This window comes from Coregonus lavaretus (genome assembly GCF_964263955.1).
Source record: "Coregonus lavaretus genome assembly, contig: HAP1_SCAFFOLD_1430, whole genome shotgun sequence".
Taxonomy (NCBI): domain Eukaryota; kingdom Metazoa; phylum Chordata; class Actinopteri; order Salmoniformes; family Salmonidae; genus Coregonus; species Coregonus lavaretus.
The window spans coordinates 29275-101363 of NW_028165155.1; the positions used below are offsets into that span (position 1 = coordinate 29275).

Here is a 72089-nt window from a genome sequence, read left to right on the forward strand (position 1 = left end):
GATGACTGTTGGGAATATACTAGTAGACAAGGCAGTGGTTTTGGTTGGACAGTTGGAAAGCTTGCTGATGAGAGTGGTTTGAGGGAGTTGGAGGTTGGCCCTTCTGTGGTGATAGGGGATGTTCCTCCATGGTTACTCCCTGACCCTGTTGTTGATCTAACCTTGGTAGAGAAAAGGAAAGATTGGTCAGAAGTCAGTGATATAGTGAAACTGGTTGACAATTACATTGGTAGAAGTTTTTATGCTTTTCTACCACTTTTCACAGATGGATCCAAGGACCCAGATAGTGGGCTCACAGGAGTAGGCGTTTACGTTCCTGAATTTGATGTGCAGATATGTAGAAGACTAACAGATGAACTGTCAGTATACTCAGTTGAACTGTTGGTGATACTAGTTGCCCTCCAGTGGGTGGAGGACGTACAACCTGTTAGAATTATAGTATGCTGAGATTCTCTGTCTGTATTGAATAGTTTATAATCTGGTAAATCTAATAGGAGTGACCTACTATTGGAGTTATTAATGTTATTATGGAGAATTGAGAGAATGGGTGTAGTAGTGAGATTCTGCTGGGTCCCAGCACATACGGGTGTGGAAGGGAATGAAATTGTAGACCAGTTAGCTAAAAGAGCTTTGAAACTAGATATAATTGATATTAATGTTCCACTGGGTAGAGGTGAGGCCAAATGTAAGATCAGAGCCATTTTGATAGATGTGTGGCAGAAGAGATGGTACTCTGAGCACAAGGGCCGGCATTTATATGAATAGTTTACAGTTTTACAGAAAGGTCGATGGACCAAGATTCAAAGGTCAGATTAGGAAGGAAGAGGTGGTGTTTACTCAATTGCGCTTAGGATATTGTACATTGAACTTTTCATTACATTTGGTTTGCAAGCATGTGAATGGTTTGTGTCTGGAGGGTACGTCGATGAAACGGTGGAGCATGTGTTGTTATATTGTTGTTAGTATGTTGAAGAGAGGGAAAGATTGAAGTGTAGGGTCATTGAGGTTGGACAGGGTTGGGGGGGTTTGGAAGGGATTTTGGGGATGGGGGAGGGTCTATTAGAAGTTAGTAGGGCTCTTCTTTATTTTCTCAGAAGTACTGAGTTAGGTAGGAGGATTTAGAAATGTTGGAAACCGTGATTGACCACACACTCCAGCACAGTAGGTGGCGGCATGCACCTTTAACGTTGGTTTGTGGACCGCTATTATATCATAGAAGAAGAAGTTGTTGGTGTGAGAGATTGTGGTTCGTGAGGAGGGCTACTATTCTTTTTTCTTTTGGTTCTTGCGTATTTTCTAAATGTATTTTCTCATGGTTTGAGGGTTTGTTTATTGGTTTCCACTGTTTATCGTTTAGAGTTGAGGGGGGAGTAGGGGTAGTTTGTTAGGGCGGCGTGATGGCCTCAACCGAGTGGAGAAGAAACGCTGTCGCTTCGGGTGCGTTCCGGAGAAAGGTGTGGAGGAAGTTTTGCTCATGGTCGGCGAACAGGTTGGAGCGGAACATCTGCACTCTGCATCCAGAATGAACAAGGCGGTGGTTGGGTTAATGAAAAAGGTTTGTCTTGTTGTGAGGGGTGTGTTGGTGCAGATGTCGCCTCTTTCGATAAGAGTTGTGGTGGCTAATCTGCCTCCGTTTATTGCTTCCGAACAGACCGCAAGTAGTTGGTTAGTTTTGGTAAATTTGCAAGTGGTTTTCGTGTGCTCTCGGCTGGGTGCCAAGCGGAATCCGTTAAACATGTTGTCTCTTTTCGTAGACAAGTGTTTGTTTCTTAACAAACTTCAAGGTTACACAGGGGAGGGGTGGAACACAGGGTTTGCTAGCACAGATAGTTTTCGGTGTTTCTAGTGTGGGGATCATCAGTTATAGGCTACAAGCAGCAATATGATTGATAGGTAGGACAGGTATTGAACCCAAATAATCCCTACTCAGATGCGCTAACCTCAACCCTAGTAAACATGCATTATAAAAACCTTCTATATAAAATTATCTCATATTGGGAGTAAATAGCCTCTGAATAGAAAAGAAAAAACACTGCATCTTCCAGCCCACCAATAAATTACATAATGCAACCGTCGCGGTTAGCATATTTACCTCAACATGCCCCTCGCTTGCGTGAGAAGGCAGAGTGCTCGATGCTGGTTGATGAATTTTACAATTAATGTACTAGGAAAATACGTTTTTGTCGACCAGAGGTGACTGAATTAATGTTTGGCGTATTGATAATCATAGTAATGAAGTATAATTTCAAAACATGACCATAAAAACAGGTAATAATAAACATGAATCATCATTATATTACTTCACAGTAATGTGTTAAATGCTTTTTCAGTCCTTCCTCTTGCGTTAGCAGTGTGGAAAGGGACAGTAAAAAGCTCAGGCAGGAGGAGTTTTCCTGTGAGGTGGAGTGGTGGTGTATCCAGGGAGAGAACTAAACTAATCTTCTGAAATGTCATTCATGGTCTTATGCTGCCATCTATTGGAATTATTAAGCAACTGCAGTAGTACTGAATAAAGTGTTTTTCCTTACTAATCCTTACTAAAGTAGTGATTACTCAGAATTGCAAAATAAATGGCGGGGGTACCAGGAGGGAGGAGAGTAGAGCAGGGTCAAGTGGTGGTGGTACCAGGAGGGAGGAGAGTAGAGCAGGGTCAAGTGGTGGTGGTACCAGGAAGGAGGAGAGTAGAGCAGGGTCAAGTGGTGGTGGTACCAGGAGGGAGGAGAGTAGAGCAGGGTCAAGTGGTGGTGGTACCAGGAGGGAGGAGAGTAGAGCAGGGTCAAGTGGTGGTGGTACCAGGAGGGAGGAGAGTAGAGCAGGGTCAAGTGGTGGTGGTACCAGGAAGGAGGAGAGTAGAGCAGGGTCAAGTGGTGGTGGTACCAGGAAGGAGGAGAGTAGTGCATGGCCAAGTGGTGGTGCGCAGGCCATGGAGAAAGCGGTGGTGGAGAGGGTTGCAGCTGGGCTACATGAGCTGAGGCAGGTTTCTGTAGTAACAGAGACTCCGGTGGGCGAAGGCTTGGTGGGCTCATCCCAGGAAATATTGCCTGTCATTGGGAAGAGGCTCTGATCAGGGGGGAAGTGCAGGGGGGCAGAGACTGGGGAGGAGGAGGACGGTACCGTGCCAATGGAGGAGGAGGAAGAGGGGGAAGGTGAGTCTGCGGGAGCGGAGGACAAGGCGTCTCGTTTTCAGACGGCTCATTGGATCCAGAACTGACAGCCAGTCAGGCTGAGGGCCCAGTATGTAAGGTGAGAGAACTTTCTAGGTTCCTGATGGAGACTAAAGGGGGAAAAGAAGGTTCTGCTGGAGTCTTATTTGATTGATCCTGGAAGGTTTGTAAGGTCAGTACAACACGTGATGAAGAATGAGGGGTTTAGTGTCCTCTCACCCAGGAAGCGGTATAGGCTGAGAAAATAGGTCATGGGTTCTTAAGGGCATGTCTTCAGAATCTGCTTAAATGGATGTTTTTTTCTGGCATGGCGGCTTTATGGGCTTCTCTACTGGTTTCTGATTGTGGTGATTTCCCTCCCACCTCTTATGGAGATTTCACGGTTAGACTTCCTTAACATGAACGGCAGCAGAGACTGGGGGAATATGTAAACCAAAAACATTTAAATGCCATGGCAGAAATCTTAGTGCAGGGGTAGCAAAAGAGGTGTGTAAGGGTAGGTTGTTAGTGTTTAGAGCCCAAATAATGACCTTGTCTTTGCTTTCATAAATGTGTCTGCACCTGGTCCTCTGTATCTCAGCTGGTAGAGCACGGCGCTTGTAACGCCAGGGTAGTGGGTTCGATCCCCGGGACCACCCATACACAAAAAAAATATATATATATGCACGCATGACTGTAAGTCGCTTTGGATAAAAGCGTCTGCTAAATGGCATATTATATTCTATTATAGTACAGGGCTCAGTTCTCTGTTTCACCAGAGGGGTTGGAAAAACAGAGTGGGGAAACCAAGAAAATCCCTTGTTTTACGTTTGTCTGATGGGCGGGTAACTTCTGTTGTGGGGAGATGAGGGAGCCTGATGGGTGGGTAACTTCTGTTGTGCGGAGATGAGGGAGCCTGATGGGTGGGTAACTTCTGTTGTGTGGAGATGAGGGAGCCTGATGGGTGGGTAACTTCTGTTGTGGGGGAGATGAGGGAGCCTGATGGGTGGGTAACTTCTGTTGTGGGGAGATGAGGGAGCCTGATGGGTGGGTAACTTCTTTTGTGGGGGAGATGAGGGAGCCTGATGGGTGGGTAACTTCTGTTGTGGGGGAGATGAGGGAGCCTGATGGGTGGGTAACTTCTGTTGTGGGGGAGATGAGGGAGCCTGATGGGTGGGTAACTTCTGTTGTGGGGAGATGAGGGAGCCTGATGGGTGGGTAACTTCTGTTGTGGGGAGATGAGGGAGCCTGATGGGTGGGTAACATCTGTTGTGGGGAGATGAGGGAGCCTGATGGGTGGGTAACATCTGTTGTGGGGAGATGAGGGAGCCTGATGGGTGGGTAACTTCTGTTGTGGGGAGATGAGGGAGCCTGATGGGTGGGTAACTTCTGTTGTGGGGGAGATGAGGGAGCCTGATGGGTGGGTAACTTCTGTTGTGGGGACATGAGGGAGCCTGATGGGTGGGTAACTTCTGTTGTGAGGAGATGAGGCTGTGGAGTTGTATTCTAATTTATAGAGGGCAGAACTCTGTGGTCCTCTGTAGCTCAATTGGTAGAGCATGGTGCTTGTAATGCCAGGGTAGTGGGTTCGATCCCCGGGACCACCCATATGTAAAAATGTATGCACATGACTGTAAGTCGCTTTGGATAAAAGCGTCTGCTAAATGGCATATTATTTTTTTGCTGGGTTTTCTCAGGTTCTGCTCACAGACCTTTCCAAACTCTCTCTGTCACAGAGAAATCAAATAGACCTTTCCCTGGCCTTTCACAAACTCTCAGCTGCTGTCTCTCAGACGGTCTGCCTGTGGATTTTTATAAAAAGTTCTGGGGAATTATTGGACAGAACGTGTGTTGTGTGAGTGCGTCGGGGTGGGGGAGCTGTTGCTAAGCTGTAGACGGGAGGCTTTGACTCTCCTGCCCAAAATAGGGATTTGAGCGACATAAAGAACTGGAGGCCTGTTGCATTGCTCTGTTTGGACTATAAGGTCTTTACCAAGGTCCTCGTTAACAGACTGAAGTCCCACCTGGACTCTATTGTACACAAGGACCAAACGTACTGTGTACCAGGACGCTCAATCACAAACAATCTGTTCATAATCAGGAGAAAGCCTTTGATAGGGTGGACCATGAATATCTGTTCAATGTGTTGTTTTGGTTGTGGGGAGAATTTTGTGGCCTGTGTTCAAATGTTAAATAAATAAATATACATAATATGCCATTTAGCAGACGCTTTTATCCAAAGCGACTTACAGGAACAGTCATGCGTGCATTAATTTTTGTGTATGGGTGGTCCCGGGGATCGAACCCACTACCCTGGCGTTACAAGCGCCGTGCTCTACCAGCTGAGCTACAGAGGACCACGTAATGTCGCGGTCGTATGCTGGGGCTTCATGTATGGTCAAGGTGTGGGGAGGGCTCAGTAGGCCAGTCTGGGTAGGGAGGGGCATTCACCAGGGATGCCCTCTGTCAGGGCAGCTATACACTCTTGTTATTGAGCCCTTTCTGGGCCTGCTACGCAGGAGGCTACAGGGAGTGTGGGAGCCAGGCATAGGGTTGGGGACAGGCATAGCAGTGTCAGCATACGCTGATGACGTCTGTGTTGGTTAGGGATGAGCAGAACCTACAGGCCCTGGAGAATAGTTTGAGGGTGTACGAGGGGGCGTCTTCTGCTTAGGGAAACTGGGGCAAAAGTGAGGCTCTGTTATGTGGGGCATGGAGGGACAGGGCACCTCCGCAGCTTCCAGGGGGGTTGCAGTGGGGCTGTGAGTGGCTCAAGATGCTTGGGGTGTATCTGGGCTCGGAGGGTTGGGATAGGAAGAACTGGGAAGAGTGTCACAAGCGGTGGTGTCGAGGCTGACGAAGTGGAGGTGGCTCATCTCCCAAGTGGCATACAGAGGGGCGGTGCTGATCATCAACAACTTGGTGGCATCCTCTCTATGGCTTAAATTGGCCATTCTCAACGCCCCCGGTGGTCTGCTTGTGGACCTGCAGCGCAAGTTAGTGAATTTTTTCTGGTCAGGGTGGCAGCATTCTGACTCAGCAGCACAGAGGCTACTGTACCGTACGGAGGTGGGCTGGAGGGAACCAGCATGTGCTCTGTTGAGGAGGGCTGGTGGTTTGGGGCTGGATCAGCAGCTCTTCATCATGCGGCCGGAGAGACTCAATACAGCAGGGGTCTCTGATTTCTATGCTGCAGTACTGAGGGCTGGAGCAGCCTGAGGAGGGGCCACCACCGTTTCCACCACTGCAAGTGACAGCAGAGACTGGGGACTGGCAGGAGAGTCCAGAGGACTTACTGACTTTTAACACTCTGAGCTTAGTGGGAGTGAAGGGGCATCAGTGGCAGGGGGTTGTGGGGGCTGAGAGCATGGCAGGGTATAGGTGGAGGGTGCTCTATAAGCTCCCAGTGCTGGAAAGGTCAGGGGTCGTCCAGTGGAGGGTATTACATGGAGCCCTGGACACCAATAGCTGGTTGGCTCGGGTTGACCTGGGAGTTGGGGAGGGGTGTCCGTTTTCTGCAATGACAGACTGTTCATCATGTTTTTTCTGTGTTGCCAGGGTAATGCCATTACTGTTGACGCCTTAGGGTTGAGTTTGAGTTGTACAAAATGATCAACAGTGTGGAGATGTTTCAGGAGGTATGGGGGCTCAGGGGGGCTGTCTGTACGGCTGGAGAGGAGGGGTTGGATGGACGGTTGGAATGTGGTGCTGGATGGTGTATTGTACTGTGGTGTTGGGTACTGGATAATGTGATTGTGTGGAGGTTGTGGTGGCACGCAATGTGCTTTTAGGGGTGGGGGTGTTAGTGTAATGAGGATGGCTCATTAAAGTAAGACAAGTCAGTCTCTCTCTCTCTCTCTCTCTCTCTCTCTCTCTCTCTCTCTCTGTCTCTCTCTCTCTCTCTCTCTCTCTCTCTCTCTTAACAGCGCTCTGCACAGGCAGCAGTGGAGGACAGTGATAAGATCTTTACCGAGCTGATCCGCTCCATTGAGAGAAGGCGCTCTGAGGTGAAGGAGCTGATCAGAGCCCAAGAGAAGGCTCAAGTGAGTCAAGCTGAAGGACTCCTGGAGGAACTGGAGCAGGAGATAGCTGAGCTGAGGAAGAGAAGCACTGAGCTGGAGCAGCTCTCACACACAGAGGATCACATCCATTTCCTCCAGGTAACTAAACTGCCTCGATACATGTGATATGAAACTAAAACTCAATGTGAAACTCTCAATCATTTGTTGCTCTCTCTCTCTCTCTCTCTCTCTCTCTCTCTCTCTCTCTCTCTCTCTCTCTCTCTCTCTCTCTCTCTCTCTCTCTCTCTCTCTCCCCCCAGAGTTATCAGTCTCTCTCCGGTACCAGTGTATCTTCAGACTTACCCAGCATCGTTGTCCGTCCTCTTCAGTACTTTGGAGATGTGAGTAAGACTGTGTCTGAACTGAGAGAGAAACTAGAATACGTCCTTAAAGGACAATGGACCAAGATCTCCACTACAGGTGTGTTGAAAATAATAAGAACATCAACTTTAGACCATTGAAAGTTCCCTACTAGTCATATACATGTGGAATATGGTATGATGATAACATTCCCTCTCTCTGTGAATGTGTTTGTGTGTCTGTAGTGAATATAGTGGATGTTGTACTGCCTCCAGAGCCCAAGACCAGAGAACAGTTCTTACAATGTGAGTCTCTTTATTCTGAAGTAACTAACAGTCTCTTTTTACTGACACTCCTAACAATCCCTCTAGAAATATATAGCAATAGTAGATCTAATCAAAGACTGGGTATCTATCTGACTCCTCATATTTCTCTGATTTGATCTCTGCTGTGCTCTAATCAAAGACAGGGTAGATACAGTATCTGACTTCACTTATTGTTCTAACTCCCCTCATTGGTCTCTGCTCTGCTCTTCTCCCAGATTCCTGTCAGCTCACACTGGACCCAAACACAGCACACACAGACCTCTCTCTGTCTGAAGGGAACAGAAAGGTGACCGATACAGGCCAAGTCCAACCATATCCTGATCATCCAGACAGATTCACCAACCGGTGGCAGGTTCTGTGTAGAGAGGGTCTGTCTGGACGCTGTTACTGGGAGGTGGAGTGGAGTGGGGAGGATGTTTATACAGCAGTCTCATATAAAGACATCAGCAGAACAGGGACAGGTAGTGAATTTGGAGACAATGACAAGTCCTGGAGTTTACAGTGTAGTGGTGGTTATTGTTTCAGACACAATGATGTTGTGACTAAAGTATCAGACCCTCAGTCCTCCAGAGTAGGAGTGTACCTGGATCACAAGGCAGGTACTCTGTCCTTCTACAGTGTCTCTGACACAATGACCCTCCTCCACAGAGTCCAGACCACATTCACTCAGCCCCTCTATCCTGGGTTTGGGCTCTCTGGGACTGCTGAGCTGGTTAAACTGTAGTAGGGTCCACATAGATACTAGTCATGCTGGTGTAGTCTATAGCTGAGCTGGTTAAACTGTAGTAGGGTCCACATAGATACTAGTCATGCTGGTGTAGTCTATAGCTGAGCTGGTTAAACTGTAGTAGGGTCCACATAGATACTAGTCATGCTGGTGTAGTCTATAGCTGAGCTGGTTAAACTGTAGTAGGGTCCACATAGATACTAGTCATGCTGGTGTAGTCTATAGCTGAGCTGGTTAAACTGTAGTAGGGTCCACAAAGATACTAGTCATGCTGGTGGTGACGGTCCATACAGATGTGATGATTAATTCTGCTCTGTTTTTATGTACAATGATTTGATTGATTTGATCTTCAGAAGATGTTATGAATTACAATTCAATGCATTCATATTATTTGTAAGTGCAATGTTTTAATCTTATATATTTACATTAATCATGATGTATGCTGTTAATGTATGTTGGTTGTCATTCAGAACCATTGAAATGTTTTCTCAATTGGTTCTCTGTCTCAATGTCATTTTCCTCAGTATCATGGAACAGGTAGTGTTACTTACTTGCTAATTGAACTATATGGGCCGGTTTCCCGGACACAGATGAAGCCTAGTCCTAGACTAAAAGCATGTTCAATGGAGATGTCCGGGAAACCGGCCCTAAGTTTGGCATCTTTTATTCTCCCATACTGCTCAGTCAAGCAACATTAAACCTGTCCAGCAGGTGGTGCTGTTAACCCTACAATAAAAACCCAGCAGATATCTTGACTTGCCACTCAGTATATCAGTAATGTTCAGAATTGTACTTTACTATCATTGGAGATTGATGGTCTTTTTAATCCACTACCCAGAGTCAGGAACAGATGAAGTTAGGTCTGCTACTGTTCAGTTATTAAATATGATTCATGGTGATGGGAAATAAAAAATCCATCTAGTAGTAGTTTTCCTTTGCTATTTATTCCAAGGTGTGTCTTTAACTTGTAAATGGATTGTGTTGAAGCTGGCATGTGGTGTGGATGATAGAATAGAGTGAATAGAGGAGAGAAGAGAGGAGGAGAGGAGAACATCATATAGAAGACAGATAAGATAGAGAGACAATTCATACCCAGGGGAGTTACTGACTCTGGCCCAAATGACACCCTGTTCCCTACGTAGTGCACTAGGCTACTTCTGACCAGATCTAAAGTAGTGCACTACATAGGGAATAGGGTGGAGATTGGAGATTTGCTCACTGGCATTAGAATGAAGATTTCCATCCTGGAGTTACTGTCTCTGTCCCAAATCTCTCCCTGTTCCCTGCTTAGTGCACTAGGCTACTTCTGACCAGATCTAAAGTAGTCTTCTAGATTTTACAAGTTTTCTCCCTGTCGTTAGAAAATGACAATATGGTAAAGACTTTAGTGGTTTCCTCCCCCTTTGTTTTTATTGGTTGTGTGTTATGTGTGTTGTTATGTTAGGTTTCCCCCCTGTGTTCCTAATGGAAAATCCATTAACAATGAATCACAAACAAATTATATTCCAGTTGTGTTTAGACAACTTCATGGCTGACATCCCCCAGTTCTGTTAAGACCCATTGAACCGGGTCATATTCTAAATGGTCACTTGTATTGATAGTCCATACTGGGCCTAACTGGGGTTAACCATACTGGAGGGTTTCTTTCTGCACACATATTCCCTCATCTCCAGAACTTTACCTGATGTCCTCTCTCTCTCTCTCTCTCTCTCTCTCTCTCTCTCTCTCTGTCTCTGTCTCTGTCTCTGTCTCTGTCTCTGTCTCTCTCTCTCTCTCTCTCTCTCTCTCTCTCTCTCTCTCTCTCTCTCTCTCTCTCTCTATCTTTCTCTCTCTTCTCTCTCTTCTCTCTCTTCTCTCTCTCTTCTCTCTCTTCTCTCTCTCTTCTCTCTCTCTCTCCCATCAAACCGTATAGAAAGCAGCCAACCTCAATATGGTTCCATTCCTGTAGTTATCAGGACACATGAGGTGTGGAACTATTATCTCCTTTCTAAGTGTGAACTTGTCCACTTCCCTTCATGGATTTAAAAGGAAATGACTGGTATATGTAAACTCCCTCTACCCCATGCCAACACCAATCCAATGCTTTTACATTTGAGAGGAGTAGTGAAGGAATGCTACACTTCAGGAGGAAGGAGAGATTATTGGGACACACCCATGGAGTGATGATAGAGGGATGTGAAAGAGGAGAGAGGTAATGGTTGGACTTGACTTATTTATTCTCTCATTAGACTTATTCTGTTTCAATAACATAACTGCATAACACAAAATAAGTACATTTAAGGAAGTATCCATGTATTATAGATTTTATAATCACTTTTGTACTATTTTCACAAGTATGTGGTAAAATCTCACAACTCTTAATACAAAACTCAAAACAGATCATCAAAAAGGCTGTTTTTTCAAAACTTTAAGCAAATTTTCAATTGACTAAGTACAACACACAAAGGAAGTATCCTTGTATTATATCTTAATATGTGAAATGCACACGTCCTCCCATAAGTCATTAGTAGTTGATGTAGGGTTTCATCTGTCAAAAGGTAAATCACACCTGGTGACTTATGAGTTAGCAGGACAGGCTCATTGTGATGTCTGGAATGGAATAAATGGAACTCAGTCAAACATGTGGTTTCATGTGTTTTGTGTTTGATACGTTCCATTGATTCCATTCCAGCCATTACAATGAGCCCGTCCTCATATAGCTCCTCCCACCAGCCTCCTCTGGTGTCAGACCTGCATGGTGCCTCAGGGTCTGTGTCGGAACTGTGAGGTGGGTGTGTTGGGAACATTATTCCCTATTTTTCATAGTTCCACAATCTATTAATAGCCAGAGATGTGAATTAAACATTCTGCCAATCATGGTTATTTTATTTATAACCAGAGAATTGGGCTGATTCAAACAAGACCAAACATGCTTATTTTTAAAGTAAGGACATGTCCAAGAAATGTTACTTGGAAAACTAAAATAACCAACACCCTTTCTTGTGATTGTAATATATAAAAATATAATAATATATTTCCATTCACATTGTGTGTGTGTGGTCCAATGTGTGAGGGGCTTGTTGTGATCCTGGGGGTAGTGCATTGGTCTGTACACTGACTGTATGCCTTCTTAATATTGAGTTGCATCGGGTGGGGGGCTGTTAAAACTGTTTTGAATGGGGTGTGTTTTGTGGTCTGGGGGTGAAATCAAACAGTGTATTCAAACTGGTTAGGGGTAGACTTAGACCCCCCAGAACATTCACACCTGGTCCTTTGTTGCAGGATTTGTTTTAGACATGTTTGTACATTAATTGCTTAAATTTTCATTCCCAGGTTGAATGTCAATAAGAAGTAATATAATTGTGTGTATGACTTTACAATGTCCAGCTACATTATACACCACATAGCTTTATAGGAAGCAGACTTGACAATGTCCAGCTACATTATACTCCACATAGCTTTAAAGGAAGCAGACTTGACAATGTCCAGCTACATTATACACCACATAGCTTTATAGGAAGCAGACTTTACAATGTCCAGCTACATTATACTCCACATAGCTTTATAGGAAGCAGACTTTACAATGTTCAGCTACATTATACTCCACATAGCTTTATAGGAAGCAGACTTGACAATGTCCAGCTACATTATACTCCACATAGCTTTATAGGAAGCAGACTTTACAATGTCCAGCTACATTATACTCCACATAGCTTTATAGGAAGCAGACTTTACAATGTCCAGCTACATTATACTCCACATAGCTTTATAGGAAGCAGACTTTACAATGTCCAGCTACATTATACTCCACATAGCTTTATAGGAAGCAGACTTTACAATGTCCAGCTACATTATACTCCACATAGCTTTATAGGAAGCAGACTTTACAATGTCCAGCTACATTATACTCCACATAGCTTTATAGGAAGCAGACTTTACAATGTCCAGCTACATTATACTCCACATAGCTTTATAGGAAGCAGACTTGACAATGTCCAGCTACATTATACTCCACATAGCTTTATAGGAAGCAGACTTTACAATGTCCAGCTACATTATACTCCACATAGCTTTATAGGAAGCAGACTTTACAATGTCCAGCTACATTATACTCCACATAGCTTTATAGGAAGCAGACTTTACAATGTCCAGCTACATTATACTCCACATAGCTTTATAGGAAGCAGACTTTACAATGTCCAGCTACATTATACTCCACATAGCTTTATAGGAAGCAGACTTTACAATGTCCAGCTACATTATACTACACATAGCTTTATAGGAAGCAGTTCCTAATCTACTGAAACTTCTTCATGGCCAAGTTGTTTTATTGAATAATTTTGACCCACCCTTGGTTTTTGAATTTATTAAACTTTGAATTTGGCTCTATACTCCAGCATTTTAGATTTGATATTAAATGTTTTATATGAGGCGACAGTACAGAATGTCACCTTTTATTTGAGGGTATTTTCATTCATGTCTGTTTTACTGTTTAGAAATAAATATACTGTATTTATCTAGGCCCTCCATTTGTAGGTGTCATAAGTATTTGGACAAATTCACTTATAGTGTATTTCACTTTGTCAAAAGTTTAGTATTTGGTCCCATATTCCTAGCAGGCTATGACTACATCAAGCTTGGGACTCTTGTTGGATGCATTTGCAGTGTGTTTCGGTTGTGTTTCAGATGATGTTGTGCCCAATAGAATTGAATGGTAAATAATGTATTGTGTCATTTTGGAGCCACTTAAACATATTATGTTCTTATTTACAATACAAGTGACTCCAAAATGATTCAATACGTAATTTACCATTCAATTCTATTGGGATATTGTTTATAGATGAGGATATTGTTTTTATGCAGATTTTTGAATATTCGCATGAAAATCTGTTTCCATTTGACTGGCGTCAGATGTGAATATTGTAACATCTTCATAAAAACATGTGCATTTTACCAGCAGAGATGTTTCCATCAAATTGACGTGTTGAAGATAAATGGCTGTGCGTGATGACGTAATGCACATACAAATATATATTTTAGAAAATACTAATATATTTTTGCAGTTAAATTCCCATGTACCGGTTAAAAATGTTCTGTTAAATGGGTTTCCATCACATTTTCAACTCTACCGATGGTTTTGTCAGATTTGGTTGTGCATTATATAGCGAACGTGCCCACTCTGGACAGGCTACCTACATGATGACATTATTATGGACAAAAAGACCCTCGATATTTATTGGAAAGGAGCATCAAGCTCATCACCGTGCACTTTCACCACCATGTGAAGTTCAGCATAACTTATTTCATCTGTATCTTAATAAACTGCATGGTTTCCCGAGTCGTAGTGGGAGGTCCACACCACATATCATTGTGTGACTCCAAGTTTACTTCAATATGATGGTTATTATATCAATATTTGTGCATAAAGCCATTTCCACCGCCATTTCTCGCTTAATTAATTCTACAGAGTTATTTGCACCCCACTGCATCCACATGTTTCTTTACAATTTATGATCATTTTACATGACTGAAAATGAAAGAAAACTTTTGATTTGACATATTCATCATTCACCACTGTGGCTTCTGAATAGGTCACTGTACATTTATGGAACCTTTAAAACGTTGTAATGTTTTACCACAACCTTATATTTGGTTACCAGCTCTTGCTGCTGGTGACTCTCAGATCCACCTCTACGCAGACGACACCATTTTGTATACATCTGGCCCTTCATTGGACACTGTGTTAACAAACCTCCAAACGAGCCTCAATGCCATACAACACTCCTTCAGTAGCCTCCAACTGCTCTTAAACACTAGTAAAACTAAATGCATGCTTTTCAATTGAACGCTGCTGGCACCCGCCCACCCGACTAGAATCACCACTCTCGACGGGTCTGACCTAGAGTATGTGGACAACTACAAATACCTAGGTGTCTGGTTAGACTGTAAACTCAACTTCCAGACTTACATAAATAATCTCCAATCCAAAGTTAAATCTAGAATTGGCTTCCTATTTCGCAACAAAGCCTCCTTCACTCATGCTGCCAAACATGCCCTCGTAAAACTGACTATCCTACCGATCCTTGACTTCGGCGATGTCATTTACAAAATAGCCTCCAACACTCTACTCAGCAAATTGGATGTAGTCTATCACAGTGCCATCCGTTTTGTCTCCAAAGCTCCATACACTACCCACCACTGTGACCTGTACGCTCTTGTTGGCTGGTCCTCACTACATGTTCGTCGTCAAACCCACTGGCTCCAGGCCATCTATAAATCACTGCTAGGCAAATCCCCGCCTTATCTAAGCTCATTGGTCACCATAGCAGCACCCACCCATAGTCTGCGCTCCAGCAGGTATATGTCACTGGTCATTCCCAAAGCCAACACCTCCTTTGGCCGCCATTCCTTCCAGTTCTCTGCTGCCAATGACTGGAACGAATTGCAAAAATCTCTGAAGCTGGAGACTCTTATCTCCCTCAATAACTTTAAGCATCAGTTGTCAGAGCACCTTACCGATCACTGCACCTGTACACAGCCCATCTGAAATTAGCCCACCCAACTACCTCATCCCTATATTGTTATTTATTTTGCACCCCAGTATCTCTATTTGCACATAATCTCTTGCACATCTAGCATTCCAGTGTTAATACTATTGTAATTATTTTGCACTATAGCCTATTTATTGCCTTACCTCCATAACTTGCTACATTTGCACACACTGTATATATATTTTCTGTTGTGTTTTTGACTTTATGTTTTTTACCCCATGTGTAACTCTGTGTTGTTTTTATTGCACTGCTTTGCTTTATCTTGGCCAGGTCGCAGTTGTAAATGAGAACCTGTTCTCAACTGGCTTACCTGGTTAAATAAAGGTGAAATATTTTTTTTTTTTAATAAACACGTCACTATGGCTTCCATCCATATATACCTCAGTGCATCCATCCAGGACTAACGTCTCCAAACAGATCTAAAAGGCCTCCCCCACCACTCAGACTTTCAAAGAAATTAAAGTTATCTCTGACACTCTGCTGTGCAGTTTGTTGTATGGACATTGCAGAGGCCCTTTTAAAATATCCACTCTGCTGTCTGGATCTACCAATGGATCCAGTTACTATTCCCTGTGGACACAGCTGTATGCAACGTCATCTTCTTAGCTTGACTTCCATCCCCCAAAAACCTGTAGATACAGAGTACACAGTCAAGAGGAAGCCCCTCCCTGTCCTCTGGTGTAGAGTTCCATGAAACAGAAAGTCATTTTTGACACCCTGTTGCTCAACCTTCAGGTGAAAGCACTAAAATGGCTGACAATCTAGAACTGTTCTGTTGCTCCGTCTGTCTGGATCCACTGAAGGATCCGGTGACTACTGCCTGTGGACACAGCTACTGTATGGGCTGTATTAAAGAAAGCTGGGATCAGGATGATCTGAAAGGTGTCTACACCTGTCCCCACACTCTAAACAATACTGGGTTGTTTGGTTGACCCAAATGTTGGGTTGCAGGCGTTGGGTCACTTAGTTGGGTTGTTTTCTTTAAAAACTGCTGGGTTATGGATGCTGGGTGTTGGGTTATTGTTGCTTGGTTATTGAGATATGACCCATCAGGTCAGATCAGAAGACTGTAGGCAAAGTTTAGTAGGGGTGTGGCTTTCAGATAGTAATTTTTAGCCACCCATGAGAGTAAATATAATTCCTGTTAATCTGGTCTGTTGCGTAGTTAGCACATGTTAAGGTTAAACATTAACATTTTTGTAGCTTCAATGATGCTTATAGAGTTTCCTAAAAGTCCACGTATGTCTCATTGTTGGGCTATGATACAGTGTTATACCTTATTATAATATGTAATAAATACTCTACATATTATAGAATAATTTAATAAGGAAACATTGAGTTTACAGTATGTAAACGCCTTAAAATAACCTACAGTAAGGATGACATTAAAACAGACCCAGTTGCTAGGTCAACCAAGCATGACATTAAAACAGACCCAGTTGCTAGGTCAACCAAGCATGACATTAAAACAGACCCAGTTGCTAGGTAAACCAAGCATGACATTAAAACAGACCCAGTTGCTAGGTCAACCAAGCATGACATTAAAACAGACCCAGTTGCTAGGTCAACCGAGCATGACATTAAAACAGACCCAGTTGCTAGGTCAACCGAGCATGACATTAAAACAGACCCAGTTGCTAGGTCAACCTAGCATGACATTAAAACAGACCCAGTTGCTAGGTCAACCTAGCATGACATTAAAACAGACCCAGTTGCTAGGTCAACCGAGCATGACATTAAAACAGACCCAGTTGCTAGGTCAGCCAAGCATGACATTAAAACAGACCCAGTTGCTAGGTCAACCAAGCATGACATTAAAACAGACCCAGTTGCTAGGTCAACCAAGCATGACATTAAAACAGACCCAGTTGCTAGGTCAACCGAGCATGACATTAAAACAGACCCAGTTGCTAGGTCAACCGAGCATGACATTAAAACAGACCCAGTTGCTAGGTCAACCAAGCATGACATTAAAACAGACCCAGTTGCTAGGTCAACCGAGCATGACATTAAAACAGACCCAGTTGCTAGGTCAACCTAGCATGACATTAAAACAGACCCAGTTGCTAGGTCAACCAAGCATGACATTAAAACAGACCCAGTTGCTAGGTCAACCAAGCATGACATTAAAACAGACCCAGTTGCTAGGTCAAACAAGCATGACATTAAAACAGACCCAGTTGCTAGGTCAACCAAGCATGACATTAAAACAGACCCAGTTGCTAGGTCAACCAAGCATGACATTAAAACAGACCCAGTTATAGATGAGGATATTGTTTTTATGCAGATTTTTGAAAATTCGCATGAAAATCTGTTTCCATTCGACTGGCGACAGATTTTCATGTGAATATTGTAAAATCTTCATAAAAACATGAATTTTACCAGCAGAGATGTTTCCATCAAATTGACTTGTTGAGGATAAATGGCTGTGCATGATGATGTAATGCACATGCAAATATATTTTTGGGAAAATACAAAAACCGGTTAAAAACGTTCTGTTAAATGGGTTTCCATCACATTTTCAACTCTACCGATGGTTTTGTCAGATTTGGTTGTGCATTATATAGCGAACGTGCCCACTCTGGACAGGCTACCTACATGATGACATTATTATGGACAAAAAGACCCTCGATATTTATTGGAAAGGAGCATCAAGCTCATCACCGTGCACTTTCACCACCCTGTGAAGTTCAGCATAACTTATTTCATCTGTAGCTTAATAAACTGCATGGTTTCCCGAGTCGTAGTGGGAGGACCACACCACATATCATCGTGTGACTCCAAGTTTACTTCAATATGATGGTTATTATATCAATATTTGTGCATAAAGCCATTTCCACCGCCATTTCTCGCTTAATTAATTCTACAGAGGTATTTGCACCCCACTGCATCCACATGTTTCTTTACAATGAATGATCATTTTACATGACTGAAAATGAAAGAGAACTTTTGATTTGACATATTCATCATTCACCACTGTGGCTTCTGAATAGGTCACTGTACATTTATGGAACCTTTAAAACGTTGTAATGTTTTACCACAACCTTATATTTGGTTACCAGCTCTTGCTGCTGTTGACTCTCAGATCCACCTCTACGCAGACGACACCATTTTGTATACATCTGGCCCTTCATTGGACACTGTGTTAACAAACCTCCAAACGAGCTTCAATGCCATACAACACTCCTTCAGTAGCCTCCAACTGCTCTTAAACACTAGTAAAACTAAATGCATGCTTTTCAATCGAACGCTGCTGGCACCCGCCCACCCGACTAGAATCACCACTCTCGACGGGTCTGACCTAGAGTATGTGGACAACTACAAATACCTAGTTTTCTGGTTAGACTGTAAACTCAACTTCCAGACTCACATAAAGAATCTCCAATCCAAAGTTAAATCTAGATTCGGCTTCCTATTTCGCAACAAAGCCTCCTTCACTCATGCTGCCAAACATGCCCTCGTAAAACTGACTATCCTACCGATCCTTGACTTCGGCGATGTCATTTACAAAATAGCCTCCAACACTCTACTCAGCAAATTGGATGTAGTCTATCACAGTGCCATCCGTTTTGTCTCCAAAGCCCCATACACTACCCACCACTGTGACCTGTACGCTCTTGTTGGCTGGTCCTCACTACATGTTCGTCGTCAAACCCACTGGCTCCAGGCCATCTATAAATCACTGCTAGGCAAATCCCCGCCTTATCTTAGCTCATTGGTCACCATAGCAGCACCCACCAGCACCCGCTCTTGCTGCTGGTGAGAGTCACCAGCAGCAAGAGCGACATCATTGATATACACGGAGAAAAGTGTCGGCCCAAGAATTGAACCCTGTGGCACCCCCATAGAGACTGCCATAGGTCCAGACAACAGGCCCTCCGATTTGACACACTGAACTCTATCTGAGAAGTAGTTGGTGAACCAGGCGAGGCAGTCATTTGAGAAACCAAGGCTATCTCACTGGTCATTCCCAAAGCCAACACCTCCTTTGGCCGCCATTCCTTCCAGTTCTCTGCTGCCAATGACTGGAACGAATTGCAAAAATCTCTGAAGCTGGAGACTCTTATCTCCCTCAATAACTTTAAGCATCAGTTGTCAGAGCACCTTACCGATCACTGCACCTGTACACAGCCCATCTGAAATTAGCCCACCCAACTACCTCATCCCTATATTGTTATTTATTTTGCACCCCAGTATCTCTATTTGCACATAATCTCTTGCACATCTAGCATTCCAGTGTTAATACTATTGTAATTATTTTGCACTATAGCCTATTTATTGCCTTACCTCCATAACTTGCTACATTTGCACACACTGTATATATATTTTCTGTTGTGTTTTTGACTTTATGTTTTTTACCCCATGTGTAACTCTGTGTTGTTTTTATTGCACTGCTTTGCTTTATCTTGGCCAGGTCGCAGTTGTAAATGAGAACCTGTTCTCAACTGGCTTACCTGGTTAAATAAAGGTGAAATAAAAAAAATAAAAAAATAAACACGTCACTATGGCTTCCATCCCTATATACCTCAGTGCATCCATCCAGGACTAACGTCTCCAAACAGATCTAAAAGGCCTCCCCCACCACTCAGACTTTCAAAGAAATTAAAGTTATCTCTGATACTCTGCTGTGCAGTTTGTTGTATGGACATTGCAGAGGCCCTTTTAAAATATCCACTCTGCTGTCTGGATCTACCAAAGGATCCAGTTACTATTCCCTGTGGACACAGCTGTATGCAACGTCATCTTCTTAGCTTGACTTCCATCCCCCAAAAACCTGTAGATACAGAGTACACAGTCAAGAGGAAGCCACTCTCTGTCCTCTGGTGTAGAGTTCCATGAAACAGAAAGTTATCTTTGACACCCTGTTGCTCAACCTTCAGGTGAAAGCACTAAAATGGCTGACAATCTAGAACTGTTCTGTTGCTCCGTCTGTCTGGATCCACTGAAGGATCCGGTGACTACTGCCTGTGGACACAGCTACTGTATGGGCTGTATTAAAGAAAGCTGGGATCAGGATGATCTGAAAGGGGTCTACACCTGTCCCCACACTCTAAAAAATACTGGGTTGTTTGGTTGACCCAAATGTTGGGTTGCAGGCGTTGGGTCACTTAGTTGGGTTGTTTTCTTTAAAAACTGCTGGGTTATGGATGCTGGGTGTTGGGTTATTGTTGCTTGGTTATTGAGATATGACCCATCAGGTCAGATCAGAAGACTGTAGGCATAGTTTAGTAGGGGTGTGGCTTTCAGATAGTGATTTTTAGCCACCCATGAGAGTAAATATAATTCCTGTTCATCTGGTCTGTTGCGTAGTTAGCACATGTTAAGGTTGAACATTGACATTTTTGTAGCTTCAATTATGCTTATAGAGTTTCCTAAAAGTCCACGTATGTCTCATTGTTGGGCTATGATACAGTGGTATACCTTATTATAATATGTAATAAATACTCTACATATTATAGAAGAACTTAATAAGGAAAAATTGAGTTTACAGTATGTAAACACCTTAAAATAACCTACAGTAAGGATGACATTAAAACAGACCCAGTTGCTAGGGCAACCAAGCATGACATTAAAACAGACCCAGTTGCTAGGTCAACCAAGCATGACATTAAAACAGACCCAGTTGCTAGGTCAACCAAGCATGACATTAAAACAGACCCAGTTGCTAGGTCAACCAAGCATGACATTAAAACAGACCCAGTTGCTAGGTCAACCAAGCATGACATTAAAACAGACCCAGTTGCTAGGTCATTCAAGCATGAGAGTAAAAAATACCCAACTGATTGTTAAATTAACCCGTGTTCTGTTAATACTAACAACCCAACATATTGGGTTATTCACGCAACCAAACTGTCTGGGTCAAAATAACCCAACATGTTCTTTCCACTACTTAACCTGCGCTGGGGTACTAAATAAACCAGATTGAGTCCAGTGCAGACATACCTTCACCCCAAGACCTATTCTGGACAGGAGTGCTGTGCTCGCCTAAGTGGTGGAGAAACTGAAGAAGACAGGACTCCAGGCTGCTCCCCCTCCTGCTCTGTGCTATGCTGGACCTGGAGATGTGGCGTGTGATGTCTGCACTGGGACCAGAAAGCAGAAAGCCCTCATGTCCTGTCTGGTGTGTCTGGCCTCTTACTGTGAGACTCACCTCCAACCTCACTATGAATCTCCTGCTTTGAAGAAGCACCAGCTGGTCAAAGCCACCCTACAGCTACAGGACCAGCTTTAACATTGCAGATATATTGGGGCTTCTATCTGTGGAATTGTCGGCATCATTTCCAATCCCCCATATATATGTTTTGTAAATATTATTTTAAATATATTTTCCTTCTTTATTATTTTCCCCTAACCCTACCACCCCTCCTAAACTAATGGACAAACAATACTTAGGCTTCCACTTCCAGCTTATAAATGTACATACAACATACATTTCACAGACACTACATTTTACATGAGTTATCTTTTGTTTGTTTTTAGTCCCCGCCTTCAGCTACCCGAAGCCCCTCCCATCTATCTCTGAAGACCATCCAGTTTTGATTTCTAGCTGCCATACAGTGCATTCGGAAAGTATTCAGACCCTTTTACTTTTTCAACATTTTATTACGTTACAGCCTTATTCTAAAATTAATAAAACATTTTCCTCATCTCTCTACCCACAATACCACATAATGACAGTGTGTCTCTATACCTCAGTCTCTGAAGACACCCAGCAATGGTTAGGATTATTAGAGAAGCTTTTCCTGCTGAAAGGCAGTTTCATTTCATCTGGTTGCAGCAAACAATTCATTGGATATGTTCATAACCCCGTCCACCTATAAGATGTGGGGGGTTTCTGTCTGACTAAGAAGAGATACAAAGAACTCTGATTGTAAAACGTCTTCTCTTTTTAGTCCTAGATATGGCTAGGGTTAGGGTTACTGCTGAATGTAGTAACTCTAACCCTGACCCTAGGCCTAACAGTAATACCCACACTGTAATGTAAAGTATTACCTCATTCTCAATGATCAGTCAATACATACAGTATTCATTTAAACTACGGTATATTGTATCAATATCAAGCCCCCCCATTACAACCTCTTATGAATTATTATAGACACTTATAATACACTTATGTGTTATAACACTGATTATAAGGAATTATGAAGCTTGTTATAATAATTATAATATGTACTTCATAGGAACTGTTACCCTTTATATATTCTAACAACTCATTTTGTTAGATTTATTCCAAATGAAGGGCCCTAACCTAGGAACTAAAATCTTTGTCTCCCTCACCTCGTTGCATGCAGTTCTCTCTCTCTCCCTCCTTCCTCTAAATTCTCCCTCCCTGCATCCCTCCTTCACTCCATCTAACCCCACCTCTCTGGCAGAACCAGGAAGTCCCTCCCCCTCGCACAAACAATTTTCTGAGAAAACGAAACTGGTCTGAAAGGGGTCTATAGCTGTCCTCAGTGCAGAGAGACCTTCACTCCAAGGCCTAATCTGAGGAAAAATAACATGTTGGCTGAGTTGGTGGAGAAGATCTAGAAGACATAGACATATCATTACATACAGTATAGAACACCATCTAGAAGACATAGACATATCACTACATACAGTATAGAACAGCATATAGAAGACATAGACATATCATTACATACAGTATAGAACACCATATAGAAGACATAGACATATCATTGCATACAGTATAGAACACCATCTAGAAGACATAGACATATCATTACATACAGTATAGAACACCATATAGAAGACATAGACATATCATTACATACAGTATAGAACACCATATAGAAGACATAGACATATCATTACATACAGTATAGAACACTATCTAGAAGACATAGACATATCATTACATACAGTATAGAACACCATATAGAAGACATAGACATATCATTACATACAGTATAGAACACCATATAGAAGACATAGACATATCATTACATACAGTATAGAACACCATATAGAAGACATAGACATATCATTACATACAGTATAGAACACCATATAGAAGACATAGACATATCATTGCATACAGTATAGAACACCATCTAGAAGACATAGACATATCATTACATACAGTATAGAACACCATATAGAAGACATAGACATATCATTACATACAGTATAGAACACCATATAGAAGACATAGACATATCATTACATACAGTATAGAACACTATCTAGAAGACATAGACATATCATTACATACAGTATAGAACACCATATAGAAGACATAGACATATCATTACATACAGTATAGAACACCATATAGAAGACATAGACATATCATTACATACAGTATAGAACACCATATAGAAGACATAGACATATCATTACATACAGTATAGAACACCATATAGAAGACATAGACATATCATTACATACAGTATAGAACACCATATAGAAGACATAGACATATCATTACATACAGTATAGAACACCATCTAGAAGACATAGACGTATCATTACATACAGTATAGAACACCATATAGAAGACATAGACATATCATTACATACAGTATAGAACACCACATAGAAGACATAGACATATCATTACATACAGTATAGAACACCATCTAGAAGACATAGACATATCATTACATACAGTATAGAACACCATATAGAAGACATAGACATATCAATACATACAGTATAGAACACCATATAGAAGACATAGACATATCATTACATACAGTATAGAACACCATCTAGAAGACATAGACATATCATTACATACAGTATAGAACACCATCTAGAAGACATAGACATATCATTACATACAGTATAGAACACCATATAGAAGACATAGACATATCATTACATACAGTATAGAACACCATCTAGAAGACATAGACATATCATTACATACAGTATAGAACACCATATAGAAGACATAGACATATCATTACATAGAGTATATCATAGATGACATGTATAAATCCTTCCTTTATATTTCCTGTACCACTTTCCATTCCAGTAGCCTTATTACTGGCTAGGATTACTGCTGCTAGTACAGTGGAAGAATGAGGCATCACAGTACTTTTACACCACTGGACTAACAGGAATAATTACACACCAATAAACACACTGTAATGTAAAGTGTTACATCATTCTCAATGATCAGTCAATACATACGGTATTCATTTCTTATAGTTAGTGTCATAGCTCTCCCTCTCTCTCTCTCTCTCTCTCTCTCTCTCTCTCTCTCTCTCTCTCTCTCTCCCTCTCTTCCTCTCTCTCTCTCTCTCTCTCTCTCTCTCTCTCTCTCTCTCTCTCTCTCTCTCTCTCTCTCTCTCTCTCTTTCTCTCCCTCTCTCTCTCTCCCTCTAACCCCTCCCTCCCTCTAACCCCACCCCTCTGGCAGAACCAGGAAGTCCCTCCCCCTCCCACAAACTTTCTTCTGAGGAAACGAAACGTATCTGATTCTCTGTGTCGTTTGTCTGTGTGAGCGTGAACAACCGTCCAAATGGCTCAGCACGGAGATCTGCTGGACCAGGACCAGTTCTGTTGTTCTGTCTGTCTGGATCTACTGAAGGAGCCGGTCACCATCCCCTGTGGACACAGTTACTGTAGGAGCTGTATTGACGCCTACTGGGATCAGGATGTTCTGAAAGGGGTCTATAGCTGTCCTCAGTGCAGAGAGAACTTCACTCCAAGGCCTAATCTGAGGAAAAATAACATGTTGGCTGAGGTGGTGGAGAAACTGAAGAAGACAGGACTCCAGGCTGCTCCCCCCCCTGCTCTGTGCTATGCTGGACCTGGAGATGTGGCGTGTGATTTCTGCACTGGGACCAGAAAGCAGAAAGCCCTCATGTCCTGTCTGGTGTGTCTGGCTTCTTATTGTGAGGCTCACCTCCAACCTCACTATGAATTTCCTGCTTTCAAGAAGCACAAGCTGGTCAAAGCCACCGCACAACTACAGGAGAAGATCTGTTCTGATCATGACAAACTGGTGGAGGTTTTCTGTCGTACCGATCAGCAGTGTATCTGTCTGCTGTGTGTGATGGATGAACATAAAGGCCATGAAACAGTGTCAGCTGCAGCAGAGAGGACTGAGAAACAGGTAAGACCAGAACTACTTGTTGGTGACTGTCTGATAAACAAAGAATTAAAGATACAGTAGGAACTAAGGATGTTTGAATATGAGATCATTCAAATGAAATCAATCCACGGCAGAACAAATATGAACACAAACCTTGAGTATATTGGGTTTGCTCCCAATGTATCACCATTTTCTGAAGTCAAACACTATTATCATTCCGAATGCCCTTTTAGGAGTTCAAAGTTCAGTCTCAACCCCTTGATACATGTACGCCTACCATAAAAACTATAATCATTAACATAGCAACATAGAAAATGTCATATGGTAAAGGGACTTCCTCAAGATTTTAGACCTTCCTCTCTATGGGCCCTATGTCACATTACTATACTATTGATCTACTGGACAAATAAAGCTTGATAGCTCATTGAAGAGTGATTCTCCACAGAGGCAGCTGGGGATGAGTCAGCAGAAGGTCCAGCAGAGATTCCAGGAGAGAGAGAAGGACCTGAAGGAGCTCCAACAGGCTGTAAAGTCTCTCAAGGTGAGTATTGTTGACCAGAGGAGACACACCATTTCACTTCTCTACTCCAGTCAGAGAGAGAGAGATGCCCCTATCCAATCCCACTGACCCCACTGTTGGGAACAGGCTGTCTGGACCCCTTTCAGAGAATAGACTGCTTAATGTAACCGGTGGGATATGAACCCAGGTCTACTGAGGGAGAAAACAACATCTTGACCGTTTCACCAAGAGGACATTCCCTATTGGGCTGAGGGACGACACTGATTTTGAAGTCGAAGGCGGGGCTACCTCATCACATAACCATGAGTAACCATGACCGACTCATGTCCCCTATACATTAACATGGAGCTCTCTCTCTCTCAATTCAATTGAATTCAAAGGGCTTTATTGGCATGGGAAACATATGTTTACATTGCCACAGCAAGTGAAATAGATAATAAACAAAAGTGAAATAAACCACCAGAAATTAACAGTAAACATTACACTCACAAAAGTTTCAAAGGAATAGAGACTTTCAAATGTTATAATTCAAGTGCAAACAGAGTGAGCCGTTCGCCAGACCGAGTTCTGGAGGTGAAATGGAAATGAATGAGGGAGAGTTAAGTGAGGTAGAAGGTGTGGTGAAGAGCTCAGAACCAGAGCCTGGTATCAATGGACATGATAAAGAAGAATTTGGTGCAGTAGGAATTACATTTTTGGAGAAAGTGGATCCATACCTTTTGGCAGATCCATTTGTGGTTTCATGTTGGGTGGGAAAAGAGTTGGGTGCAGTTGAATCAGTGAAGGTAACCTGTAGTGGACTTGTGATATTTGTTTGTGTTTCTTCTGACCAGAGGGAGTGGGCGCTCCGTGTCACGCAACTTCAAATCAAATCAAATCAAATTTTATTGGTCACATGCGCCGAATACAACAGGTGCAGACATTACAGTGAAATGCTTACTTACAGCCCTTAACCAACAGTGCATTTATTTTAAACAAAAAAGTAAGAATAAAACAACAACAAAAAAAAGTGTTGAGAAAAAAAGAGCAGAAGTAAAATAAAGTGACAGTAGGGAGGCTATATATACAGTAAAATAAAGTGACAGTAGGGAGGCTATATATACAGGGGGGTACCGTTGCATAGTCAATGTGCGGGGGCACCGGCTAGTTGAGGTAGTTGAGGTAATATGTACATGTGGGTAGAGTTAAAGTGACTATGCATAAATACTTAACAGAGTAGCAGCAGCGTAAAAAGGGTGGGGTGGGGGGGCAGTGCAAATAGTCCGGGTAGCCATGATTAGCTGTTCAGGAGTCTTATGGCTTGGGGGTAGAAGCTGTTGAGAAGTCTTTTGGACCTAGACTTGGCACTCCGGTACCGCTTGCCGTGCGGTAGCAGAGAGAACAGTCTATGACTAGGGTGGCTGGAGTCTTTGACAATTTTGAGGGCCTTCCTCTGACACCGCCTGGTATAGAGGTCCTGGATGTCAGGGAGCTTTGCCCCAGTGATGTACTGGGCCGTACGCACTACCCTCTGTAGTGCCTTGCGGTCAGAGGCCAAGCAGTTGCCATACCAGGCGGTGATGCAACCAGTCAGGATGCTCTCGATGGTGCAGCTGTAGAATTTTTTGAGGATCTGAGGACCCATGCCAAATCTTTTTAGTCTCCTGAGGGGGAATAGGCTTTGTCGTGCCCTCTTCACGACTGTCTTGGTGTGTTTGGACCATGATAGTTCGTTGGTGATGTGGACACCAAGGAACTTGAAGCTCTCAACCTGTTCCACTACAGCCCCGTCGATGAGAATGGGGGCGTGCTCAGTCCTCTTTTTTTTCCTGTAGTCCACAATCATCTCCTTTGTCTTGGTCACGTTGAGGGAGAGGTTGTTGTCCTGGCACCACACGGCCAGATCTCTGACCTCCTCCCTATAGGCTGTCTCATCGTTGTCGGTGATCAGGCCTACCACTGTTGTGTCGTCGGCAAACTTAATGATGGTGTTGGAGTCGTGCCTGGCCATGCAGTTATGGGTGAACAGAGAGTACAGGAGGAGACTGAGCACGCACCCCTGAGGGGCCCCCGTGTTGAGGATCAGTGTGGCAGATGTGTTGTTACCTACCCTTACCACCTGGGGGCGGCCCGTCAGGAAGTCCAGGATCCAGTTGCAGAGGGAGGTGTTTAGTCCCAGGATCCTTAGCTTAGTGATGAGCTTAGAGGGCACTATGGTGTTGAATGCTGAGCTGTAGTCAATGAATAGCATTCTCACGTAGGTGTTCCTCTTGTCCAGGTGGGAAAGGGCAGTGTGGAGTGCGATAGAGATTGCATCATCTGTGGATCTGTTGGGGCGGTATGCAAATTGGAGTGGGTCTAGGGTTTCTGGGATTATGCTGTTGATGTGAGCCATGACCAGTCTTTCAAAGCACTTCATGGCTACAGACGTCAGTGCTACGGGTCGGTAGTCATTTAGGCAGGTTATCTTAGAGTTCTTGGGCACGGGGACTATGGTGGTCTGCTTGAAACATGTTGGTATTACAGACTCAGTCAGGGACATGTTGAAAATGTCAGTGAAGACACTTGCCAGTTGGTCAGCACATGCTCGGAGTACACGTCCTGGTAATCCGTCTGGCCCTGCGGCCTTGTGAATGTTGACCTGCTTAAAAGTCTTACTCACATCGGCTACGGAGAGCGTGATCACATAGTCGTCCGGAACAGCTGGTGCTCTCATGCATGCTTCAGTGTTGCTTGCCTCGAAGCGAGCATAGAAGTGGTTTAGCTCGTCTGGTAGGCTTGTGTCACTGGGCAGCTCGCGGCTGTGCTTCCCTTTGTAGTCTGTAATAGTTTTCAAGCCCTGCCACATCCGACGAGCGTCAGAGCCAGTGTAGTATGATTCAATCTTAGACCTGTATTGACTCTTTGCCTGTTTGATGGTTCGTCGGAGGTCATAGCGGGATTTCTTATAAGCGTCCGGGTTAGAGTCCCGTTCCTTGAAAGCGGCAGCTCTACCCTTTTGCTCAGTGCGGATGTTTCCTGTAATCCATGGCTTCTGGTTGGGGTATGTACGTACGGTCACTGTGGGGACGACATCATCGATGCACTTATTGATGAAGCCAGTGACTGATGTGGTGTACTCCTCAATGCTGTCTGAAGAATCCCGGAACATGTTCCAGTCTGTGCTAGCAAAACAGTCCTGTAGCTTAGCATCTGCGTCATCTGACCACTTTTTTATTAGCCGAATCACTGGTGCTTCCTGCTTCAGTTTTTGCTTATAAGCAGGAATCAGGAGGATAGAGTTATGGTCAGATTTGCCAAATGGAGGGCGAGGGAGAGCTTTGTATGCGTCTCTGTGTGTGGAGTAAAGGTGGTCTAGAGTTTTTTCCCCTCTGGTTGCACATTTAACATGCTGGTAGAAATGAGGTAGAACGGATTTAAGTTTCCCTGCATTAAAGTCCCCGGCTACTAGGAGCGCTGCATCTGGATGAGCATTTTCCTGTTGATTAATGGCCTTGTACAACTCATTCAGTGCAATCTTAATGCCAGCATTGGTTTGTGGTGGTAAATAGACAGCTATGAAAAATATAGATGAAAACTCTCTTGGTAAATAGTGTGGTCTACAGCTTATCATGAGATACTCTACCTCAGGCGAGCAAAACCTAGAGACTTCCTTAGTATTTGATTTTGTGCACCAGCTGTTGTTTACAAATATACAGAGACCGCCACCCCTCGTCTTACCCGAGTCTGCCGTTCTGTCCTGCCGATGTAGCGTATAGCCTGCTAGCTGAATGTTGTCATTGTTGTCGTTCAGCCACGACTCCGTGAAACATAAGATATTACAGTTTTTAATGTCCCGTTGGTAGGATAACCGTAATCTTAAATCGTCCATTTTATTCTCAAAAGCTTGAACGTTGGCTAATAGGATTGATGGGAGAGGCAGTTTACTCGTTCGCCGTCGGATCCTTACAAGGCACCCGGATCTGCGTCCACGATATCTCCGTCTCTTCCTCACGCGAATGACGGGGATCTGGGCCTTGTCGGGAGTCTGTAGAATATCCTTCGCGGACGCCTCGTTGAAGAAAAAGTCTTCGTCCAACGCGAGGTGAGTAATCGCTGTCCTGATATCCAGAAGCTCTCTTTGGTTATAAGAGACGATGGCAGAAACATTATGTACAAAATAAATTACAAATAACGCGGAAAAACACACATAATAGTACAATTGGTTAGAGGGCTGTAAAACGGCAGCCATCTTCTTCCGGCGCTGTATTTGTCAATATCTGTTTTTTGCTTTGCTCTTAGGAACAGGGCACCATTGAAAGGAGTGATTTCTGGGGTAGCGTTAAGTGTGGAGGTGGAGAAATTGAAGATGAAGATTCCTGGTGTTTGTGATTCCCGCCGTTTGGTGGGACGCAGACCCGGTGGTGAGCGTGGTGAAACATATGAGTCAATCCTTTTGAGATTTGAGTCTTTACCAGAGAAAGTCATGTTATGATATATCAGTTATATTGATTCAAGCTTTTGTGGCAAATCCATAAATTCAGGTGCAACGTTTATGGTCATTTCGCAGCAGTTTGTGGGAGGGAAATTCCAATATGTTTTATGTGTGCGGAAGAGAATGGGATAAAGGATTGTTCTGGTGAATAAAGTGTTTGTCAACTGTTGGGATGCCCATGTTGCTGGGGATCGGAAGTGTCCGGTGCGAGAGAGGCAGGTTGAGGTGCCTAGAGTCAGAGTAGTGCAGAAGGTGTCGTATCCTGAGACAGTGAAGAAAGTAGAGGAGGATGGGTCAAGGGTGAGAGATCCTGAGAGGATCCCTGTGAGTACTAGATCTGTGCCAGCACAGAGGGATAGGCCAACGAGTGATATATGCTTCAGTAAAGTTAGCTTCTTGCAGTTCATAGCAATGGTTATCAACTGTACCGCACAAATGGAACGTAAATCAAATAAAAAATATGTTGTGGTGGCAGTTGCAGAGAAGTATTTGGGCATACAAGATTAGACTTCAGAAGAGTTACAGGGTGTGTTGAGTGGTGGTGTCCCGTCCTCCCAGGCCGTTGGCATGGTGCAGGAGCAGATAGGGTCAAAGTAGTGGAATGGGGTAGTGGGTATTTAATGAGTGTAGGGTTTGTTGGAAGGTTTTTAATTAAATGTTCCTCTCCCCTTTTCCCATTTTGTATCACAAAGTAAAATAGATTATAGTCCAGTTGGGGGCGTTAATGCAACATATTGGATGCCAACCGCCGTTAAACTCCAAAGAAGAAGAAACGTTATATTATGGCAATGTACAGTGTTGTAACGATGTCTCTCCCTCTCTCATTCCATCACTTTTGCAGTAGTTGGTTGTGTGGGTCTCTGTCTGTCAGCACCCCATTCATAACCAATTGTTGATGGATATTTATAGAGCTCTGATCAGGACGACAATTGATTACTGGTGTACAGTTTATGGAACAGAGGTAAAGACTTGGCTTCAGAAGCTGGACAGAATCCAGTATATAGCTTTAAGGATATGTATTGGTGCATTTAAATCAACATCCGTATGTGTCTTACTGGTGGAGGCAGGAGAGATGCCTTTGGATATACAGCATAAAAAATTGTCATTATCTTATTGGGTTGAAAGGCTGTGAGGTTGAGCATCCCACTGCTACTGTTCTAGATGACTGTTGGGAATATACTAGTAGACAAGGCAGTGGTTTTGGTTGGACAGTTGGAAAGCTTGCTGATGAGAGTGGTTTGAGGGAGTTGGCCCTTCTGTGGTGATAGGGGATGTTCCTCCATGGTTACTCCCAGACCCTGTTGTTGATCTAACCTTGGTAGAGAAAAGGAAAGATTGGTCTGAAGTCAGTGATATAGTGAAACTGGTTGACAATTACATTGGTAGAAGTTTTTATGCTTTATGCTTTTCTACTGCTTTTCACAGATGGATCCAAGGACCCAGATAGTGGGCTCACAGGAGCAGGCGTTTACATTCCTGAATTTGATGTGCAGATATGTAGAAGACTAACAGATGAACTGTCAGTATACTCAGTTGAACTGTTGGCGATTATAGTTGCCCTCCAGTGGGTGGAGGACGTACAACCTGTTAAAATTATAGTATGGTCAGATTCTCTGTCTGTATTGAATAGTTTATCATCTGGTAAATATAATAGGAGTGACCTGCTATTGGAGGTATTAATGTTATTATGGAGAATTGAGAGAATGGGTTTAGTAGTGAGATTCTGCTGTGCCCCAGCACATTCGGGTGTGGAAGGGAATGAAATTGTAGACCAGTTAGCTAAAAGAGCTTTGAAACGAGATATAATTGATATTAATGTTCCACTTGGTAGAGGTGAGGCCAAATGTAAGATCAGAGCCATTTTGATAGATGTGAGGCAGAAGAGATGGTACTCTGAGCACAAGGGCTGGCATTTATATGAATAGTTCACAGTTTTACAGAAACGTCGATGGACCAAGATTCAAAAGTCAGATTAGGAAGGAAGAGGTGGTGTTTACTCGATTGCGCATAGGACATTGTACATTGATCTCGCCATTACATCTGGTTGGCAAGCATGTGAATGGTTTGTGTCTGGAAGGTATGGTCGATGAAACGGTGGAGCATGTGTTGTTATATTGTTGTAAGTGTGTTGAAGAGAGGGAAAGATTGAAGTGTAGGGTCATTGAGGTTGGACGGGGTTGTGGGGGTTTGGAAAGGATTGTGGTTCGTGAGGAGGGCTACTATTCTTTTTTCTTTTGGTTCTTGCCTTTTTTCTGAATGTATTTTCTCATGGTGGAGGGTTTGTTTATTAGTGTCCACTGTTTATCGTTTAGAGTTGAGGGGGGAGTAGGGGTAGTTTGTTAGGGCGGCGTGATGGCCTCAACCGAGTGGAGAAGAAACGCTGTCGCTTCGGGTGCGTTCCGGAGAAAGGTGTGGAGGAAGTTTTGCTCATGGTCGGCGAACAGGTTGGAGCAGAACATCTGCACTCTGCATCCAGAATGAACAAGGCGGTGGTTGTGTTAATGAAAAAGGTTTGTCTTGTTGTGAGTGGGATTTTTGTGAGGGGTGTGTTGGTTCAGATGTCGCCTCTTTCGACAAGAGTTGTGGTGGCTAATCTGCCTCCGTTTATTACTTACGAACAGAACGCAAGTAGTTGGTTCGTTTTGGTAAATTTGAAAGTGGTTTTCGTGTGCTCTCGGCTGGGTGCCAAGCGGAAGCCGTTAAACATGTCTCTTTTCGTAGACAAGTGTTTGTTTCTTAACAAACTTCAAGGTTACGCAGGGGAGGGGTGGAACGCAGGGTTTGCTAGCACAGATAGTTTTGGGTGTTTCTAGTGTGGGGATGTAGGACATAATGCTAATGCAGACAAGCCGGCAGCGGGGGCTAGGACTAGGCTGGACACAATACATTTTAACGCCTTTTTCTGATAAAACTACTTCATTGCATCCGCCATGGAGCCCAGTTTCATAATATTACCATATGTCCCAGATGCTTGCCGTAGTTTAGAAATAATAGGACATGTTTAACCCTGCCAGCTCCTATTAGTTGTTTTGAGCTCTGTGGCACCAACTCGCCTAATGAAAGTTCTATTCCCAGCCCATTGTTCTGCGTCACAATGCCAGCTTCACTATTGTTGGTAATGAGACCAGCCCCTATTAACATTGTAGCTTTACCTCAGGTAACTTATTATTAACAAGGTTATGACTACTTGGTGAGCAAACTCACTGTTCACCTGGGTACACCTTGTGGTGACCCACAGTGCTACGTATGGTTGGCGCAGAGGCAATCAAACAATAAACATTTTCTGGTCACGGTTAATCATTTTCTTTCAGAAAAAGGTGTATAACCTAACCAAAACGCATGTCTGTCCTCTTTTTCAAGATGTGGCTGATTTTAAACAGCCAGAATATATTTTTTCAATTAAGAAATAACTTTTTATTTTTTTTAAAGCATTTATTGTTTCTATATTACTGCTGGGTAATTTGATATGCGTCGAAATCTGTAAGTTCGTAGGCATTGAATTGAGCGAATGCTGCGCAGGTTCACTGAGTTGTAAACTAAATGGATAGGTGTAGCTCATTGATTTATAGATCTGACACAGTTGCTACCTCAGATAATGAGCCTAGCAAGTGTCGTGAATGAGGTAGTAGTACCCACAGAAGGCCACAGGGAGCAGCAAGAGGGCTATAAACCTATTCATTTTCTTTTTGCTTTAAATACCCTAAACCTAACAATCAATCAATCAAATGTGTTTATAAAGTCCTTTTTACATCAGCAGATGTCACAAAGTGCTATACAGAAACTCTAACCCTACTTATAACCTATTTTAGCCTTAACTCTAACCCCTAACCCTAATTCTAGGGTAGGGTAGCCTAGAACACGTTTTATAAACTTTTTTAGTAATAATTTTATGTTAGTAAATTCCATTATAGTACTAAAAAGCATTTATTGTTATTTTTTTTTTAAATAAAACCTATGTAACCTTTATTAGTCATTTTATTATATGTATTATTGCAAGGCAGAACACTTGATAAACAACACATTTGTTTTATTTTTTAAATGTGGTTTGAACTGGGTGTGACCTAGTAACCTCTATGTGAAAGTCCAGCAATTGGCATGTATTAGGTGGGGCAGGTTTGAGACTGATCTACAGAATTAATTAGAAAAATACACTTTATTTCTCAGCTGCCTCACCAATGTCTTTACGTGAATTAATAACTTTTAATTGCTAAATATTTCCAATAGATGGCTGCATAAGACCACAATGCATCAGTTATAAGCTACAAGCATAAAATGCAACCAAAGACTATGTCCTATGATTTTCTAAAAAGGTCACTCATTACTTTACAGTTAGCTATATATCTCGTATTAGGCCTGTGTTGCTTTTGGGAGAGCAACAAAATATTAACTCTAGCAGGTATTGAACACCGGCCAAATAATCACTAGTCAGATGCGCTAACCTCAACCCTAGTAAACATGCATTATGACATCATCTTAATATCTCATATATTCCAACCCAAAACCATCGCGGTTAGAAAATGTACCTCAACATGCCCCTCGCTTGTGCTAGAAGGCAGAGTGCTCGCTGCCGCTGACGGCACAAGCTTTTTGCGGGGCTTGTTGAGTTGGCTACTTGTTGGAGAAGGCAGAGTGGCTCTGTGCTGGTTGATGAATTTGACAATGAATGTACTAGAAAAATACATATTTGTCGACCAGAGGTGACTGAATTAATGTTCGCGCTTTTTGATAATTGTTATAGTAATGAGGTATAATTTTAAAACATGAGCATAAAAACAGGTAATAATAAACATGAATCATCATTATATTACTTCACAGTAATGTGTTTTCAGTCCTTCCTCTTGCGTTAGCAGTGTGGAAAGGGACAGTAAAAAGCTCAGGCAGGAGTTTTCCTGTGAGGTGGAGTGGTGGTGTATCCAGGGAGAGAACTAAACTAATCTTCTGAAATGTAATGCATGGTCTTATGCTGCCATCTATTGGAATTATTTAGCAACTGCAGTAGTACTGAATAAAGTGTATATCCTTACTAAGTATATCCTTACTAAAGTAGTAATTACTCAAAATTGCTAAATATAAAATGTTCTAGTTCATTTGATCACTTACAACCATAAAATAACAATTCATAGCATAACAAACAATGAAACTGACATAAACCAAAAACACCATACATTTAGTTAATTATTTAAAAAATAATATATATACAGTGGGGAAAAAAAGTATTTAGTCAGCCACCAATTGTGCAAGTTCTCCCACTTAAAAAGATGAGAGTCCTGTAATTTTCATCATAGGTTCACGTCAACTATGACAGACAAATTGAGAAAAAGAAATCCAGAAAATCACATTGTAGGATTTTTAATGAATTTATTTGCAAATTATGGTGGAAAATCAGTATTTGGTCACCTACAAACAAGCAAGATTTCTGGCTCTCACAGACCTGTAACTTCTTATTTAAGAGGCTCCTCTGTCCTCCACTCGTTACCTGTATTATTGGCACCTGTTTGAACTTGTTATCAGTATAAACGACACCTGTCCACAACCTCAAACAGTCACACTCCAAACTCCACTATGGCCAAGACCAAAGAGCTGTCAAAGGACACCAGAAACAAAATTGTAGACCTGCACCAGGCTGGGAAGACTGAATCTGCAATAGGTAAGCAGCTTGGTTTGAAGAAATCAACTGTGGGAGCAATTATTAGGAAATGGAAGACATACAAGACCACTGTAATCTCCCTCGATCTGGGGCTCCACGCAAGATCTCACCCCGTGGGGTCAAAATGATCACAAGAACGGTGAGCAAAAATCCCAGAACCACATGGGGGGACCTAGTGAATGACCTGCAGAGAGCTGGGACCAAAGTAACAAAGCCTACCATCAGGAAAACACTACGCCGCCAGGGACTCAAATCCTGCAGTGCCAGACGTGTCCCCCTGCTTAAGCCAGTACATGTCCAGGCCTGTCTGAAGTTTGCTAGAGTGCATTTGGATGATCCAGAAGAGGATTGGGAGAATGTCATATGGTCAGATGAAACCAAAATATAACTTTTTGGTAAAAACTCAACTCGTCGTGTTTGGAGGACAAAGAATGCTGAGTTGCATCCAAAGAACACAATACCTACTGTGAAGCATGGGGGTGGAAACATCATGCTTTGGGGCTGTTTTTCTGCAAAGGGACCATGATGACTGATCCATGTAAAGGAAAGAATGAATAGGGCCATGTATCGTGAGATTTTGAGTGAAAACCTCCTACCATCAGCAAGGGCATTGAAGATGAAACGTGGCTGGGTCTTTCAGCATGACAATGATCGCAAACACACCGCCCGGGCAACGAAGGAGTGGCTTCGTATGAAGCATTTCAAGGTCCTGGAGTGGCCTAGCCAGTCTCCAGATCTCAACCCCATAGAAAATCTTTGGAGGGAGTTGAAAGTCCGTGTTGCCCAGCGACAGCCCCAAAACATCACTGCTCTAGAGGTGATCTGCATGTAGGAATGGGCCAAAATACCAGCAACAGTGTGTGAAAACCTTGTGAAGACTTACAGAAAACGTTTGACCTGTGTCATTGCCAACAAAGGGTATATAACAAAGTATTGAGAAACTTTTGTTATTGACCAAATACTTATTTTCCACCATCATTTGCAAATAAATTCATTAAAAATCCTACAATGTAATTTTCTGGATTAATTTTTCTCATTTTGTCTGTCATAGTTGGCATGTACCTATGATGAAAATTACAGGCCTCTCTCATCTTTTTAAGTGGGAGAACTTGCACAATTGGTGGCTGACTAAATACTTTTTCCCCCCACTGTATTTAGATGGGTGACATTACCTGCCAAAGTAACACCCCCTTAACATATAAACAGACACTGGACACACACTGAAAATGAGCTTTTTTTATATAAATCTGCTAGCTCTCAAAATAGCCTTTGCTTTGCTGAGCAGTTAGTTTTCAGGAGTGTGCTGCCTGCCTGCCTTCAGAGGAGTCTGTCTGTGAATAATGTAAAGTTAATAAGTTATTGCCACGCTTTCACAGAGGCCTAGTTTACATTTACATGTGAGTCATTTAGCAGACGCTCTTATCCAGAACGACTAGGGTTAAGTGCCTAAATCTGTCGATGTACAAAGGGTACAGATTTCTCACCTAGTCGGCTCGGGGATTCTGACCAGCCACCTTTCGATTACTGCCCAACGCTCTTAACCGCTAGATTAAGAGCGTCTGCTAAATGACTCACATGTAAATGTAAACAAAATGTAAACAATCCACAAAAAGGCAAATGGTCGTAGATAAATGGTGAACTGGTTAAATAAAAGACTGCTCTTAGAACTTTCAGACTGCCATTGTTTTGGGGAAATAGGGACATGTCTGTCTATTTCACAAATTATCTTAAATATATGTATATTTTTTTTTTTCGGGGGGAATGGATCAGCTTAATATTGCAGATAGATTGTATCTTCTATCAATGTAATTGTCTGCATCACTTCCAATCCCCCATGTTTTATTTTATTTGTTATATATATATTCCCCTTTATTACTTTTCAACCCCACCATCCTTTCCCTACTTGGAGTAAATTAGTGAACAACAACGCCCAGGCCTCTACTTCCGGTCTATACTTACTATCTACACCTTATGGACAGAGTTAATTTTACAATAATTCTATATATATATATATATATATATATATATATATATATTATTAATTTTTTTGCTCCTGAACTTCTTCTACTCTCAACCTCTCCGATCATTTTCATGATGTCAATCCGGTTTGCTTCTAAATGCCATATCTTTCTAACTGTGCTCTTTCCCAAAAGCTCCCAACATACAACCTATATACTTATTATGGACACAGTATGCTTACATTATTAGCTATCTTAGTTATTATTTGTTGTTATTTGTTATTAGTCCCATCCTTCAACTCTATTCAATACCTCCCATCTATCTCTTAACACCATCCATATAGGATTTCTATTTGCCATATATATTTCAACCGTACTGTGATGTTTTACAAAAGTTCTGAACCTTTCTATTCTCATTGCTTCTACAGATTGTGAATTAAAAATAAACATTTTTGCTAAAAGTATTATTATATTATTGATTGATTGACTATGACTTTTCAGATCACCCAGTAATGCTATCTGCAAGGTTAGTTCCAGGTAAATATTGCAATCCTTTAGCCATTCCTGGACCTGTGTCCAAAAACAAGCTACAAATGGACAGAACCAAAACAAATGATCTAATCATTCTATCTCTTCACAGCAAAATCTGCAGAGCTGGGAAGATTGTATCCCCCATATAAATAACATTCTATTGGTAGCAAGAATTTTATATAATAATTTAAATTGAAAGATTCAAATTTTTGAATCCGGTGTCGTTTTGCGTGTCAGTTCATAAATACTATGCCATGGGATCGGTACGTCAAAGATCTCTTCCCAACTATTTTGCAATCTATATGGGACGGCTGTCAATCCTTTGGTCCTTAAGTGAAACTGATATACTTTTTTATTTATCACAGTTTTCCTTAACCAATTATGTTCTTTAATGCAAGGCCGACAGACAAGTTCCTTACTTTCTCCCCCTTCAACTTTCCTCTTCCACTTTTGCGGTAAGGCTGCAATTATGTGGTTGTAATTTTGGGTAGAGCAGACATTTCCATATGTTTTTGTTAGCTGCATGTGTGACATAACTCCACCAGTCCTACCGATGATATCATTTACGAAGATTATACCTTTTTTAAACATTCTGTCAAAAAATAAAGTTTTTTTGTCAATTAGAATATTTGAATTTAACCACAATATTTGTTGCATTATTTGTTCTGTCGTTTCTGGAGGATTAAATTGAAATTGCAACCAACTTTCTATGGCTTGTTTTAGAAATAGTGACATTTGGGAGATTATTTCCTTTTCAAATAACTGAAAGTGAGAGGTTGTAATCTGAATAAAGGGAAAAAGGCCTTTCTTGAACAGTGGGTGAGACAATCTTACTAATTTGCTTGAGAACCAGTTCGGATTTAAGTATAACTTTTGGATGACTGAAGATTTTAGTGATAGGTCTAATGCTTTAATATTTAATAATTTCTGTCCTCCGAATTCATATTCATTATATAAATATGCTCTTTTAATTTTGTCTGGCTTGCCGTTCCAAATAAAATTGAATATTTTTTTCTCATATAATTTAAAAAACTGTTTGCTAGGCGTAGGCAAGACCATAAGCAAATAGGTAAACTGGGATAATACTAAAGAGTTAATCAGGGTGATTTTTCCACAAATTGACAGGTATTTTCCTTTCCATGGTAGTAAGATCTTATCTATTTTTGCTAACTTTCTATTAAAATGTATTGAAGTGAGATCATTTATTTCCTTTGGGATATGTATTCCGAGTATATCCACATCACCATCAGACCATTTTATTGGTAAACTACATGGTCATGTAAATATTGTATTTTTTAGTGATCCAATACGTAATATAGTACATTTGTCAAAATTTGGTTTTAATCCAGAGAGGATAGAAAATGTATCTAGATCCTCTATGAGGCTCTGGAGGGATTCTAGTTGTGGCTCTAAAAGAAAACATGAATCATCTGCATACAATGACACCTTTGTTTTTAAGCCCTGTATTTCTAATCCTCTGATATTATTATTGGATCTGATTTTAATAGCTAACATCTCGATGGCCACAATAAATAGATATGCCGATAGTGGACAACCTTGTTTCACTCCTCTTGACAGTTTAAAACTTTCTGAGAAATAGCCATTATTTACTATTTTACACCTAGGGTTACTATACATGATTTTGACACATTTTATAAGAGATTCTCCAAAATTGAAATGCTCCAGGCATTTATATATAAATCCCAGTCGAATTTTATCAAATGCCTTTTCGAAGTCTGCTATTAATAGCAGGCCTGGTTTCCCATATTTTCCATAGTGTTCTATTGTTTCCAATACTTGCCTTATATTATCTCCAATGTATCTTCCATGTAAAAAACCTGTCTGATTAGAATGAATAATATCCGACAATACCTTTTTAATTCTATGCGCTATACATTTTGCTAGGATTTTTGCATCACAACACTGAAGTGTAAGGGGCCTCCAATTTTGTAAATGGACTGGATCTTTATATTTTCCACTTGTATCCTGTTTCAGTAATAATGAGATCAGACCTTCTTCTTGAGTGTCAGATAATCTACCATTTACATAGGAGTGGTTAAAACATGCTAATAACGGTCCTCTTAGTATATCAAAAAAGGTTTGGTATACCTCGATTGGTATGCCATCCAACCCTGGAGTTTTCCCGGACTTTAAGTCTTTAATTGCATCCAGAAGTTCCTCCTCTGTAATTTCACCTTCACATGAGTCTTTCTGTGTGGCTGTTAATTTGACATTATCAATAGAAAAAAATCTCTACAATTAGCTTCAGTTAGAGGAGATGGAGGCGACTGAAAAGAAAACATATGCTTAAAGTACTTTGTTTCTTCCTTCAAAATATCATTAGGTGAATTATGGGTGACTCCATCAATTGTAACCAGTTTCATTAAGTTATTTTTGGTAGCATTCCTATGTTGAAGATTAAAAAAGAATTTTGTGCATTTTTCCCCATATTCCATCCAGTTTGCTTTATTTTTATAATATATTACACTTGATCTTTCTTGAATAAGTTTTTCCATTTCTTTTTGTTTCTCCTCTAATTTATTCTGAGCCTCTATGTTACAGTTTTTATTGCCATCTATCTGTTCTGTTAGACTTTCTATTTCCTTTCTTAGTATAAACTCTTTTGACCTAATTGCTTTTGTTTTCGAGATGAGTACTGAATTGCATGGCCTCTAAAGGCACATTTAAAGGTGTCCCATACAATAAGGGGATTCGCTGTACCTATGTTATGTTGGAAAAAGTCAGTTATAAATTCCTTTGTTCTAATTATAAATAAATTATCATCCAATAGGCTTTGATTAAATTCCCAATATTCTCGCCCACGTGGAAATTCAGTCAGAGTAATGTATATGCCTATTATATGATGGTCCGACCGCATTCTGTCCCCTATCAACACTTTTTTTTACTTTTGGTGCCAACGAGAATGAGATAAGTAAGAAGTCAAGACGACTAGCTTGATTCAGTCTCCGCCATGTATATCTCACTAGATCAGCATATATAAGCCTCCATATATCTACTAGTTCTAATGTATCCATGACATTCACAATTTCCTTAAGAGCATGTGGGTGATTGTTTGTGGTGTGATTTCCTTTTCGGTCCATTGAGCTATTTAAAACAGTATTATAATCCCCCACCATAATAATATTGTCTTGAGTTGCTTGCAGGCTTGATAATTTATTATATATATTGTCAAAGAATTGTGGATCATCATTATTTGGTCCGTAAAGGTTAATGAGCCATATCTGTTTATGGTCCAATACCATATTTAAAATAATCCATCTACCTTGCGTATCTATTTGGACAATTTGCACATTCGGATCGAAATTACTATTAATTAATATCATCACCCCTTTTGAATTTCTTTGCCCATGGGAGAAGTATATTCCCCCCCCCCCCCCATTATTTTTTCCACGCTACTTCATCTCGAATTGTTGAATGAGTTTCCTGTATACAATAGATATTATATTCCTTCTCTTTGAGCCATGTAAATATTGTTCTTCTTTTGTTATTATCAGCTAAGCCATTACAATTATAACTGGCTATACTTATTTCACCATACACCATAATGAGATACAAGTTTCAAGTCTATTTATCATTATATATGTTTGTAAATTTACCAATAAAAAATAGCGTAATGATTGAGTGTCCATATAGCTGTACCGTGATATTTGCATTGCTACGGAGTAACGCTTCAATTGTTCTCCACTAATTCCCCCGCTAAAGCCCCTCCCCATCCCAAGTTGAGCCGTCATCCCAGTGATCAGCATCCCACCCACGTCCCTCCGTATCCCTAAGGCCCAGAGAGGCCAGGACCCATCCATCGAAAACAGCACACAGTGCCACCCACAAAACAGAAGCAGGTTAACCGCCAAAAGCATTTCCAATGCTTTCACCTCTATATATATATATATATATCTATATAACTATTATTATTTTTTTAATTATGCATATCCTATTTTCCATCATTATCAATTAATATGCGTAATAATGTCGGCAGTTCACGCATAGGATTCTAACATATAACCCGGATTGCCATTGTATTACATTTAATTCATTGACAAGCAATTATTATCCTAGCAAATAATTCCTGCGGTCCATCCCATACCCCCCCCCCCAACATCCCGACCCCCCCACAACAGATGCCAGACAAGCACACACGCACATACTCACATACTCCAACACACTCAACCCCCCTCCTCCACAATCCACCATAAAATCCGATACTCAACGGCTTTTATATCCCAGAGCCCAACTCGAGACATAACTTGATCTACGAGTGCACATACAGTTAAAGCTGATTGAGAAAGCATGTAGATTGAGCAGAAATTGATAACAATGTGAGATTTGATTAATCTACTTAATCTATGTCAAGTCCTAGGTGATGGAGATCAGATCCACCCTCTTCACCTGAGACACAAACACTCTGATCCCCTGTTGTAACCATTTTCCCAAGCATCTCCATGCGGTCAGACCTTTGATTATTTTGTGCCACCTGGGCCACAATGATAAACCCCTCTCTGATTGTCCGAGTGTGACCCCCTCCCCATGGGTTACTGCAGCCAGTGTTGCCAGCACTGCCACTACCTGGGTGGGCGTACCCCACCGGAATCCCCACCGGCTAGGTAAAAGGTCGTCAAGGTTCTCATTAGCAGCTTTGGGAATTTCCTTGTATATTATGCTCTCCCATCAGGGGGCTCTGGCTTTGTAGGACCAACCCTGCCAGGCAGGCTCAGAATCTTGAGGGGGCGGTGCTGCTCAAGTAGGTCTCTGACCGCATTTATTTCTCTGTTTAGGCTGCATATTCACAGCAGGTCCATAAAATAGATGGGAACTTCTCTTTGGTGTATGGGTCACTCAGGTGGGTGTCCAGGTTATAGGGTTAGGGATCTTTCCATCATGATAGGACAATGAATAATTAGATTAGATGTATACTATATTTAAAAATGTATATCCCTAATCTACACAAAATTGAAAGCTCTCTCTCTCACTACCCCTGTTCATAGACCCCCGGTCGGCTCTGGGATATACAACCATTTCCCCTCTCACTCACTTAACGCCGCACCTTTTCAAACACAAAAATGCACACCACATGGTTGACTGCGGAAGAAATGGGCCGAGCGTGCAAACGCACCCGCATCCACATCTGCCGCAAGGGGAAAAGGACGCCAGAGAGAACACAGGACCAACCACAACAACCATCCGCCAAAACAACAACCTCCCGCCAAAAAAGCCATGTTCTAATTATTTGTATTTAAAGATGTATTATTCTGCTTGTTATATCGTTTTATCCATTTATAAAATACTATACTTACTATAAATGTTATTTAATATTACAATCCCTATCATTGCTAGTATTGGGTGCTCCATTATTTGACTCCTCTATTACAACTTTTAGAATAGTCATGGAGTAGTCTTTGTGTCTCTGAACATTTGGTTGTCAATATATAATTTATCCACCACTAGTGCAACACGTTTCCCTTTTAATCTGTTTTCCTTGAAGATTGGATACAGAACTTTGCGCCTTTCTACAATATATTGTGACGTCACGAGAGGCTACACAGCTTTCAGCGGGATTGCTCAAGTAGTGCAAGGAGACAAGGTTCGAACAAAACAAGGATTTTATTAAAGGTCTTGGGAAATTAACGAAAATATAACAATATTCTGTTCTCTTGTGGCTCCTTAAGGGTTAACAGTTCAGGGATGTCTCTTCCACATCCAAAATCATAATTCTCACTCGCTCAGATAACTTTTCCCCAGCCTTACTGTAGTCCACGTTGCAGCTAGTGGCCAACCCAGCAAAAAGTCCTTCCAAATGTCTCTCACGTATTTCCACAGGCGAATATATCCAAAGGTGAGTATTTCCCAAAGGTAAGTATCTCCAAATCCTTATATTCCTCATGGAAGTGGACGTGCAGCACTCTTGTCCTCCAGAGAGCCCAGGTTGGAGACTGTGTTTCTTCACCCCCCACACACACCCTCTCAGTGTGTCTCTTCCCTTCCCAAAACCTTCAGCTCATCAGCTCCTGATTTGTTTCAGCTGCGTGGGAAGATTGGCCATAGAGGGGTGGAGTTCCCGACCATACCAGCAGATGGAGCCATAGCTGTCTGGGTTTGCAGCCATCTCAGGGGGATGTAACGTCCCTCCAGGACACAGCCTCTCGTGACATCACACATCCCCCTCCTCGGGACCGACGTCCTCGTCGGGGTAAAGGCAGCGAAGAAGGCATCACGCCGGGAGAGGGCGTCCGCATTGCCGTGGTGCTTGCCAGCCCTCGGCTGTTTCCACTCCATCCAGTGAGTTGGTGCTGTGTTGTACAGTGCCGGTCTCCGGGGTCTCTCGGCTCTCACTCTCCTCTGTCTCGGCGAAGGACGCCAGCATGGAGCTGCTAGCACGATTCCTGTGACTGCTCTGCTGGGCCTCCCATACTGGCCTGTGAGAGGGGGAAGCTCTTGGGTGCCTGGGACGTCTTCTTCACTGGAGAACGGAGCACTTTCCTGGGCTGCGTTCTCTTCTCCCGTATCCGGACCAGTCTCTGTGTCGGTCTGGGCACCTGCCATCCCTATCAGAGCCCGGGCGGGAGTGAGTAATTCGGAGGATTGCACCGGAGCCTTCCCAGGATGAGTCTTGCCTCTCCGTTTCCGAGGTACTCGGGTTATCCTCTCCTGAGACTCTCTCCAGAGTGGGTAAAAGGCTGGGCAGTCTCGTCCAATTAGGACAGGGACGGGGAGGGAATCAACCACCCCCGCCGTCGTGTGTATGGTTCCCCGTGTGCTGGTCATTGTAAGTTCAGTCATGGGGTATTCTCTGGTGTCTCCATGGACACAGGAAACTGGGAGGACTTTCCCCGGGGTCAGACACGTTGGGCCCACCAAATCCTTACGCACCAGAGTGGCCCGGCTACCAGAATCTAGTAAGGCCTCCACATCATGGTGATTCACAGTTACCGGGCAGGTGGGGGGTCGATCTGGGCCGCCATCTACGACTCCCAAGAGCGAGGCAAAACGGTGTGTGGGTGCTGCGCTGGAGGACTCCGCAGTGGGCATAGGTTCATCGGCTGGTTTCCCACACTGCCAGGAGATATGTCCCATCTCCCCACACCGGTAACACTGTCGAGTTTCCCCCTCCTGGTGTACTCTTCTTGGACCCGCCTGGTTTCTGGCTCCCCCTGGAGCCGGGATAAGTCCTGACGTGGCTGGGTTCGAGACCTTGGGGTCCTTTGGACGGGTTCTTCCCATTTGTGGTGGGGGCGCACTCCTGGGGTCTTTTCGGGAAGCATTCAGCATCTCCGCTGTGGCCTGGTACTTTTCCACAGCTTCCACGGTCAGATCAGCCGTGGTCAAGGCCTGTTGACTGATGAACCGTTTTGCCTCATAAGGCAGGGCGCGTAGGTAACGATCCACCACAACGGCCTCCACCACCGCTGCTGCTGTATTCCTCTGCGGATCCAGCCATTTCCTTGCGATTCGGACAAGTTCATGCATCTGCGCCCGAGGAGGTTGGTCTGGTTGGAAGGTCCAGCTGTGAAAGCGCTGGGCCATACCAAACTTTGTGAGTCCATATCTGCTGAGGATCTCAGACTTCAGGGCATCATAGTCAGTAACCTGGTCAGGGCCCAGGTCCCGGACAGCATTCAGCGATTCCCCGGTTAGAAAGGGGGCTAACAGACCAACCCACTGTTGCTTGGGCCAGGCTTCCCTAGTGGCCGTGGCCTCAAATGCATGCAGGTATGCCTCAATGTCATCGGTAGCTCCCATCTTAGATATAAAGTCACTTGCCTTTATTGGGCGGGTATTTTGGACAACCATCTGTCTCTGCAACTGCAATTCCTCTGCCTTCAGAAGGTTGGCTTTCTTTTGCTCCTCCAAGAGAGCCATGTTTGCTTGCATCTGGGCTTGCTGGCCAGCAACAAGGGCTTTCAATATGTCCTCCATTTCAGTCGGCGGTGAGCCTACGGCCAACTTGGAAAACTGGGTGATCAAACCTTCTGTATCCTCCTCTGACATGCACTATTAACGCTTGAGCTTGCCCGTATTCTCCACCATCTGTGACGTCACGAGAGGCTACACAGCTTTCAGCGGGATTGCTCAAGTAGTGCAAGGAGACAAGGTTCGAACAAAACAAGGATTTTATTAAAGGTCTTGGGAAATTAACGAAAATATAACAATATTCTGTTCTCTTGTGGCTCCTTAAGGGTTAACAGTTCAGGGATGTCTCTTCCACATCCAAAATCATAATTCTCACTCGCTCAGATAACTTTTCCCCAGCCTTACTGTAGTCCACGTTGCAGCTAGTGGCCAACCCAGCAAAAAGTCCTTCCAAATGTCTCTCACGTATTTCCACAGGCGAATATATCCAAAGGTGAGTATTTCCCAAAGGTAAGTATCTCCAAATCCTTATATTCCTCATGGAAGTGGACGTGCAGCACTCTTGTCCTCCAGAGAGCCCAGGTTGGAGACTGTGTTTCTTCACCCCCCACACACACCCTCTCAGTGTGTCTCTTCCCTTCCCAAAACCTTCAGCTCATCAGCTCCTGATTTGTTTCAGCTGCGTGGGAAGATTGGCCATAGAGGGGTGGAGTTCCCGACCATACCAGCAGATGGAGCCATAGCTGTCTGGGTTTGCAGCCATCTCAGGGGGATGTAACGTCCCTCCAGGACACAGCCTCTCGTGACATCACAATATGTATTAATTTTAATGGTTTGAAGTTCTACATAATTTTAATCAAGATAACCTATTATTTCTAATGATGTTAGTTTGGGCAGCGTATTGCTGGTAGTTAAAACGTCCCAAAAACAACATGTACTCCTGGAGCTCTGAGGTCATCCCATTGTTTCCTTTAGGGGAAATATAGGTATGTCTCTTTATTTCACAAAATATCTCACAATGGTATATTTCAAGTCAGACTCCATTTTAATCAGGATAATCTCCTCTTTCTAATGACATCAGGTTGGGCTCTGCTGTCATTGATCACTAGACCAGAAATAGTCAGAAGTTTTTAAAAAAATCCTACTTCCTGGTAATGCAGACATAAGCACACTTGGCACCATCGAGGTGTGGATGTTTACTTTCTACACCAGTTGTTATTTATTACTTATTTTTTTCTGTTTCGTCCTAAGAACAGATTGTAGTGGTGAAATAAAAAGGTAAACATTTTTTGGTGCCATTTAGGGAAAATTGAATTCTAAGGATCATTCCAGTCAGAAGAGGCTCAGTGATGGTTCGCTTCAATTCATTTGCTTTGGCCTCACGCTAGTGTTCCAGCTCAGCCAATGTTCTTTGGCCGTTTTACAGCCTTCAGTGAATTTTGACTTGTTCTGTTGTCCAGCCTACTAGGACTCAGGGGGCAGAGGCTGGGAGGAGAGTAGAGCAGGGTCAAGTGGTGGTGGTACCAGGAAGGAGGAGAGTAGAGCAGGGTCAAGTGGTGGTGGTACCAGGAGGGAGGAGAGTAGAGCAGGGTCAAGTGGTGGTGGTACCAGGAGGGAGGAGAGTAGAGCAGGGTCAAGTGGTGGTGGTACCAGGAAGGAGGAGAGTAGAGCAGGGTCAAGTGGTGGTGGTACCAGGAAGGAGGAGAGTAGAGCAGGGTCAAGTGGTGGTGGTACCAGGAAGGAGGAGAGTAGAGCAGGGCCAAGTGGTGGTGGTACCAGGAAGGAGGAGAGTAGAGCAGGGCCAAGTGGTGGTGGTACCAGGAGGGAGGAGAGTAGAGCAGGGTCAAGTGGTGGTGGTACCAGGAAGGAGGAGAGTAGTGCATGGCCAAGTGGTGGTGGTACCAGGAAGGAGGAGAGTAGAGCAGGGCCAAGTGGTGGTGGTACCAGGAGGGAGGGGAGTAGAGCAGGTTCAAGTGGTGGTGGTACCAGGAAGGAGGAGAGTAGAGCAGGGTCAAGTGGTGGTGGTACCAGGAAGGAGGAGAGTAGTGCATGGTCAAGTGGTGGTGGTACCAGGAGGGAGGAGAGTAGAGCAGGGTCAAGTGGTGGTGGTACCAGGAAGGAGGAGAGTAGAGCAGGGCCAAGTGGTGGTGGTACCAGGAAGGAGGAGAGTAGAGCAGGGTCAAGTGGTGGTGGTACCAGGAAGGAGGAGAGTAGAGCAGGGTCAAGTGGTGGTGGTACCAGGAAGGAGGAGAGTAGAGCAGGGTCAAGTGGTGGTGGTACCAGGAAGGAGGAGAGTAGAGCAGGGTCAAGTGGTGGTGGTACCAGGAGGGAGGAGAGTAGAGCAGGGCCAAGTGGTGGTGCGCAGGCCGTGGAGAAAGCGGTGGTGGGGAGGTTGCAGCTGGGCTACATGAGCTGAGGCAGGTTTCTGTAGTAACAGAGACTCCGGTGGGCAAAGTCTTGGTGGGCTCATCCCAGGAAATATTGCCTGTCATTGGGGAAGAGGCACTGATCAGGGGGGAAGTGCAGGGAGGCAGAGACTGGGGAGGAGGAGGACAGTACCTTGCCAATGGAGGAGGAGGAAGAGGGGGGAGGTGAGTCTGCGGGAGCGGAGGAGAAGGCGGTCTCGTTTTCAGACGGCTCATTGGATCCAGAGCTGACAGCCAGTCAGGCTGAGGGCCCAGTATATACCGTAAGAGAACTTTCTAGGTTCCTGATGGAGACTAAAGCTGAAAAATAAGGTTCTGCTGGAGTCTTATTTTATTGATCCTGGAAGGTTTGTAAGGTCAGTACAACACGTGATGAAGAATTAGGGGTTTAGTGTCCTCTCACCCAGGAAGCGGTATAGGATGAGAAAATGGGTCATGGGTTCTTAAGGGCATGTCTTCAGAATCTGCTTAAATGGATGGTTTTTTCTGGCATGGTGGCTTTATGGGCTTCTCTACTGGTTTCTGATTGTGGTGTTTTCCCTCCCACCTCTTATGGAGATTTCACGGTTAGACTTCCTTAACATGAACGGCGGCAGAGACTGGGGGAATATGTCAAACCAAAACATTTAAACTTGATTTTTTTGCAAGAGACACAGAGTGATGTGATTAATTAAGTGTATTGGGGGTCTGGTGTAAGGGGGCGCAGGTGCTGAGCCATGGCACAAATCTTAGTGCAGTGGTAGCAAAAGAGGTGTGTAAGGGTAGGTTGTTAGTGGTTAGAGCCAAAATCAGTGACCTTGTCTTTGCTTTCCAAAATGTGTCTGCACCTAGTACAGGGCTCAGGTCTCTGTTTCACCAGGGCCCAGGCAGGTGTCCTATTGGAAATTCCATGTAAAGCTCTTCCAAGATGTCACTTTATGCTCAAGCTTCCAAGGCTTTTGGGAGAGGTGGGGACAGCAGAAGGGGGAGTAACTTCTGTTGTGGGGGAGAGGAGGGAGCCTGATGGGTGGGTAACTTCTGTTGTGGGGGAGATGAGGGAGCCTGATGGGTGGGTAACTTCTGTTGTGGGGGAGATGAGGGAGCCTGATGGGCGGGTAACATCTGTTGTGGGGAGATGAGGGAGCCTGATGGGTGGGTAACTTCTGTTGTTGGGAGATGAGGCCGCGGCTGTGGAGTTGTACTCTGATTTATAGAGGGCATAACTCTGTGATCCTGGGTGTTCTCAGGTTCTGCTCACAGACCTTTCCAAACTCTCTCTGTCACAGAGAATTGACATTTCCCTGGCCTTTCACAAACTCTCAGCTGCCGTCTCTCAGACAGTCTGCCTCTGATGTTTTTTTTAAAAGGTCTGGGAAATTATTGGACAGGACGTGTGTTGCGTGAGTGCGTCGGGGTGGGGGATCTGTCGCTAAGCTGTAGACAGGAGGCTTTGACTCTCCTGCACAAAAAAGCGGATTTGAGCGACATAAAGAACTGGAGGCCTGTGGCATTGCTCTGTGTGGACTATAAGATGGACGGGTAACTGTGTATCAGGACACCTAATCACAGACAATCTGTTCATAATCAGGAGAAAGCCTTTGATAGGGTCGACCATGAATATCTGTTCAATGTATTGCTTTGGTTGTGGGGAGAATTTTGTGGCCTGTGTTCAAATGTTGTACGCTGGGGCTTCATGTATGGTCAAGGTGTGGGGAGGGCTCAGTAGGCCAGTCTGGGTAGGGAGGGGCATTCACCAGGGATGCCCTCTGTCAGGGCAGCTATACACTCTTGTTATTGAGCCCTTTCTGGGCCTGCTACGCAGGAGGCTACAGGGAGTGTGGGAGACAGGCATAGGGTTGGGGACAGGCATAGCAGTGTCAGCATACGCTGATGACGTCTGTGTTGGTTAGGGATGAGCAGAACCTACAGGCCCTGGAGAATAGTTTGAGGGTGTACGAGGGGGCGTCTTCTGCTTAGGTAAACTGGGGTAAGAGTGAGGCTCTGTTATGTGGGGCATGGAGGGACAGGGCACCTCCGCAGCTTCCAGTGGGGTTGCAGTGGGGCTGTGAGTGGCTCAAGATGCTTGGGGTGTATCTGGGCTCGGAGGGTTGGGATAGGAAGAACTGGGAAGGAGTGTCACAAGCGGTGGTGTCGAGGCTGACGAAGTGGAGGTGGCTCATCTCCCAAGTGGCATACAGAGGGACGGTGCTGATCATCAACAACTTGGTGGCATCCTCTCTATGGCTTAAATTGGCCATTCTCAACGCCCCCGGTGGTCTGCTTGTGGACCTGCAGCGCAAGTTAGTGAATTTTTTCTGGTCAGGGTGGCAGCGTTCTGACTCAGCAGCACAGAGGCTACTGTACCGTACGGAGGTGGGCTGGAGGGAACCAGCATGTGCTCTGTTGAGGAGGGCTGGTGGTTTGGGGCTGGATCAGCAGATCTTCATCATGCGGCCGGAGAGACTCAATACAGCAGGGGTCTCTGATTTCTATGCTGCAGTACTGAGGGCTGGAGCAGCCTGAGGAGGGGCCACCACCGTTTCCACCACTGCAAGTGACAGCAGAGACTGGGGACTGGCAGGAGAGTCTGGAGGACTTACTGACTTTTAACACTCTGAGCCTGGGGGAGTTTGAGGAGGTGGGGGGTAAGGTGCTGTACACCCTCAGTGTCAAGGTTAGACACATCAGGAGCTTAGCGGGAGTGAAGGGGCATCAGTGGCAGGGGGTTGTGGGGGCTGAGAGCATGGCAGGGTATAGGTGGAGGGTGCTCTATAAGCTCCCAGTGCTGGAAAGGTCAGGGGTCGTCCAGTGGAGGGTATTACATGGAGCCCTGGACACCAATAGCTGGTTGACTCGGGTTGACCTGGGAGTTGGGGAGGGGTGTCCGTTTTCTGCAATGACAGACTGTTCATCATGTTTTTTCTGTGTTGCCAGGGTAATGCCATTACTGTTGACGCCTTAGGGTTGAGTTTGAGTTGTACAAAATGATCAACAGTGTGGAGATGTTTCAGGAGGTATGGGGGCTCAGGGGGGCTGTCTGTACGGCTGGAGAGGAGGGGTTGGATGGACGGTTGGAATGTGGTGCTGGTTGGTGTATTGTACTGTGGTGTTGGGTACTGGATAATGTGATTGTGTGGAGGTTGTGGTGGCACGCAATGTGCTTTTAGGAGGGGGGGTGTTAGTGTAATGAGGATGGCTCATTAAAGTAAGACAAGTCTCTCTCTCTCTCTCTCTTAACAGCGCTCTGCACAGGCAGCAGTGGAGGACAGTGATAAGATCTTTACTGAGCTGATCCGCTCCATTGAGAGAAGGCGCTCTGAGGTGAAGGAGCTGATCAGAGCCCAAGAGAAGGCTCAAGTGAGTCAAGCTGAAGGACTCCTGGAGCAACTGGAGCAGGAGATAGCTGAGCTGAGGAAGAGAAGCACTGAGCTGGAGCAGCTCTCACACACAGAGGATCCCATCCATTTCCTCCAGGTAACTCAACTGCCTTGATACATGTGATATGAAATTAACTTAATGTGAAACTCTCAATCATTTGGTTCTGTTCTCTCTCTCTCTCTCTGTCTCCAGAGTTATCAGTCTCTCTCCGGTACCATTGTATCTTCAGACTTACCCAGCATCGTTGTCCGTCCTCTTCAGTACTTTGGAGATGTGAGTAAGACTGTGTCTGAACTGAGAGAGAAACTAGAAGACGTCCTTAAAGGAGAATGGACCAAGATCTCCACTACAGGTGTGTTGAAAATAATAAGAACATCAACTTTAGACCATTGAATGTTCCCTACTAGTCATATACATGTGGAATATGGTATGATGATAACATTCCCTCTCTCTGTGAATGTGTTTATGTGTCTGTAGTGAATATAGTGGATGTTGTACTGCCTCCAGAGCCCAAGACCAGAGAACAGTTCTTACAATGTGAGTCTCTTTATTCTGAAGTAACTAACAGTCTCTTTTTACTGACACTCCTAACGATCCCTCTAGAAATATATAGCAATAATAGATCTAATCAAAGACTGGGTATCTACCTGACTCCTCATATTTCTCTGATTTGATCTCTGCTGTGCTCTAATCAAAGACAGGGTAGATACAGTATCTGACTTCACTTATTGTTCTAACTCCCCTCATTGGTCTCTGCTCTGCTCTTCTCCCAGATTCCTGTCAGCTCACACTGGACCCAAACACAGCATACACACTCCTCTCTCTGTCTTTAGGGAACAGAAAGATGACCAATACAGGCCAAGTCCAACCATATCCTGTTCATCCAGACAGATTCACTAACTACTATCAGGTTCTGTGTAGAGAGGGTCTGTCTGGACGCTGTTACTGGGAGGTGGAGTGGAGTGGGGTGTGGGTTTATACAGCAGTCTCATATAAAGACATCAGCAGAACAGGGACAGATGGTAGATTTGGATTCAATAACAAGTCCTGGAGTTTAGAGTACTATAGTGGTGGTTATTGTTTCAGACACAATAGTGTTGGGACTAAAGTATCAGGCCCTCAGTCCTCCAGAGTAGGAGTGGACCTGGATCACAAGGCAGGAACTCTGTCCTTCTACAGTGTCTCTGACACAATGACCCTCCTCCACAGAGTCCAGACCACATTCACTCAGCCCCTCTATCCTGGGTTTTGTCTCTATAATGGTACTGCTGAGCTGGTTAAACTGTAGTAGGGTCCACATAGATACTAGTCATGCTGGTGTAGTCTATAGCTGAGCTGGTTAAACTGTAGTAGGGTCCACATAGATACTAGTCATGCTGGTGTAGTCTATAGCTGAGCTGGTTAAACTGTAGTAGGGTCCACATAGATACTAGTCATGCTGGTGTAGTCTATAGCTGAGCTGGTTAAACTGTAGTAGGGTCCACATAGATACTAGTAATGCTGTTGTAGTCTATAGCTGAGCTGGTTAAACTGTAGTAGGGTCCACATAGATACTAGTCATGCTGGTGTAGTCTATAGCTGAGCTGGTTAAACTGTAGTAGGGTCCACATAGATACTAGTCATGCTGGTGTAGTCTATAGCTGAGCAGGTTAAACTGTAGTAGGGTCCACATAGATACTAGTCATGCTGGTGTAGTCTATAGCTGAGCTGGTTAAACTGTAGTAGGGTCCACATAGATACTAGTCATGCTGGTGTAGTCTATAGCTGAGCTGGTTAAACTGTAGTAGGGTCCACATAGATACTAGTCATGCTGGTGTAGTCTATAGCTGAGCTGGTTAAACTGTAGTAGGGTCCACATAGATACTAGTCATGCTGGTGTAGTCTATAGCTGAGCTGGTTAAACTGTAGTAGGGTCCACATAGATACTAGTCATGCTGGTGTAGTCTATAGCTGAGCTGGTTAAACTGTAGTAGGGTCCACATAGATACTAGTCATGCTGGTGTAGTCTATAGCTGAGCTGGTTAAACTGTAGTAGGGTCCACATAGATACTAGTCATGCTGGTGTAGTCTATAGCTGAGCTGGTTAAACTGTAGTAGGGTCCACATAGATACTAGTCATGCTGGTGTAGTCTATAGCTGAGCTGGTTAAACTGTAGTAGGGTCCACATAGATACTAGTCATGCTGGTGTAGTCCATAGCTGAGCTGGTTAAACTGTAGTAGGGTCCACATAGATACTAGTCATGCTGGTGTAGTCTATAGCTGAGCTGGTTAAACTGTAGTAGGGTCCACATAGATACTAGTCATGCTGGTGTAGTCTATAGCTGAGTTGGTTAAACTGTAGTAGGGTCCACATAGATACTAGTCATGCTGGTGTAGTCTATAGCTGAGCTGGTTAAACTGTAGTAGGGTCCACATAGATACTAGTCATGCTGGTGTAGTCTATAGCTGAGCTGGTTAAACTGTAGTAGGGTCCACATAGATACTAGTCATGCTGGTGGTGATGGTCCCCAGATGTGATGATTCATTCTGCTCTGTTTTTATGTACAATGATTTGATTGATTTGATCTTCAGAAGATGTTATGAATTACAATTCAATGCATTCATATTTTTTTTAAGTGCAATGTTTTAATCTTATATATTTACATTAATCATGATGTATGCTGTTAATGTATGTTGGTTGTCATTCAGATCCATTGAAATGTTTTCTCAATTGGTTCTCTGTCTCAATGTAATTTTCCTCAGTATCATGGAACAGGTAGTGTTACTTACTTGCTAATTGAACTATATGGGCCGGTTTCCCGGACACAGATGAAGCCTAGTCCTAGACTAAAAAGTATGTTCAATGGAGATGTCCGGGAAACCGGCCCTAAATTTGGCATCTTTTAATTCTCCCATACTGCTCAGTCAAGCAACATTAAACCTGTCCAGCAGGTGGTGCTATTAACCAAATAATAAAAACAGCAGATATCTTGACTTGCCACTCAGTATATCAGTAATGTTCAGAATTGTACTTTAATATCATTGGAGATTGATGGTCTTTTTAATCCACTATCTAGAGTCAGGAACAGATGAAGTTAGGTCTGCTATTGTTCAGTTATTAAATATGATTCATGGTGATGGGAAATAAAAAATCCATCTAGTAGTAGTTTTCCTTTGCTATTTATTCCAAGGTGTGTCTTTAACTTGTAAATGGATTGTGTTGAAGCTGGCATGTGGTGTGGATGATAGAATAGAGTGAATAGAGGAGAGAAGAGAGGAGGAGAGGAGAACATCATATAGAAGACAGATAAGATAGAGAGACAATTCATACCCAGGGGAGTTACTGACTCTGGCCCAAATGACTCCCTGTTCCCTACGTAGTGCACTAGGCTACTTCTGACCAGATCTAAAGTAGTGCACTGCGTAGGGAATAGGGTGGAGATTTGAGATTTGCTCACTGTCATTAGAATGAAGATTTCCATACAGGAGTTACTGGCTCTGGCCCAAATGACACCCTGTTCCCTACGTAGTGCACTAGGCTTCTTCTGACCAGATCTAAAGTAGTCTTCTAGATTGTACATGTTTTCTCCCTGTCGTTAGAAAATGACAATATGGTAATGACTTTAGTGGTTTCCTCCCCCTTTGTTTTTATTGGTTGTGTGTTATGTGTGTTGTGTGTTAGGTTTCCCCCCTGTGTTCCTAATGGAAAATCCATTAACAATGAATCACAAACAAATTATATTCCAGTTGTGTTTAGACAACTTCATGGCTGACATCCCCCAGTTCTGTTAAGACCCATTGAACTGGGTCACATTCTAAATGGTCACTTGTATTGATAGTCCATACTGGGCCTAACTGGGGTTAACCATACTGGAGGGTTTCTTTCTGCACACATATTCCCTCATCTCCAGAACTTTACCTGATGTCCTCTCTCTCTCTCTCTCTCTCTCTCTCTCTCTCTCTCTGCCTCTCTCTCTCTCTGCCTCTCTATCTCTCTCTCTCTCTCTCTCTCTCTCTCTCTCTCTCTCTCTCTCTCTCTCTCTCTCTCTCTCTGCCTCTCTCTCTCTGTCTCTCTCTCTCTCTCTCTCTCTCTCTCCTCTCTCTCTCTCTGCCTCTCTCTCTCTCTGCCTCTCTCTCTCTCTGCCTCTCTCTCTCTCTGCCTCTCTCTCTCTCTCTCTCTCTCTCTCTCTCTCTGCCTCTCTCTCTCTCTCTCTCTCTCTCTCTCTCTGTCTCTCTCTCTGTCTCTGTCTCTGTCTCTGTCTCTGTCTCTGTCTCTGTCTCTGTCTCTCTCCCACCAAACCGTATAGAAAGCAGCCAACCTCAATATGGTTCCATTCCTGTAGTTATCAGGACACATGGGGTGTGGAACTATTATCTTCTTTCTAAGTGTGAACTTGTCCACTTCCCTTCATGGATTTAAAAGGAAATGACTGGTATATGTAAACTCCCTCTACCCCATGCCAACACCAATCCAATACTGTACAATTAATTCCATAGCTTAACAACATACATCACTCACACACACACTCACACAGACACACCTATTCACTTGGGCCTTCTCCCTCATGCCCTGCTGACATCCATGCAGGCCCACATTGACCTTGTGACCTCTGGAGCTCCATGCATCTTGTTCTACACTCCATAGCTTAACATGGGAAATGCTCACTGCCTCCCATAAGAGTCATTGAAGCGTTGGATGAGATAGGACCCTGCCTTCACCAGGGGATATTTGTTGGACCCGTCACAACAGGTGAGGAGGGCCTCATCCTCCAGCTGCCCAAAGAAAGCCAGGGACTGCCTTGTGCTCCAGTCTCCAGCAGGGGGCAGCAAAACCCTATAGACCTGAAAGGGAAAGTGAGGAGTAAAAACCTAAGGTGAATTTACATTGATGTTTCCATAGAGACCTGAGTCGTATTCACTAGGCACCAAACTGAAGATAATTAGCTGAAACAGGGAGGGACTAACTGAACGAGAAAAGTTTTTGATGTTTGTACTTTTAGGACTTTTCTATTGGTTCCATTACAACAGGCAAACTCAATCAAGCACTGCTTATTAAGTATTCAACATGATTTTAAATAGTAATTGAATGCAGGTCTGTTTCCACATGCAATAAGCCTGTAACATCTTGTATGATCTCATGAGTTAACAGTGTATCAAATGGAAGGGCACGTCTCACCACTGAGAGGAAAACATCACTGGTCCACCTCTGCATCAGGTCAGCTATGTTGATCAGTACTGTCCCAGGGATGCTGGGAGCAGAGATGAACTCCCCTGACCTGGTACCCACCTGTGGAGTTGTCATTTTAATATCAGTTTAACCCCATTACTGCTATAACACACACAAGCCATGTTAATAGAATGAAATGGATCCAGGTTCCATTTATTCTACAATAGATTTACTGCCTGTGGAACACTTCTCAAAAGTGGTCTTAAATCAAGGTGACTGCAGGTCTCAATCCCAAACGAATGGGGGAAGAATTAATGAAATGGCCACCCGGACTATTTACATTGACCCCCCCCCCCCCCCCCCCCCCCCCCACTGCTGCTACTTGCTGTTTATCTATGCATAGTCACTTTCCAAATGACCTCAACTAACCTGTACCCCCACACATTGACTGGCAGTGCTACTCCACCTCTAGAATGACCCCCTGTATATAGCCTCATTATTGGTATGTCATTTTATTGTGTTACTTTTTGATTTTATCCTTCTAGACCTGTCTGCTGCCTTTGATACTGTGAACCATCAGATCCTCCTCTCCACCCTCTCCGAGTTGGGCATATCCGGCGCGGCTCACTCCTGGATTGCGTCCTACCTGACCGGTCGCTCCTACCAAGTGGCGTGGCGAGAAGCTGTCTCCGCACCACGTGCTCTCACCACTGGTGTCCCCCAAGGCTCAGTTCTAGGCCCTCTCCTTTTCTCCCTATACACCAAGTCACTTGGCTCTGTCATATCCTCACATGGTCTCTCCTATCATTGCTACTCTGACGATACACAACTAATCTTCTCCTTTCCCCCTTCTGATAACCAGGTGGCGAATCGCATCTCTGCATGTCTGGCAGACATATCAGTATGGATGACGGATCACCACCTCAAGCTGAACCCTGGCAAGACGGAGCTGCTCTTCCTCCCGGGGAAGGACTGCCCGTTCCATGATCTCGCCATCACGGTTGACAACTCCGCTGTGTCCTCCTCCCAGAGTGCGAAGAGCCTAGGCGTGACCCTGGACAACACCCTGTCGTTCTCCGCCAACATCAAGGCGGTGACCCGCTCCTGCAGGTTCATGCTCTACAACATTCGGAGAGTACGACCCTGCCTTACACAGGAAGCGGCACAGGTCCTAATCCAGGCACTTGTCATCTCCCGTCTGGACTACTGCAACTCGCTGTTGGCTGGCCTCCCTGCCTGTGCCATTAAACCCCTACAACTCATCCAGAATGCCCCAGCCCGTCTGGTGTTCAACCTTCCCAAGTTCTCTCACGTCACCCCCCTCCTCCGCACACTCCACTGGCTTCCAGTTGAAGCTCGCATCCGCTACAAGACCATGGTGCTTGCCTATGGAGCAGTGAGGGGAACGGCACCTCTGTACCTTCGGGCTCTGATCAGTCCCTACACCCAAACGAGGGCATTGCGCTCATCCACCTCTGGCCTGCTGGCTCCCCTTCCTCTGCGGAAGCATAGTTCCCGCTCAGCCCAGTCAAAACTGTTCGCTGCTCTGGCACCCCAATGGTGGAACAAGCTCCCTCACGACGCCAGGACAGCGGAGTCACTCACCACCTTCCGGAGACATTTGAAACCCCACCAGGGAAGTGATGGTGTTATTACTGCACACAGGGCAGTCACCAGGGAAGTGATGGTGTTATTACTGCACACAGGGCAGTCACCAGGGAAGTGAGGGTGTTATTACTGCATACAGGGCAGTCACCAGGGAAGTGAGGGTGTTATTACTGCACACAGGGCAGTCACCAGGGAAGTGATGGTGTTATTACTGCACACAGGGCAGTCACCAGGGAAGTGATGGTGTTATTACTGCACACAGGGCAGTCACCAGGGAAGTGAGGGTGTTATTACTGCACACAGGGCAGTCACCAGGGAAGTGATGGTGTTATTACTGCACACAGGGCAGTCACCAGGGAAGTGAGGGTGTTATTACTGCACACAGGGCAGTCACCAGGGAAGTGATGGTGTTATTACTGCACACAGGGCAGTCACCAGGGAAGTGATGGTGTTATTACTGCACACAGGGAAGTCACCAGGGAAGTGATGGTGTTATTACTGCACACAGGGCAGTCACCAGGGAAGTGAGGGTGTTATTACTGCACACAGGGCAGTCACCAGGGAAGTGATGGTGTTATTACTGCACACAGGGCAGTCACCAGGGAAGTGATGGTGTTATTACTGCACACAGGGCAGTCACCAGGGAAGTGATGGTGTTATTACTGCACACAGGGCAGTCACCAGGGCAGTGATGGTGTTATTACTGCACACAGGGCAGTCACCAGGGAAGTGATGGTGTTATTACTGCACACAGGGCAGTCACCAGGGAAGTGAGGGTGTTATTACTGCACACAGGGCAGTCACCAGGGAAGTGATGGTGTTATTACTGCACACAGGGCAGTCACCAGGGAAGTGATGGTGTTATTACTGCACACAGGGCAGTCACCAGGGAAGTGATGGTGTTATTACTGCACACAGGGCAGTCACCAGGGAAGTGATGGTGTTATTACTGCACACAGGGCAGTCACCAGGGAAGTGATGGTGTTATTACTGCACACAGGGCAGTCACCAGGGAAGTGATGGTGTTATTACTGCACACAGGGCAGTCACCAGGGAAGTGAGGGTGTTATTACTGCACACAGGGCAGTCACCAGGGAAGTGAGGGTGTTATTACTGCACACAGGGCAGTCACCAGGGAAGTGAGGGTGTTATTACTGCACACAGGGCAGTCACCAGGGAAGTGAGGGTGTTATTACTGCACACAGGGCAGTCACCAGGGAAGTGAAGGGTGTTATTACTGCACACAGGGCAGTCACCAGGGAAGTGATGGTGTAATTACTGCACACAGGGCAGTCACCAGTGGCCAATACAGGATACAGCCAGTTCATAGAGGAGCTGAAGGTGCTTTATGCTCAATACTGGCCAGAGGATGCAGGAGCACTGTATGGAGAAACAGTGATAGAATCTCTCTGCCAGAGGTTTGGCATTGGCAGTCCACGTACGGTCATACGGGCCTACAGGCAGTACAGGGACACTGATGGTAATGATAAAGGAGACTTTCCAGATGGACTTAAAGAGATGTTGATGGAGGTCAGCACCATACCCATCTCCAGATGGACTTAAAGAGATGTTGATGGAGGTCAGCACCATCCCCATCTCCAGATGGACTTAAAGAGATGTTGATGGAGGTCAGCACCACCCCCATCTCCAGATGGACTTAAAGAGATGTTGATGGAGGTCAGCACCATCCCCATCTCCAGATGGACTTTAAGAGATGTTGATGGTGGTCAGCACCATCCTCATCTCCAGTGCAGAAGGCCAGCAGGGATTTTCTCAAATGAATCTGATTTGCACCTCAACCCGCGCCTCTCTGCATACCTCCACCATATCAGGGCTACTCTTTCTGAACCTTGTTGGCCCACCCCTGACCAAATTCAACCCAGTCCCCTATGTGAGGTCATGGATTGCTAAAGGACCCAGATGTGTCACAGACACCAGGAGCAAAACAAGAGATAGGGAGGAGAAGACGCACCAGGAAATGGCCGTGTTGTGGAAGGTTCTGGAAAACTTTACAAACTTGTTCTGTCCTGTTAAGTTAATATTATCAGATAGGCAGGAGGCCTATATACTATAATATGTGTTCTGCTGTAGCATACATTGATTTATTTTATTTGAAGTATATTCTGATATCAAATCAAATGTTTGTCCTACAGTGATGTCTTGAAAAGTATATGAAATGTGAGTATTGTAAGCCCCACCTCTGAGTATATGAAATGTGAGTCTTGTAAGCCCCACCTCTGAGTATATGAAATGTGAGTCTTGTAAGCCCCACCTCTGAGTATGTGAAATGTGAGTCTTGTAAGCCCCACCTCTGAGTATATGAAATGTGAGTCTTGTAAGCCCCACCTCTGAGTATGTGTTCATATGCACATGGAGGGTGTTCTGCAGTGACACCTAAAAATGTTGCTGTACATTGATGTCTTGAAAATTAGGCTGTAAGAAATTCAGACTTGCAAGCCCCACAGCTACACTAGAGTATGTGGGCATAGTATATGTTGGAGACCAACGCGTGGCCGACGCGTGACGGTGGCTGTGTGAGAAGCACGCCTGTATCTCTCACATAACTAGAATGACTGTGATGAGTGTGGTGGAAGGAGTCAGGCGCAGGAGGGTATTCACCGAATACAGAGTTTATTCCTTTGTTGACACACAAATGCGCTCCAATAGCGATCAACGAAACAGGCACAGGGCAAACTAACATCCCTGGCAAATACACTGTAACGGAATCCAATAATACATAGGCACAGGAGGGGAAATCTACCCTGGCAACACAATGTTATGAGTAGCTCCACCGAGCTACACTACTCTCACCATTAACAATCCCCCACAAGGACAAGGGGGTAGAGGGAACACTTATACACTGACTAATTAGGGGATAGGAACCAGGTGTGTGTGATTGACAAGACAAGACAATTGTGATGATGATTGGGGCGGCAGTGGTTAGTAAGCCGGTGACGACGAACGCCGAAGCCTGCCCGAACAAGGAGGAGAGGCAGCATCGGCCGAAGTCGTGACAATGACATTCACTTTCTACGATCTCTCTCCCTCTCTGCTCTGATAAACTGAGTTGAAATGTATTTGGCTAAGGTGGATGTAAACTTCCGACTTCAAATGTAACTAGAATTAGATTCACTTTCTATGATCTCTCTCCCTCTCTGCTCTGATAGACAGGAGCCTGAACTCTCATCTCTCAAGCGTTGCACTTCATCATTTATTTAGACTCTATGCTGGAGGCCACCAACATATTGGATCAACTTCCAAATATTGTTTTACAAAAGAGAGAGAGAGAGGTAGGCTTTTGGCACGAGTGCATCGGCCATCACCAGTGAGGGAGCTGTGCATCGTTGGGTGAGTCAGTGAAACTGGAAAGCATTTTTAGGACTATAATTTCCTCCTCATATTGTAGCCTACAATATGTGTCTCCACACACCTAGGCCTCGGCTATTGATGGATTCAAGACAAGGTTGTTTTTATTGATCTGTGATTCTCAGGTTGTCAGTGTAGCCTGCCATTTCCATCATTTGTGTGGTATTAACAAATACTCTACCAAAGTCTCGTCATGTAAAATCACATAGAATTGCATGAAATGCGTTTCTAAAAGGCCAACATTTTCTCGGTCATTATGCTACTAAAAATGTCCCCCATGTGTCCAACTTCTGGAAGTGCCTCTACTCTACTGCTCTATGCCACTACCCAAATGTGATGATATGAATGCAATGCTTTATCATAAAGGATATATATATTTTGATGCATTCCAGTACCTCAGATCCCCCAGGTCACCACCCTCTCCTGCTCACTGTTTGTAAAATAAGGTGCAGGACGGGAGATTAATTCCCTTCAGTGATATTACTTGCTGACACGTTTTGGAGAAAGCTTCTTCGTCAAAGTCTATTGTAAACAGGGTTAGAATGTTACAAATACACATTGACATTGAAAGGGAAGCATGATTATAGATTCATATTTTAAATCCTCAGAATTCATACAGTATAGAACACCATCTAGAAGACATAGACATATCATTACATACAGTATAGAACACCATCTAGAAGACATAGATATATCATTACATACAGTATAGAACACCATATAGAAGACATAGACATATCATTACATACAGTATAGAACACCATATAGAAGACATAGACATATCATTACATACAGTATAGAACACCATCTAGAAGACATAGACATATCATTACATACAGTATAGAACACCATCTAGAAGACATAGACATATCTTTACATACAGTATAGAACACCATCTAGAAGACATAGACATATCATTACATACAGTATAGAACACCATCTAGAAGACATAGACATATCTTTACATACAGTATAGAACACCATCTAGAAGACATAGACATATCATTACATACAGTATAGAACACCATATAGAAGACATAGACATATCATTACATACAGTATAGAACACCATCTAGAAGACATAGACATATCATTACATACAGTATAGAACACCATATAGAAGACATAGACATATCATTACATACAGTATAGAACACCATATAGAAGACATAGACATATCATTACATACAGTATAGAACACCATATAGAAGACATAGACATATCATTACATACAGTATAGAACACCATATAGAAGACATAGACATATCATTACATACAGTATAGAACACCATCTAGAAGACATAGACATATCATTACATACAGTATAGAACACCATCTAGAAGACATAGACATATCATTACATACAGTATAGAACACCATATAGAAGACATAGACATATCATTACATACAGTATAGAACACCATATAGAAGACATATACATATCATTACATACAGTATAGAACACCATATAGAAGACATAGACATATCATTACATAGAGTATAGAACACCATATAGAAGACATGGACATATCATTACATACAGTATAGAACACCATATAGAAGACATAGACATATCATTACATACAGTATAGAACACCATATAGAAGACATAGACATATCTTTACATACAGTATAGAACACCATATAGAAGACATAGACATATCATTACATACAGTATAGAACACCATATAGAAGACATAGACATATCATTACATACAGTATAGAACACCATATAGAAGACATAGACATATCATTACATACAGTATAGAACACCATCTAGAAGACATAGACATATCATTACATACAGTATAGAACACCATCTAGAAGACATAGACATATCATTACATACAGTATAGAACACCACATAGAAGACATAGACATATCATTACATACAGTATAGAACACCATATAGAAGACATAGACATATCATTACATACAGTATAGAACACCATCTAGAAGACATAGACATATCATTACATACAGTATAGAACACCATATAGAAGACATAGACATATCATTACATACAGTATAGAACACCATCTAGAAGACATAGACATATCATTACATACAGTATAGAACACCATATAGAAGACATAGACATATCTTTACATACAGTATAGAACACCATATAGAAGACATAGACATATCATTACATACAGTATAGAACACCATATAGAAGACATAGACATATCATTACATACAGTATAGAACACCATCTAGAAGACATAGACATATCATTACATACAGTATAGAACACCACCTAGAAGACATAGACATATCATTACATACAGTATAGAACACCATATAGAAGACATAGACATATCATTACATACAGTATAGAACACCATATAGAAGACATAGACATATCATTACATAGAGTATAGAACACCATATAGAAGACATAGACATATCATTACATACAGTATAGAACACCATCTAGAAGACATAGATATATCATTACATACAGTATAGAACACCATATAGAAGACATAGACATATCATTACATACAGTATAGAACACCATATAGAAGACATAGACATATCATTACATACAGTATAGAACACCATCTAGAAGACATAGACATATAATTACATACAGTATAGAACACCATCTAGAAGACATAGACATTCTTTACATACAGTATAGAACACCATCTAGAAGACATAGACATATCATTACATACAGTATAGAACACCATCTAGAAGACATAGACATATCTTTACATACAGTATAGAACACCATCTAGAAGACATAGACATATCATTACATACAGTATAGAACACCATATAGAAGACATAGACATATCATTACATACAGTATAGAACACCATCTAGAAGACATAGACATATCATTACATACAGTATAGAACACCATATAGAAGACATAGACATATCATTACATACAGTATAGAACACCATATAGAAGACATAGACATATCATTACATACAGTATAGAACACCATATAGAAGACATAGACATATCATTACATACAGTATAGAACACCATATAGAAGACATAGACATATCATTACATACAGTATAGAACACCATCTAGAAGACATAGACATATCATTACATACAGTATAGAACACCATCTAGAAGACATAGACATATCATTACATACAGTATAGAACACCATATAGAAGACATAGATATATCATTACATACAGTATAGAACACCATATAGAAGACATATACATATCATTACATACAGTATAGAACACCATCTAGAAGACATAGACATATCATTACATACAGTATAGAACACCATATAGAAGACATAGACATATCATTACATACAGTATAGAACACCATCTAGAAGAAATAGACATATCATTACATACAGTATAGAACACCATCTAGAAGACATAGACATATCATTACATACAGTATAGAACACCATCTAGAAGACATAGACATATCATTACATACAGTATAGAACACCATATAGAAGACATAGACATATCATTACATACAGTATAGAACACCATCTAGAAGACATAGACATATCATTACATACAGTATAGAACACCACCTAGAAGACATAGACATATCATTACATACAGTATAGAACACCATATAGAAGACATAGACATATCATTACATACAGTATAGAACACCATATAGAAGACATAGACATATCATTACATAGAGTATAGAACACCATATAGAAGACATAGACATATCATTACATACAGTATAGAACACCATCTAGAAGACATAGATATATCATTACATACAGTATAGAACACCATATAGAAGACATAGACATATCATTACATACAGTATAGAACACCATATAGAAGACATAGACATATCATTACATACAGTATAGAACACCATCTAGAAGACATAGACATATCATTACATACAGTATAGAACACCATCTAGAAGACATAGACATTCTTTACATACAGTATAGAACACCATCTAGAAGACATAGACATATCATTACATACAGTATAGAACACCATCTAGAAGACATAGACATATCTTTACATACAGTATAGAACACCATCTAGAAGACATAGACATATCATTACATACAGTATAGAACACCATATAGAAGACATAGACATATCATTACATACAGTATAGAACACCATCTAGAAGACATAGACATATCATTACATACAGTATAGAACACCATATAGAAGACATAGACATATCATTACATACAGTATAGAACACCATATAGAAGACATAGACATATCATTACATACAGTATAGAACACCATATAGAAGACATAGACATATCATTACATACAGTATAGAACACCATATAGAAGACATAGACATATCATTACATACAGTATAGAACACCATCTAGAAGACATAGACATATCATTACATACAGTATAGAACACCATCTAGAAGACATAGACATATCATTACATACAGTATAGAACACCATATAGAAGACATAGATATATCATTACATACAGTATAGAACACCATATAGAAGACATATACATATCATTACATACAGTATAGAACACCATCTAGAAGACATAGACATATCATTACATACAGTATAGAACACCATATAGAAGACATAGACATATCATTACATACAGTATAGAACACCATCTAGAAGAAATAGACATATCATTACATACAGTATAGAACACCATCTAGAAGACATAGACATATCATTACATACAGTATAGAACACCATCTAGAAGACATAGACATATCATTACATACAGTATAGAACACCATATAGAAGACATAGACATATCATTACATACAGTATAGAACACCATCTAGAAGACATAGACATATCATTACATACAGTATAGAACACCATATAGAAGACATAGACATATCATTACATAGAGTATAGAACACCATCTAGAAGACATGGACATATCATTACATACAGTATAGAACACCATATAGAAGACATAGACATATCATTACATACAGTATAGAACACCATATAGAAGACATAGACATATCTTTACATACAGTATAGAACACCATATAGAAGACATAGACATATCATTACATACAGTATAGAACACCATATAGAAGACATAGACATATCATTACATACAGTATAGAACACCATATAGAAGACATAGACATATCATTACATACAGTATAGAACACCATCTAGAAGACATAGACATATCATTACATACAGTATAGAACACCATCTAGAAGACATAGACATATCATTACATACAGTATAGAACACCACATAGAAGACATAGACATATCATTACATACAGTATAGAACACCATATAGAAGACATAGACATATCATTACATACAGTATAGAACACCATCTAGAAGACATAGACATATCATTACATACAGTATAAAACACCATATAGAAGACATAGACATATCATTACATACAGTATAGAACACCATCTAGAAGACATAGACATATCATTACATACAGTATAGAACACCATATAGAAGACATAGACATATCTTTACATACAGTATAGAACACCATATAGAAGACATAGACATATCATTACATACAGTATAGAACACCATATAGAAGACATAGACATATCATTACATACAGTATAGAACACCATCTAGAAGACATAGACATATCATTACATACAGTATAGAACACCACCTAGAAGACATAGACATATCATTACATACAGTATAGAACACCATATAGAAGACATAGACATATCATTACATACAGTATAGAACACCATATAGAAGACATAGACATATCATTACATAGAGTATAGAACACCATATAGAAGACATAGACATATCATTACATACAGTATAGAACACCATCTAGAAGACATAGACATATCATTACATACAGTATAGATAACCATCTAGAAGACATAGACATATCATTACATACAGTATAGAACACCATCTAGAAGACATAGACATATCATTACATACAGTATAGAACACCATCTAGAAGACATAGACATATCATTACATACAGTATAGAACACCATCTAGAAGACATAGACATATCATTACATACAGTATAGAACACCATCTAGAAGACATAGACATATCATTACATACAGTATAGAACACCATCTAGAAGACATAGACATATCATTACATACAGTATAGAACACCATCTAGAAGACATAGACATATCATTACATACAGTATAGAACACCATCTAGAAGACATAGACATATCATTACATACAGTATAGAACACCATATAGAAGACATAGACATATCATTACAGACAGTATAGAACACCATCTAGAAGACATAGACATATCATTACATACAGTATAGAACACCATATAGAAGACATAGACATATCATTACATACAGTATAGAACACCATATAGAAGACATAGACATATCATTACATACTGTATAGAACACCATATGGAAGACATAGACATATCATTACATAGAGTATAGAACACCATCTAGAAGACATAGATATATCATTACATACAGTATAGAACACCATATAGAAGACATAGACATATCATTACATACTGTATAGAACACCATATGGAAGACATAGACATATCATTACATAGAGTATAGATAACCATATAGAAGACATAGACATATCATTACATACAGTATAGAACACCATATAGAAGACATAGACATATCATTACATACAGTATAGAACACCATCTAGAAGACATAGACATATCATTACATACAGTATAGAACACCATATAGAAGACATAGACATATCATTACATACAGTATAGAACACCATATAGAAGACATAGACATATCATTACATACAGTAAAGAACACCATATGGAAGACATAGACATATCATTACATACAGTATAGAACACCATATAGAAGACATAGACATATCATTACATACAGTATAGAACACCATCTAGAAGACATAGACATATCATTACATACAGTATAGAACACCATATAGAAGACATAGACATATCATTACATACAGTATAGAACACCATATAGAAGACATAGACATATCATTACATACAGTATAGAACACCATATGGAAGACATAGACATATCATTACATACAGTATAGAACACCATATAGAAGACATAGACATATCATTACATACAGTATAGAACACCATATAGAAGACATAGACATATCATTACATACAGTATAGAACACCATATAGAAGACATAGACATATCATTACATACTGTATAGAACACCATATGGAAGACATAGACATATCATTACATACAGTATAGAACACCATATAGAAGACATAGACATATCGTTACATACAGTATAGAACACCATATAGAAGACATAGACATATCATTACATACAGTATAGAACACCATCTAGAAGACATAGACATATCATTACATACAGTATAGAACACCATATAGAAGACATAGATATATCATTACATACAGTATAGAACACCATATAGAAGACATATACATATCATTACATACAGTATAGAACACCATCTAGAAGACATAGACATATCATTACATACAGTATAGAACACCATATAGAAGACATAGACATATCATTACATACAGTATAGAACACCATCTAGAAGAAATAGACATATCATTACATACAGTATAGAACACCATCTAGAAGACATAGACATATCATTACATACAGTATAGAACACCATCTAGAAGACATAGACATATCATTACATACAGTATAGAACACCATATAGAAGACATAGACATATCATTACATACAGTATAGAACACCATCTAGAAGACATAGACATATCATTACATACAGTATAGAACACCATATAGAAGACATAGACATATCATTACATAGAGTATAGAACACCATCTAGAAGACATGGACATATCATTACATACAGTATAGAACACCATATAGAAGACATAGACATATCATTACATACAGTATAGAACACCATATAGAAGACATAGACATATCTTTACATACAGTATAGAACACCATATAGAAGACATAGACATATCATTACATACAGTATAGAACACCATATAGAAGACATAGACATATCATTACATACAGTATAGAACACCATATAGAAGACATAGACATATCATTACATACAGTATAGAACACCATCTAGAAGACATAGACATATCATTACATACAGTATAGAACACCATCTAGAAGACATAGACATATCATTACATACAGTATAGAACACCACATAGAAGACATAGACATATCATTACATACAGTATAGAACACCATATAGAAGACATAGACATATCATTACATACAGTATAGAACACCATCTAGAAGACATAGACATATCATTACATACAGTATAGAACACCATATAGAAGACATAGACATATCATTACATACAGTATAGAACACCATCTAGAAGACATAGACATATCATTACATACAGTATAGAACACCATATAGAAGACATAGACATATCTTTACATACAGTATAGAACACCATATAGAAGACATAGACATATCATTACATACAGTATAGAACACCATATAGAAGACATAGACATATCATTACATACAGTATAGAACACCATCTAGAAGACATAGACATATCATTACATACAGTATAGAACACCACCTAGAAGACATAGACATATCATTACATACAGTATAGAACACCATATAGAAGACATAGACATATCATTACATACAGTATAGAACACCATATAGAAGACATAGACATATCATTACATAGAGTATAGAACACCATATAGAAGACATAGACATATCATTACATACAGTATAGAACACCATCTAGAAGACATAGACATATCATTACATACAGTATAGAACACCATCTAGAAGACATAGACATATCATTACATACAGTATAGAACACCATCTAGAAGACATAGACATATCATTACATACAGTATAGAACACCATCTAGAAGACATAGACATATCATTACATACAGTATAGAACACCATCTAGAAGACATAGACATATCATTACATACAGTATAGAACACCATCTAGAAGACATAGACATATCATTACATACAGTATAGAACACCATCTAGAAGACATAGACATATCATTACATACAGTATAGAACACCATCTAGAAGACATAGACATATCATTACATACAGTATAGAACACCATCTAGAAGACATAGACATATCATTACATACAGTATAGAACACCATATAGAAGACATAGACATATCATTACAGACAGTATAGAACACCATCTAGAAGACATAGACATATCATTACATACAGTATAGAACACCATATAGAAGACATAGACATATCATTACATACAGTATAGAACACCATATAGAAGACATAGACATATCATTACATACTGTATAGAACACCATATGGAAGACATAGACATATCATTACATAGAGTATAGAACACCATCTAGAAGACATAGATATATCATTACATACAGTATAGAACACCATATAGAAGACATAGACATATCATTACATACTGTATAGAACACCATATGGAAGACATAGACATATCATTACATAGAGTATAGAACACCATATAGAAGACATAGACATATCATTACATACAGTATAGAACACCATATAGAAGACATAGACATATCATTACATACAGTATAGAACACCATCTAGAAGACATAGACATATCATTACATACAGTATAGAACACCATATAGAAGACATAGACATATCATTACATACAGTATAGAACACCATATAGAAGACATAGACATATCATTACATACAGTAAAGAACACCATATGGAAGACATAGACATATCATTACATACAGTATAGAACACCATATAGAAGACATAGACATATCATTACATACAGTATAGAACACCATCTAGAAGACATAGACATATCATTACATACAGTATAGAACACCATATAGAAGACATAGACATATCATTACATACAGTATAGAACACCATATAGAAGACATAGACATATCATTACATACAGTATAGAACACCATATGGAAGACATAGACATATCATTACATACAGTATAGAACACCATATAGAAGACATAGACATATCATTACATACAGTATAGAACACCATATAGAAGACATAGACATATCATTACATACAGTATAGAACACCATATAGAAGACATAGACATATCATTACATACTGTATAGAACACCATATGGAAGACATAGACATATCATTACATACA

General features: G+C 42.2%; 2 protein-coding genes across 2 annotated transcripts in view; both read left to right on the forward strand.

Annotated features, from left to right (window-relative positions):
• The window catches only part of LOC311116213 (tripartite motif-containing protein 16-like), a 12766-nt gene extending 3460 nt beyond the window's left edge, over positions 1 to 9306 (forward strand). Inside the window, exons 3-6 of the mRNA XM_084191332.1 lie at positions 7070 to 7303; positions 7465 to 7624; positions 7750 to 7809; positions 8046 to 9306. Coding sequence (XP_084047458.1) covers positions 7070 to 7303; positions 7465 to 7624; positions 7750 to 7809; positions 8046 to 8554 — 963 coding nt within the window. The 3' untranslated portion in view covers positions 8555 to 9306. The remainder of the gene's footprint in view (positions 1 to 7069; positions 7304 to 7464; positions 7625 to 7749; positions 7810 to 8045) is intronic.
• Positions 9307 to 24548: 15242 nt separating this feature from the next.
• Positions 24549 to 51850, forward strand: LOC311116215 (E3 ubiquitin/ISG15 ligase TRIM25-like; the record flags this gene model as incomplete). The annotated part of the gene is made up of 3 exons (XM_084191334.1): positions 24549 to 25155; positions 25580 to 25675; positions 51755 to 51850. Coding segments are annotated over exons 1-3 (789 nt in total), but the record flags the coding sequence as incomplete, so codon positions are not given.
• Between the last annotated feature and the right edge of the window lie 20239 nt (positions 51851 to 72089).